General features: G+C 35.3%; 1 protein-coding gene and 1 pseudogene across 2 annotated transcripts; both read right to left on the bottom strand.

The window, feature by feature from the left end:
• Nucleotides 1–1,771: 1,771 nt before the first annotated feature.
• On the bottom strand, nucleotides 1,772–1,890 carry LOC118605080 (annotated as a pseudogene).
• A 21,061-nt stretch (nucleotides 1,891–22,951) lies between these two features.
• Nucleotides 22,952–57,272, bottom strand: SH3GLB1 (SH3 domain containing GRB2 like, endophilin B1). 2 transcript variants are annotated; one of them, XM_016148523.2, is made up of 11 exons: nucleotides 56,940–57,272; nucleotides 48,173–48,314; nucleotides 45,392–45,520; nucleotides 43,231–43,364; nucleotides 41,754–41,846; nucleotides 38,231–38,317; nucleotides 36,636–36,659; nucleotides 32,677–32,766; nucleotides 32,187–32,287; nucleotides 26,566–26,794; nucleotides 22,952–26,190 (listed from the first exon to the last, which is right to left on the bottom strand). In XM_016148523.2, exons 1-11 carry the CDS (start codon nucleotides 57,009–57,011, stop codon nucleotides 26,083–26,085), a joined length of 1,209 nt encoding a protein of 402 aa, XP_016004009.1. In that variant the 5' UTR covers nucleotides 57,012–57,272; the 3' UTR covers nucleotides 22,952–26,082. The 2 variants fall into 2 exon arrangements, with proteins under 2 accessions (XP_016004009.1, XP_016004006.1); XM_016148520.2 differs by lacking the exons at nucleotides 36,636–36,659; nucleotides 38,231–38,317 and having other exon boundaries at nucleotides 56,940–57,263.
• Nucleotides 57,273–72,089: the final 14,817 nt, after the last annotated feature.

Below are 72,089 nucleotides of genomic sequence, written 5' to 3'. Positions count from 1 at the left end.
GTAGGCTAAAACTATGGCCTTCGATAGATGCAACCAAAATATCGTGGGCAGTTCTCCTGAGGAGCCTATGCCACAGTCATAGAAGGAAAGAGTGAGAACTTCAGCCTGGGAAAGCCTTCAAAAGAATCATCATCATTATAACAGCTGTGCCTTACAGAGTTGTTGGCTGTCACTGCACTGTTATGTACATGCATCAACTCAGTCTCGAAATAAGAGAAATGAACAGTGAATCACCAATACTATTGCAAACTGGCATCATGTGCCTTCTGATCTGGCTCAAAGCGAAGAACACATCACCTATGTAACACAAAATTTACTGCCCCAACCACTCCCAAGTGAACAGCACAGTAGCGTTAACTATACATGCATTGTTGTGCAACAGAGCTCAAGGAACTTTTTCATGTTGCAAACCCCAAATCTATATCCAGCCAACAACAACTGCCTCCTACTTTGCCCCTCCAGTCCCTGGCAACCATCATTCTTCTTTCTGGTTTTAAGAGTCTGATTACACTAGATCCCATACATAAGTAGAACTACACAGCATCTATCCTTTTGCAACTGGCCTATTTTACTCAGCACAGTGTCCCCAAGATTTATTCATGCTGCAGCACATGACGGGATGTTTTTCCTTTTTAAGGCTGAATACTATCCCATCGTATGCACATACCACATCTTCTTTATCTATTCATTTGTGAATGGACATTTAGGTTGTTTATACCTCCTGGCTATTTTGAATAATACTGCAATGTAAATATCTCTTTGAGATCTCATTTTCAATTCTTTTGGATATGTACTTAGACATTGGTTTGCTGGATTATATGGTAATTCTATTTTTAGTTTTTTCGGGGAACCTCCACACTATGCCATTTTATATTCCTACCAGTGATGAACAAGGGTTCCAATCTCTCCACATCTTCATCAACACTTGTTATTTTTTCTTTTGTTCTAGTGGTCATCCTAACAGATACGAAGTGATAATCGAATTACAATTTTGATTTGTATTTCCCTAACAGTTAGTGATGTTGACTATTTTTTCATATGCTTGCTGGCTTTTTCTCTATCTTCTTTGGAGAAATGTCAATTCAAGTCCATTGTCCATCTTAAAATTGGATCTTTGTTGTTGTTGTCGTTGTTGTTTTTCTTGCTCAAGATTGTTACGGTAATTAGAGGTCCTTTGAGAATTTATATGAATTTTAGGATTCTGTTTCTATTTCTGCAAAAAGTGCAATTGGGATTTTGGCAAAGATTGTATTGAGTCTGTAACTTGCTCTGGGTAGTATGGACTTTTAAACAATATTGTTTTCTAGTCCATAAACATAGTATATCTTTCTATTTGTGTCTTCTTCATAATTTTTTTCAACAGTAATTTTTAGTGTATAAGTCTTTTGGTTAAGTGTATTCATGATTATTTTATTTTTCTCATGCTATTATAATTGGGATCGCTTCCTCAACTTTTTTTTTTGGATTGTTTATTATTCATATATAGAAATGCAACTCATTTTGTGTGTTGACTTTTTATCCTATAACTTAGCTGAATTTGTTGATTAGTTTGTAACAGTTTGTGTGTACATGCGCATGTGAATGTGTATGTAATCTTTAGGGTTTTTGATTACTGATTCAATCTCCTTACTAGTTATAGATAGGTCTGTTCGGGTTTTTGTTTTTTTTTAAAATTTAATTTTTTTTTTTAGGTGAAGCAACCCTTTGGTTGACCCCACAGATTTCAAAGAACTTGTCAGCTTACAATCCCTTATTTTTTATTTATTTTTCACACCTATAGCACCTGGTCTTCTTAGGCAGTCTCCCATCCAAGCACTAACCAGGCCCGACCCTGCTTAACTTCTGAGATCAGATGGAATTGGGCTTGCTCAGGGTGGCATGGCTGTAGACTGTTCAGATTTTTAATTTCTTCATGTTTCAGTCTTGGTAGGTTGTATATTTCTGGGAATTGAAAAGTGTTTTCCTAGATTATCCAATTTGTTGGTATATTATTGTTCATAGTAGCCTCTTATGATGCTTTTTATATCTGTGGCATCATTTGTAATGTTTCCTCTTTCATTTCTGATTTTTGTTATTTAAATCTTCTGTTTTTCTTAGTCTAGCTAAGGATTTGTCAATTTTGTTGATTTTTCCAAAAATCTGTCGATTTTTTTCTATTATTTTTTTTATTCTCTGTTTCATTTATTGTTCCTTTAATCTTTATTCCTTCCTTCCGCTAACTTTGGGTTTAGTTTGTTTATCTTTTTCTAGTTCACTGAGGTATAAAGTTAGATTATTGATTTAAATCTTCTCATTTAAGGTAGGCATTTACTAACTATAAACCTCTTAGTACTGCTTTTGTTGTATCCTATAGATTTTGGTATGTTGTGATTTTTTTTTTTTTTTAAATTTATTTGTCTCAAAATATTTTCTAGTTTTCCTTGTGATTTCTTCTTTGACCCACTGGTTGCTCAAGTGTGTATTGTTTAATTTCCCATATCTATGGATTTTTGAGTTTTCTTTTTGCTATTGATTTCTAGTTTCATTTCATTGTGGTCAGAAAAGATACTTGGTACGATTTCAATCTTCTTAACTTTGTTAAGACTTGTTTTGTGGCCTAACATGTGATCTATTCTGGAGAATGTTTCTTGTGCACTTGAGAAGAATGTACATTCTGCTGTTTTGGATGGAGCATTATGTCTGTTAAGTCCAATGGTATTTTGTGTTAGTCAAGTCAAATACATGACAAAATGTTAACTGTTGTTGAATTTATATGAAGATTATAAAGGTATTCTTTAAATGTTTTATAGATTTACTTTTCCAAATGAAAAGTTGGAAAGATCCTATGAGATCTTTCTTATCATCCCTAACTACTTTGCAGATAAGAAAGTAGATGTTTAGAGTGGTTAAGTAGCTTACTCTAGATAACTTAGTAGCAAAGATAGGAATTCAAACTTAGGAGTTTTACACAACTTTTATATTTTGTTAATGTGAATCCATAATGTTGGAGGTAGAAATTGTTCTTTTCTTTTTTCTTTTTTTCTTACAGAGAAGGAATGTCCAGGGTGATAGGGTGCAGAAAGTTCAATCAGAGAATTGGCCCAGTGTTTTCTTTGGAGTCAGTGCTCTTTCCTTTATGTCTTGCTAAAAGGGAGAGGGATAGAGAGAGAGAGAGAGAGAGAGAGAGAGAGAGAGAGAGAGAGAGAGAGAGAGACAGAGAGAGACAGAGAGAGAGAGACAGAGAGAGAGAGACAGAGAGAGAGAGAAGGAGGGATGGAGAAAGAGAAAGACAAAGAGACAGAGATGGAGAGAAATTAATTGATTGGACAGGGGCTTGAAAGCCTTACATTTTCTCTCTTTGATAAACTCCCTATCCTTTATCCTGACAAGTATTTTAGAAAGATCTTGGAATGAGGCCAGCCATGAGATGTGGCAACAGTCAGGTCATTTTATAGTCTGATGAATTTGAGGCATGTACTGTTCTCTTTAACTGATCCCTCCTCCTCCATACACCTGCCTCTACCCCACTCTTAACATTCTCCCTCTCTGTCTCTCTCATAATCTCAGCCCTATGGGCCCTACTTCGACCTATTTCGGGTCTCGAATTAAATTCCATTTACTTTACAAATGTTTTCTTAATCTTCACCAATCCATACCCTACACCCACCCCCATAGGTTAAGATCCCATTTTTTTCCAGAGCTTCCTATAACCACAGGTAATATTTATTGGGTACTAATTAAGAACACTAAATGTGTATGAACTCATTTAGTCCTCAACATCTATGAAATTGATAGTAATACTATCAACCTCATTTTATAATAAAGAAATCAAGACAAAGAAAAATAAATTAACTTCGCTAAGATCACATAGCTGGTATAAATTCAAACACAGCATGTGGCTAAGAGCCTAAATTTTTAACCACTATGTGGTAATTCTTAGCATATGTAATAATTGCCAAGTATTTTTACTCTGTCTTCCCTGTTTAACTAAAAGCCCACAGCTCATTCACTAGTATATCCTCATACTTAGCTTAGGGACCTGTATCATCAGGGCCCAATAAATATTAGTTGAATGAATAGTAATGTAGGTAATGTGATAGGAAGAGCAAGGCATTAGGAGTCAAACAGACCAGAGTTTGTCACTTGGCCACTTACTAATTAGGTGATTTTGGTTAGGTCAGTTGACTTTGCAGTGCAGCAGTTTTTGCATATGAAAGATGGGAATTAGACTTTAATGTGAGTTTATTGTGACTCTATAAAAAATTGCACTGTGAACTACATTCCTGAATAAATGGTTCATGGTATCTGTTGGGGACCAGGGGCATAGTTCTTTCCACTTCCCAAAGAGGAGCAAGGTAGAGTCTGTGACCCTCAAAACAGTCACTCCCTCTCTATGTCAACATAGACATAGCAGGCCAACAGAATTGGCCTGAAATTCCAAGTTAGGCCACGAGAAACTTTGGCTACCCAAAGAGTCCTGACAGGGGATGTGACTGAAGTGTCCACCGCTGCTCCTCTCTTTGTGAGGTCTGCTTGGGGTATAAGACAAGGGTGTTCATGTGCTGCTGAGAGCTGACCCAGGGATGACACAGTGCTCAGAGACAGTATCCGGACCAAATCTGAGAGTAGAGAGGAGGCACAATGGGACCACTGCCCTCACCCAATACTTCCATCCAACCCCAGGGGAGGACTAGAGGGACAGATGGAAGACTCTGCAGAAGAGGGCACTGTGGATGCTGGGAAATTTGTTCCTTCTGCGTGCCCTGTTCTAACTGCGCATGGGCCACCACCTTCAGTTTGGATGCATAGGTGAGATTGGCAAGGGCGGGTATCGTTAGGCCCATCCGGTGGTGTGGGGGGAAGTAAGTAAAGCACAGTAAAGAAATATCAGAAAACCTTGGCCTCAATTGTGTAAAACGCAGAAGTAAGGTTAGTTGTTTACAAATGTTTCTTAACTGTTGATGGAGATTAGGTTACTTATAAGTTTGGTAGGATTCTAGTATGATTATTAAACAGATGTTTTGTGAAAACTAAGAAAAGAAACTGGCACCTCTCTGAGCCTGAATGAACATAGCGGGAACAAATGATGCCTTTATTTAAAAAGGTGGGTTGCTTAATTAGAGACCATGGGAAATTATAGACCCAGTGGCCTGGATTTCAGAGAGTTGGACAAGATTTCCTGAAGGACGTGGAGAGAGGAAAAAAGTGGGTTGAATACAACCGTCTCCCAGACCGTGGGCTAGAGAAGAGGTATATAAAGATGAATAAGTACAGTTCTTGCCTCCAAGGAGTTTTTAATTTAGTGGATTTTAAAAAAACATCTTTCTTTAAAATTAGTGGATTTTTACTTCAATTAATTTTGCTAAATGAAAATATCACAAGGGCGGTGGATTAATGAAGAATTAACTGAATTTCTATTTTTAGTATAGTGCCGTTTGACTTAGAAAAATCAAAGATATGAAAACATGAAGGCATACCAATTGAATCTTTAGGTGACAAAAATCTGGGAGGGGTAACTAAAAGGTTGAATTTCTGAATGAATACTTTTGAAAAGTTTTAAGAGATCAGAATCATAAGGTCCAAACGGAACCTTAACTTAGTTTCAAAATAATTAGGTGAGTATACTGTTAAACAACTTCTGACTTAGTTTATGTTTTTTTAAAAAAGTAATGTCGTTTTAGTCAACCGCAGACTCAATAGGAGCCAGGAGCAAAATGAGGTTGCTACAAACGCAAATGCAATTGAAGGATGTAATAGAGGTCATCTATCTGGAACAACAGAACTTATACCACTACTGCTCACTGTTCTGGTCTAGTCTCGCTTGGTAAAAATAGTGCGTGATTTTGAGTATGACATTTTAAGAAGTATACATTCTTAAGTTTCCTATTAATCTACAAAGTGTATGTTTTATTGTTCATAGACTGTTGAAAATGCAACCAGAATTTCTATAATCACCTAAAAGAAGTTTTAAATAATGACACAAACTTAAGACCCAAAAGCCAGAATACTCATGAATATAATTAGTTTTCACTATGCTTTTCAGTCTTTAGCTCATGATTTCCCCACTGACGAACTCTCTCCTTGATGAAATGTTAGTAGACTTCTCTGAGCCCTCTTCTCAAATAGCTCTTGCCCTTGGGCCCTGTCTTTGACCTACCTAGTCCAGTTGTAGCAAGAAGCCTAGTAAGTCAGTTTAGTAAAAATCGCCCCCCTCTCCCACTCCACCTTGATTCTGATCATCCAGACTTGCCCTCAGGAAGAATTCTGTTAAGTCAGTTTAGCAAGAATCCCTCTTGACGTATGTCTCTTTTTAGTATGTTTCCAAGCACTGACCCCCACCTTTAGAGCTGTTACAATTTTTTACTTATTTAATAACCTAGAAATGTGTAGTTGCATCTTGGATTTCTCCTTTGAAGTTCAATGCTGTGTTCCAACTATTAAAGGGGTAAAGGGGCACAGGATAGGAGAATTAACATTTATGTGGCAGTGCTTTACCTATGCTAACTCATTTAATTCTCACAATAATCTTGTTCTGTTCAGGTATTAGCATACTTATTTTTCAGATGTGAATATTGAGGCTCAGAGAGCCCAAAGTCAGACTTCTATGGAATGATGGGCTGGCGATGTGCACCTAGGTCTTCTGGCTCCTATTGTAGGACTTTTCCTCCCATAGCACAACTGCCTCTCTATTTAGAACTTATGGTCTATATTAGGCATTTGTTTATTCATTCCATCCATTTACTTATGCACAAACATTGCATGCTTACCATATTTCAGGAGCTACACTAGGAACTGGGACTAAATAAGTGAATAGAACACAGACCTTTCTTTTTGAAGCTGTCTAGTAGACAAGACTGAAAAGGTAGATGACAAATAGTGCAAGATAACAAAGGATTTGATCTGCTTTTGAATGAACAGTTTACCTTGGATACCAAAGGAAGTAGTCAAGAAGGGACATTGGTGGGGTCTTAGCTGAAGAATAGAAATTTGACTTTCCATTCTCATACAACTATACCTTTTATTTCACTTTCATGTTTCTATATCTTATCTGCCTCCACACTGCATGTATAAGTGTAGTACACCTTCAAATTGTTGAATGAAAGCTTTGAATGAGAATGTGGCTATAATGCATTAAAGTAGCCACACTTAATTCTTACATAAAAATCTCAATACATTATACAGGTGGCTGTTCATTAACCATACCCGAATACTTATCAGTGTAACATGTTTTCTCCCTATTTTGTAAGGGAATAAATGATGTGGAACTGAATTTTTGTTACTCATGTAAGGTCACATGACATTCAGTGTCAAAAATTGAGCAGGGTCTGCTCTCTGGGTTCCCACCCCTGGGTGCCCACCTTTGTAGCTATCAACATCTGTATGTGCCTGTCTTTCCAAGGAACAGCTGGAGATAGAGCCTGGGCTGGAACAGATAGTGTTTCATCACTGTAGGTGAAAGAAAGGTCCACAAAGTGTATCCAGTATAGATAGAGATGCTAATGGCTTATTAGAATCTCACAATTTAGGCAATTTCTTACCACCTGGACATTAATGGCTGCAATTAGCTATCTACTTTGGTCTGACCCTGGAAAAACTTGCCAGGTGCTGCCCTGCCCTATAGAAACCACTTTGTTACCATGGAGAAAAAGCCCCTTTCCTCCTGCCCCCCCCTTTTTTTATTGCCACAGAACTCAGAGAGAGAGAAGCAGTTTTTCTAATAAGTCTAGAATCTGAAGTTTCATAAAAGGCACTTCATCTTTCTGACTTTCTCATATGTCTTCATCTGTTCCATTGACTCTCTTTGATGGAATATACCAGCAGGTGATGCAAAGTGCTTTTTAATACTTTAGTAAACAGTTGGGAGAGAAACCTCATTATAAGATAAAGTGAGAAGTGAAGTTGGGCAGCCCATTTGTCTTACTCAGGATGAAATAAGGGCTATTGTTCAATTAGGCTAAAATAAAATCTCTCATGTTTCCTTCCTAATGTCTTGTTTTGGGGGCAGAGGTATGGAGGTGGGGGAAGTGAGTGGCAGGATGAGTAAGCTTCTGAAATATTGCCCAAGAATGTGACAACAGAAAACTATTCTCTTTTGGTGGGAGGGGCCTTGGCAGCTGTTCCTACCGAAGTTGCTTTGCATTGATTTCTGCTGGCATATCCAATTAGGAAGAAGGGGATTGAGATACTTAAGGAACACATCAGAGAGAGCCAGCTCAAGTCCCTCAGTTCTGGCCATGAAATTTTAATTAGCATGCCTGGGAAAGGAAAAGGGAAGAGGCAAGTGGATGGCAAAGGATTATCATTGGGCTTTAGGAAAAGGAGTTGAGAAAGTCAATTGGATCCAAATCTAAAATGAATGAAGACTGTACACCTGCTCCAATCCTTTAGCCATTAATCATAGGATTTTTTGTGTGTGTATGCTGACTTTTAATGGGGATGGAGAGGGGAAAGTGTTGGGGTGGACGGTAGGATGCAGAAGTTGGGAAAAGATGGTGGTGAAAGAGGAAAGAAAGAAATAAAGCTTGTCTCGTCGGCCAGAACTTGCACCTGGCTCCTTCTCAACTGCTGTGCTGGTAGAGAATGATTTCTTTTTTTTTTTTTTCTCTCTTGGATACACATGTTTATTCTCAAAAAATGGGAGAAAATCCCATTTTTGCTCCCAAACTGTTAATCCGATGGCAGGCTAAGATCTTTCCTAGATGATACTTTCTCCCCTCGACTTTTTCCCCTTTGTTTGAATCAGATCAAATTTAGCCTACGATATTCGAAAAGGCAGCCAGAATAAGGCTGAAGTTCTGGCTCATTCATTTGATGTCTCAGACCTTTCAGGTACAAGTTCTCCTTCCTGCCTTCAGTATTAACCTGCTTTATATATGATATCCAGGGTCATAAGCACTTGTATTCTATTCTTTGCGCTAGGACTCCAGTATTTTTTTTTTTTTAACTAGATAGGAGATACAACCTATTCACCTATTTCTTCAAAACCTTTTTGTCACTAATTTTCTCTATGTTGTTAGGCATATGAAGTCTGATATGTATAACTTACATGTAGATGACATGCAGTAGTTAGAAAGTAACACTGCAAAGAAACGAGGTTTAAAACGTGTTTTTCCCTTTAACCATTGCGTCACTGCAGCTGGTCGAGAACATCCGAAAGTGCAATCCTAGAAAAATAATTTAAGTTTCTTTCTTTTGTTTAGCAATTAAATTATTCTCACCCTAATAGTCTGTCCTATCTATGAAATCCTTCATTATGGACACTACCGGTTGCACACCAGTACCTATTCCTTGCTAAGAGAAGCCTGATTTTCTTATCAAGTATCTACTCTTCCACCACTGGAAGATTTAGGGAACTGCCTTCTCCATTTCTAAGATAGATCCTATAGGTCTAATCACATTCTTTTTGCTAGTGATTGGTTTAGAAATGACCAGAGAACATTGCAATAGAAATATCCTTTTAAAATGACATTTACTGCAGAAAAAACTGAATCTCTTCAGCCTAAATACAATTTTAAGGGAAGGGAGAAGATTCTCTTTGGGACATTGACCAGACATAGATAAAAGCAGAGGCTTTTTTTTTTTTTTTTTTTTAAGCTCGTGAGGTCAGCAAAGATCTTAATTTATTTCTCATGCTTTGCTTAGACAGATAATGCACTTAGTACTGCTTGGTTGGTCTCAAATGCTTGGCCAGCTCTCAAAGAGTATTTGATTTGGGGAAAGGACAGAACAGGGCATTCCCAGCCAGCGTTATCAGGACCAGACAGTATTGAGAACTTCAGCCTCGATTGGGTATGTGTGTCCTTTTGTAAAAATCATTAAAAGGCTGGATCTGCTTACAGAGCCATTAACTATGAGGTCCCAAAAGTTACCTAACAGAGATAGCTGAGTAACCCTCTCTTAAGTGCACACCAATCATTAAGCAGGAGCCTTTTACTTTTAACCTTTTCCAACCCAAGACATAATTAATTGATGAAGGGAGAGTTACTAAATCTTTGTGGAAATAAAATGTTTTGTTAATTCTGTTAACATTTCATTAACTGACACTAAAATGGGATGGTCAGAGAAGGCAGCTTGAAAGAAGTGAGACTTTCATCCATTCATTCACTCATGAACTCAGCCTTTCTCAACCAGAGGTCCTGATCTGAACCAAAGCATATAGAAAGTGATTTGAGTGACCGTTTTATAAATATTTTCTCATTCTAAGAATGGTACCTAGTTAGTGCCATTCTTGATCCATGGGAAAGAAGTTAATTTATGTAGTAGATGACAGGGAATTAGGACCTAATTCTCTCATGGAACCGCAGTTCATTTATTCAGTATATTTATTTAGTGCCTGCTACATGCCAGGTACTCTTACAGGTTCCAGTTATACAGTAGTGAACAAAACAAATCCCTGTTTTTCATGGAGCTTTGGTGGAGAATTGAGATTCAGGGTGGATATATGTATGTATGTATGTGTCTACACACACACACATATAAACATATGTATATATATATGTGTGTGTATATACATACACACACATGTTTGTATATATATACATATACACACACACACACATATATAGCTGACCCTTGAAAAATGCAGAGGTTAGGGGTGCTGACCATTCTGCTGTTGAAAATCCATATATAACTTAATTCAGCCCTCCTAATACTTGGATTCCCAACTGCCCCATTGACCCTTGAACAACACAGATTTAAACTGTATATGTGGGTTTGAACTGTGCAAAATTGAAACAATTCACATGTACGTGAACCCGGGCATTTCAAATCTACCGTTGTTCAAGCGTCGCCTGTATAAACATTATGTATGTTATATACCTGGATCTTTTTTTCCGTTACAAAAAATTACAGTTGACATAAATATTTTATTAGTTTCAGGTGTGCTATACATGGATTTTGAAGAAAGAGGTGGTATCTGGATAGTAGAAGGGAAGAGAAGGCCATTTACCGTGGTCTGTGAAGGTCAAGTCATATGGAAATGGATCTAGGACCCAGCTGGATTTCTGATTTCTGCTCATTTCCCCCAACAGGAAGGGCTGAAAAGGCAGACTCTCATCTCTAACCACTGAATCTCATAATCTCTAAGCCCATGCCTCTTTGTCTACAGGACTATGGTCAGGCTGGACTTTTAGGGGGAAGATGGTTCTGGAGTCAGATGTCACTTAGGATGAAGCTGGGAATTTGTTGACAAAGCTGGATATCTTGAGCCACTGGAATAGTAGATACTCATTTCCATGGTGACTTGGGGCTCCTGAAGGGATTCTTTTCTCCACAAATACGTTTCCCCAGAACTTGCTAAGGATCTCCAAAGGTAGCTTATTTACTCTTTTGGCCTAAGGCAGAATTTTCCAAACTTTCTTTGTTCATGACGTATTAATTTTTTTCATAGCTCTTCTAGGGCAAAAGAAATATCTAACAGTTCTCTTTATTAAGTAGTCAAGTCCAAATAATTTAATTTGTAGTAGTTCATACAGAATCTGATGTATGTCTGTGTTTCTCTCTAAAATTTAAAATATCCCAGAGTATCCCTGTGAGTTCACTTCAGAAAGGTTGGCATGTGTTTGTCATTGTAGACTTAAGGCATAGACAGTCCCTGTTAAGATCCTTACTTTGCTGAAAGTAGATGTATTTATCTGGTTTGTTGGTGAATGGTCCAAGCCTAAAGAGATGGGACACAGGTGGTTAAGTTTGGGTGGAGGGGAAAAGGGATAAAGACCAGTTTATGAAGTGTTACGGGAGTTAGATAGACCTGTGAGAGGAAAAGGCTGCCTGACAGGAGGAAACAGAGAAGGCACTGAGGGCCTGCATGCAGAAACCCCAGAGACATAGGAAGTGAAGGCAAGGAGGTAGGTGATAAAGTACACAAATTATCTGTCCCACGAAGGGTCTGCATTCTGTTAAGACACTAAATTTTGACATAATTTGTTATATAGCAGTAGTTACTCAGACATCTTGCGTCAATCTCTCAGGTCAATTCTGACTGTAGGTAGAACGGGATTAAGTAGCTTTAGCCCATCACTGCACAATGGTTGATGGTCTTGCCCTATAGATTCAAAACTCCTTGAGAGAAGGGCTCTGTGTTCATCACTATAGTAGTTATAGCCCCAGCCTCCAGCAGAGTGCATGGTATGTTTTATTCTACAAATATTTACTAAGTACCTACTATATGCTAGGGACTGTGCTTGAACTAAATGATGTCAGAGGTATGCTCCTTGCTCTCAAGGAACGCGATCTAGTGAAAGAGGTAAACATTAAGCAAATAAATTGTAGTAAGGTCAATGAAGGAAAAGAACCAGCTTCATTTGGAAAGAATTAACATAGATATAATTTAGATTGGAGGAGAGTCAGAGAAGGGATCTCTGAGAAAGTGAGACTGGAAGGATGAGAAGGCATTAGCCTTCTGTTGGAAGAATACAGGGAAGAATAATGCAGGCATAAGAGAGAGCTCTTGTGAAGGCTTTGAAGCCCTAGAGAACTTGTTATGTATAATATATTCAATAACGTGTGTTTGCCTGGGCTTGCTCAGAGCTGTAGGTGTGGTCCAGGTCTGCTTCACCAGTTCCTGTCCTGTTTGAAGTAGTGTTTCCATAGCAGTCTTTCTTCATGGTGCTGGCAGAGGGCAAGCCCAACTGTGCAAGCCCAATCATGCAAGAAGGCAAGCCCAACTATGCAAACTAATTATAAACCTCTGCTTGTGTGCCTGCTAGCCTCCCATTGGACAAAACAGGTCACATGGTGAAGCTCAACATTAATGGAGCATCAACACAGTAGCCCATGGAGGTGCAGGAAAAGGGTATGCCCACTTTTGGGGACAATCCTCTACATCTGTCACATGCCCATATCCTCAACTGTTGTGACTATTATCTGAACTCCCTTTTTTGTTTGTGCTAATACTTTTGTAGATTGTACTGATGCCAGCTAAATTTTTCTTCCTGATACTTGTAGCTGGGTCACACCTCCTTTCCTGGCCCCTCCAACCACCCACTGTGGCCCGTGCCAGTGCCTTGTTTGAGTCACCATCCTCATCAGTCTGCCCCAGTCTGTAGCACTTAACTGCTTGTGCCAGCTATATTCCAGCTATGACCAAAATAATCTGATGAAAATGTAAGGTGCTGGTAAAAATCTTTTCACGTAGATAAATTTTAATAAAATTGCCTAGGCTGATTAAAATGCTGAAAAAGAATTGAGTTGGAACAGGATAATAAAACTCACTTATCTTATAGGGATGCCATGAAAATTAGCTAGTCAGTATTCACGGGTTGAACACAGAAGAAAAATTGTTATTGATTTACATATAATGTCTCTGTCATGTCTTCCAGAAGCCTTCTCAGCTAATATATAATGGGAAGGCAATACCAAATATTAAGTTTAGGACCCATCTATCATGGCTCTACTTTTTTTTTTTCCCCCCTATCAAAGAATAACATTAGTGGTGGCAAAGATAGCAATGCTTCTCTTGGCAGCTGGATGGAAACAAGCAGAAAGTGTTGGCTCTGGACCTACACATTTTGAAGAATTGCAGAGTAGATCATAAAACACCATTGCATTCATAAAGTATGGTTCATTAGATATTTGATGAAGAACTTCAAGGGGCATCTGCTTTCCCTTCTACGTTCTCTTTTCCCCACTCCCAGCCCTCATCACCATTAGAGATCATTTCAGAGTAAATTATGGCCTATTCTCCAGCCTGATTATTCTGGGCCTGCTTGGCTTGGCTGCCTTCTTCCTCCTGCCAACCTGCATTCTTCCATCTCAGATTCTTAAACCTAACCTCTGAGAGCACAGAAGCAGAAATGAAGAGGAGGGACTCAAGCCAATTCATTATGCCTCTTGTTGGTGGTGCTGGTAAAAGGTTTGCTGGGAAAGGAGACAGGAATTATAGCCCTCCTGGGCTGTGGCAAAGGAGGATGGGTCCTGGCGCTGCCGATCAGCACCATGTCATAGTTTAGAGGCAAAACCTTCTTCCCCTCAAACTTGCCTTAGCCATGTCTACTGAGAAAGCTTTTCCAGTGGGTTTTGGCTTTTTTGAGAGTCGAATGATAATGATAATGGTCGAATTATAAGAACACATGTTCGGTGAGTGAGTGCCAGGCACAGTGCAGTACTTCAGGTGAATTATCTCATTTAATCCCCACAAAGACTGTAGGGGTGAGTACAGTTATGGTGCTTATTTTACAGGGCAGTAATTAACTTGCCAAAAGTCATGGTTCAGAGGGCCAGTGGAAACTATAAAGAGAAGAGCAACTTGTTCTCTAGTACAAGCAGCTCTATCATCTCGTGGGACCTTGCAAATGCGCTTAACTTCCTTGTATCTCAGTTTCTTGAGGCTAATAATCATATCTACTGGCTAGAGCTGCTGTGAAGGTCAAATGCATGTAGAGCAGTATCAAGTACTTGGTAAAACCTCAACAAACACTAGCTGTTATTATTTCCTACTATGTACTTGTCACTGTTCTGGGACTAAAGGGGCATGAAAAGGCCTGGGCTCAGAGAAATTTAGGGGTCTCTGGCAACCCTACATTCTCCTAGGCTGCTCTAACTTAACATTATTTTAGGCACGTTGTAAGTTAAATGGATTTTGATGCACTGATTTGGGAATCTCGCCTCCATTTTTAAATGTGCTCTGGGGTTTAAGCAACTACCTTTCAAGAGACACTTTGGAAAGCTCATTTACTGAGAGGAGCTGAGTAGACTGGAGACAAAATAGCATTAATTTCCTACACTAAAAATAGCACTAATTTCCTACACTAATAGGGTCCCTGCTCACCCTGAGAGAGGGGTTTTCTCAGCCTGTGGAGGTTCCAATGTGGTGGGCAGCATATTGGCATAAGATATAAAAGGAAAGGAAAACCATTCCCTGTAATAGCACCCCCTGGGGAGGGACCATCAAACTGTGGTTGAGTAATTTGTCTGCATTTGAGAAACTGCACTTTATCTTGGTTATAGAAAGGGTAAATCTCTGTTCCCATTCATTTCAAATGTTGGTTAAGCTAAATGGTATAATAGTTCATTGGGGGAATCCTCAATCTGGAAATCAAGAGTAAGGCTTTTGGAATTAAGGGGCCCTTGGTTATAGCCCAGGCTCTGCCACACTATTAGCTGTGTGATTTAAGAGTCATCATTTCCCCTTTTGTGAAATGGAGAGAAGAGTGATACTACCTTCGGGTTGTTAGAATGAGGTAATGGGTGTAAATCACTTTTAGCATAGTGCTGGCATGCAGGCAGCACTTAAATCATTGTAGCTATTATTATTTCATTTTTTTCCAAAGTTGCAAGGTCTCTGTTGATAGGGCTTTTGAGAGAAAGTAAGCTGGGAAAGGATTGGGGAAGACCAACAAAGGAATCTATGCCCACCACCTGCCCATGACTGAGGTTCCTGGGATCAGTGATGTGAAGCTCCCACAAATGAAGCAGGTGACCACAAATGGAAGGGGCTCACTCTCTCATAGTCAAGCGGGTTTCTGAGGTCGACACGTGGCTGCTAACAGCTTAACAAGTTTCTGGGTCAGTATCAATATTCATGCATTACCAAACTAAGGGAAATTGTTTTTTGCATTTTTGCACTGGAATGTATACACCATTGGAGGGTACATGTCATCTAATTTAGGGAAATACTGATATGACCAGTGGCTCCTCTAACTTTGCGCTATCTGTTCAGCGATTTCTGAAGTGTAGCCTTGTCACAGTAGTAAAGAAGTCATTGTTCTAACGAAATACACCAAGTTATTCCAACCCATTTAATAATTTGCACCTTAGCTGTTTTGCTATATGGTAGTAAAGTAGATATGGTAAGCTGTTGATTTCTCTATTGACCAATCATATTTTTAGTTGTTATCGTTGCTAGTTGCTTAGTATTTGTTCAGTATCAGAGTTGACACATTTCCCCCACATTTTGTTGTCATGTCTCCTGCTCCTTATTAATACTATTCTTCTCTTTTTTTCTCCCAAAGAGCATTCCTCAAACCCCAGCAACCATGGATCCTTGAGTCTCAGCAGCTCTTCCAGGTCAGCTGCCTGGGAATTGGAAAGCAGGAGTTGGCAGAAATTGAATTTAAAATTAGCTATGATGGACATCACATTGGAAGTTAAAGGAAAAGTGGGAATGATCTGTGAAGGAAGGCCTAGAGTATTGGCTTCCTGTGCCTGACAGGAAGTAAAGGAATGGGAGGGGTTACCATTAGAGAACAGAGAGGAAAAGCAGGATACAGCTTAGAGAAGTTACTGTTTCTAGAGACTTTGGGACCTTGAAATGACCATAGCCGTTCATGACTTAATGTTTCTATCTAGGCGTCAGTTTTCTCATCTGCAGAGTGAAGACAATGATCTCTACCTGGTGGTGTTGTTGCAAGGGCGAAACTGGAGATACGTGTGTAAAGCATTTCTTACGGTGAGTGGCACATTGTAAATGCCAAGGAATGGCATCTATTTTTCATGGTGTGCTCTTGTCCTGCCAAACAGGGCATAGAAGCCCCTCAGTGGAAACTAAAAATCTGGCTAGAAAAACAGTAAAGATTAGATAAATTTGTTACCTTGATAAGAGACACATTTATAGAGCATATATTCCCTTATGGCTGAATTTGGAATAAACTCTTATAATCCATGGGCTCATTTCCCCGTTCCTGGAAAAATTATGTTCTAAGCATTTTCACTTGCTTGTGACTTATCTAATTGCAGTAATGTTTTGAGGACAGCTTTAAAGTGAAAGACAAAAAGGGAGTTTTAGTCTCTCTGCTTTTGAAAACAGGTGGTTCTCAAACATGTGCATCAGAACCAACTGTAGAGCTTGTTGAAACACAAGATGACTGGATCCCACCTGCACAGATTCTGGGGGCAGAGCTTGAGAACCCCTGATTTAAGCCACAGCTGTACTTTCAGGTGCATTGTTACTGGGGCTAGAAGATTCTACTTGGCAACGGACTCTTAGATTTCCTTTTAGTTGGTTAAGCTGTAGGCTATAGCTGCTTTATGTTAAGAACCTTTTTTCTGCCACCAAGAAAAGTCTATAGCCCAGAAGGAGTATAGGAAATAATGCGCCCTGATCATATTTTGAGGGCACACATTAAAAAAAAAAAAAAAGAAAAGAAAAAGGTGTCTGTGTTATGCCCTGATTAAGAGCTTGGACTTTGGAGTTGAGAAGAAAAAAATGAGACCTAGCTCTGCTACTTTTTGGCTCTCTGAGTTCCTCATCCATAAGTGGCGTCAAGGATACCTATTTTCTTGCCAGGTTTAAAGAAGGTAATGAATAAACATTGCTTAACAAGTGTTAGCAGTTTTTTTATCAAGGGGATGTAAAACTCAATAGGGTCTAAGACTGTGATTACTATTATTCATATTTGTTCATTAGAACCCACTACAAAGTCTGAGCATAAGGTAGGTCCTTTCCCTCTGAGGTCTAGGGCAGTTAGACTCCGTCAGTCCAAGTAGAAAGGGATTTCCAAAGGAATCCCTCACAGCTATCATTTGGTCTCTTCTAGATAATTTAGACTGAGAATTTTTGTTCTCTAAAATGAAATATATTTAAAAAAATTTTAAAAATTAAATATAAAGAAAATAACCCCAGTAACTACCTGCCAATAGTACATGCCATTGAAGTTAATTAATGATTTAGGGTTTAGCATTCATTACTGTTAAAATATGAACAACTTCGCCTTGTTTAGAGTACCTTAGCATGCAAGAAAGACCTTAGAGATCATCTGGTTTAATCCTTTCATTTTACAGATGAGAAATCTGTGAGCCTGTGAGGTTAAGTGCATAAGTTGCCTGAGGGTACATAACTACCTATTTAATTTCTACTGGACTTGATACCTAAATGCTCTCAGAAAGAATGGCTTATGATGAACTATTCTAAAACCACAATTACTTTAGTTTCCTGCAACATGTAATTGGTTTATATCCAAACACCATACATATAAGGTGAATTCATTTAGTTTCTTTGGGTAACATTATGAAACAAATTTATCTAGAGGCATTCATCAGGAAGTTACATAGAATAAAGTTAGCCATTTTATGAGTGCATGATTGAAATTGGTTCATAATCACAACATAAGATTGGTAATGTATACTTTAAAAAATTTCAGGTAACATGATCATGGACGTATTCTATGGTGCGGATATTGGAGCTGCAATGTGTCATTTTTCCATATGTATAAGCATACTTTGGACTGGTTTCTGAGAAAAATCTTGTCCCTTTACTAAGTGCTCCTTTTTGCAGAAACAGGTTCACTTTCTGTATAGATTTCAGTTGGTTAATTTTTGGTGAAAATAATTTCAATTCATTTTCTACATGATTGGTTAAAGTATAGGATTTATAGTCCATATTCTCATCAGAGAATTAGCTTCAAACATTCAGCTGCCAAACTTATGAAAAGATTAGTGATGAGAAGAAACATATATGAAACTTTGCCTGAAGGTTGTGTAGTTCATTCATTACTTTAGAAATTCTGATAGCAACAATAATAATAGAAATTAAACATTTACTATGTGCTGATTACTGAGTCAAACCCTTTCATGCATTATTTCATTTAATACTTACAACCAGTGTTTCTCCAACTTCAGCATGCATCAAATCACCTGAGAACTTGTTAAAACACAATTTTTTTCTGATTCAGTAGGGGTCAGAGAATTTGCATTTCTAAAAAACTCTCAGGTGGTTCTGGGACCATGTTTTGAAAATTAGTGCTTGCCACAAACCTAGGAAGTAGGTATTTCAGTCTGTATTTTAAGGGGAAGAAACACACACAGCTAATAATTGGCAGAGTTGGGATTGCTTCTTTGATTCCGAAGTCTGTTTCTGAGCTAGTCTATTTCTGGTTTTGCAATAAGACATTCCGTCTGGGCAGAATAGTATTGACATTTTGTAGCCTAGAAATAGGATAGGACTTTATCACTCCTAACATTGAGGTTCAAATATGATTTTAAAAATTTATATGTCGTGAGATGGTTTTAATTGAAGCCAAACTGTCGGATAGAATAATATGGCCCCAAAGACGGAACTTATCATGGAGGCAGAAATAGACTAGACTGGTGAGCAGCTCTCCAACACCGAAGAATATGGGATGAAGGGGAGTGTTGGTTCTAGGTCTGCGAAGTGTCCAATAGTGGAGTTTGTCTTCTCCAGCCATCCTTGTTCAGGCTTGTTTTTGAAAGAATTGGCTTTGTGTGTGTAAACTGGAAGAGCTCTTGTGCTTAGGGAGTTGTGTTTGAGAGGCCCTCAACTGGGCCTAATAGGGAAGGAAGAAATAACCTCTTGACATGCCATAGTGTTCTGACTTCCATCTTTATCTGAGGAAACAGCGCACCAGGCACTGGGGACTGCAGGTGGCACCGAAGAAGGGGGTGGGTTGGTGGTTATCAAGAGGCACAGGTGTCTGGGTAAGATCCCCATCACCATGAGATTGCTGAGACAGTGGCCCCCTTAAGTTGTATCAGAGAGGAAAAGACTCTATCCTGTAACTGCTGTAAGACTTTGAGTCCTAAAGAGCAACTTTATTGCCTGTAATTGAGCTGTATTTATTAAACTAGCATTTCATACCTACTTCTGTAGAATTCTGCATCAGAGGCCAGCAGTGACCTTTTGATTTAACCAACCTACGTCCTACTAAGTACCAGCTTCACTGGCAATGTCCACAGAAAGTTTGCAGGGCTACTGGGATAGGAGTGTGAGATGAAGTGGAGGCCAAAGCTCTTCAGGAATGAGGCTAGAAGGCGGCCCGAGTCCCATCTCCACTAGCATGTGGAAAGAAGAGGAATGGCTTGTGGACATAAGTAAGTGTCCCTGGAGATTATTTGAGATCTGTATGGAAGGGGAATCTTCCATTTCCTAATGATCTGACAGGTGAAGCCTCAGTCATTGTATTTCAGGGTGTTAAAGTGAATCATTTTGTGCTCATTTGTACTTCCAGGCTGATGATAACCGCCAACATAACAATGATGTTAACATTTAATTCTGAATCAGAGCAAGAGCTCTGGCCTCTAATTCTGCTTTGGTGCTCGATGTTTTCAGTGGCCTTCTGAGTTACCAGCATGATTCTCTCTAGGTGAACGGTCAATTTGAAGTTCGATCATGCTTTTTTCTTGGCTTTGGCTGCTAGAACCTGAGTCAGATTTGCTACTTATGCATAGCAATTGAGCGAGACCTATCATGCATTACCAGCACTCATCCAAATGTGAAAATGGGTTCCTATCTGGGACTTGGTTTGCTATGATTACTTAGTTGTTAACTGTGAATGCCTATCTTTTGGAAATATTGCTGAGCAAATTTTAGAATTCAGATACTTCTCTAAACTTCTTTCATTAAGAACCAAGCAATTCTGTTCTCTAGTTCTGGAGATGCTACTGAGACTTTGTTGATTACTATTACCTTTATTAAGATGAGCCCTCTGTTAGGTTCTCACAGGTGGAGGACAAGCCCTCCAAAGCACAAAGATCAGCTGTGGGCCAAGGTAGGGAAGTTTCAATTAGAAGGGGAAGTTTGGCATGGCTATGTCTAGCTCATCATTTTAGAATAATACGATTATCATTTTGATACACTGCCATACAAGCATAGTAATTGAAATCTTCCATTAGATACCTTGTTGGGGAGTTTTAGCTGAATACCCAAGTGTGGAAAAATGAGACAGATTCTTTAAGAACTGGATTTTGTAGGTACAGTAGGATATACAAGGTACTGTGACAGCTTTCAAAGATTTGGCAATGGCCAGCGATATTTACTCCACAGAGGCTGGTTAACAGCAACTGCTCTAACATATTCAGCTAGAAATCCTAATAAGTTATTTACGTACTAGGTGCCAGGCACTTTGTCCATAATACAGCTAATCATTTCAACCCTACAAGGTAGGCTTATATTATTCTCATTCTAGGGATAAACAAATAGGCTCAAAGAGGTTGGCTGACACAAACCAAGGCAACCAAGTGGGAGAGCCAGTGATCTGCCAACCTTCTAAAGTCTCTACTTTCCCTATTATGGCCACGCTCCCTAAAACTAGCAGTAAGCCAGCATTAAAATTACCACAAGATTCCAGTCTACTTAAGATTGTTCTACTGTTTCAGCAAAAATCAAAAAGGGGACAGTGCTTCCCTGAGACAGAATAAAAAGCAAGAGGCAAGCTAATACTACAAACATTCCCAAAGTATCACAAAATACATAATAAAGATAGAACAGTAAATAATGCCAGAGTCATTTAAGACTGAGCTTGGTTTTAATTTTGCAGGTTTTTTTTTTTTTTTATCTTCCTCTTACAGATTATTTTTGAACAGAAGGCTAAGAACATTCAGCTGGAAGCCCTCCAAAAAGAAATAATTTTTTTTATACATTGCTGATGAAAAAGTGTAAATTGATAAGTCTTCTAGAAGTCAAAGTGGCAGTAACAAAAGCTTTTAAGAACTGGCATACTCTCTCCGCTGCAATTCCATTTTTCAAGTATTCATCTTAAGGAAATATTAAGAACATATAAAAAAATTTAGTAACACAATGTTCTTTAAAGCAGTTTATTAGTGAAAAATTGGAAACAACCTAAAAATCAACAGTTTAATAAAATGTGGCACATACTGAATACCATGCAGCCATTAAAAAATATGTAATACATTTGACACGTCAGGATAGTTGTGGTACTTGTTAAGCGAAAAAAAGTTACAAAACAGTATGTACAAGTTGATCTCATTTAAAAAAAAACCTATAAATGTACAGCAGAGTGTGGAAGGTTTACACCTAACAGTTCTCCCTGGATAGTGGTATTATTGGTGATTTTAATCTTTTAAACTATATTTTAATTTTTTTCCTTTTTACCAACACATTTATGACTTATTATTAAGAAAGCATTAACAATTCTTAAAAAGTCTCCTTTGAACCAGGAATGAGAGAGGTGCTTAGTAACCTGAGAAACAGGGATGTGCATGTTGTTAGCCTGCTACCACTTTAATGGTTTGTCAAGAGTGCTTTGATATCCAATTGTCACTGTGCTGAATGGAAATGTGGGTGATAGGAGTGCTCACCCTTCTTCAGACTAAGGAATCCATTCCTAGAAACCTTCCACAGCAAGCAAGTACTGGCATTCCAAGCAATATTTCCCTTACGTAACTAAGCATATGCTGTACCTTCACATCCGCTTGTAATATAGCCCAGAAAAGTTCTTCTACACTTGAGAACACTGTTGTTGGTGATGGTATACAAGGCAGGAATTTCTCAAGTGATGATGTTAAGTGAAGGTAAGAGGCAAGTTTTCTTTGTTTTACTGAAGAGGTTCTCTACCTTTACAACCACTCAAATGGCTTGTAAAAACAGATTCTGGGCCCTATCCCCAGAGTTTGGTTCAGTAGATAATGGTAAGGCTTAGGAATTGCATTTTTTTTTTCATTTGACAAGTATTTATTGAGTACATACTATGTGCTAGGTCTTGTGCTAAGAGTTGGGAATTTAACTGGGATCAAAATTACAGTCTATCTCAGGGAGCCTACATTTTAGAGTGACAGATATATACTAAACAAATAAATTATAAAGTAACTACATATAATTTAGATTAGCACTAGAAACAGTAAAGATCAGGAGTTTTTATCTTAAAATATATTTTTTAAATGTTACATGGAAGAACTAAGACTAGTTAGTTCTATATCCCCTTGCAGACAAAAAAAAAAAAAATCAGTACAAATAAAGGTAGAAAGTACTTGGAAACTTACGTTAGTATTTTTAGCAAGGTCGTAGGTGATGCAGATATTGCTCCTCTTGGGGTCTCACACTGAGAACCACTGCCCTACTGAGTAGACTTTCTAATTAGGACAGAGTGGAAGAAAGGGCAGGTATGCTTTTAGAACTCCCTCCTCCCCTTTTGAGTCTCATGAGGTAAGAGTCACCCATTTGGAGGTGCGGAGGCAAAGCTGGCTCTAAGTCAAACTGCAAAGCCATCTATTATGGCTCCTCACTCAGGCTTGAAGTGCTATGTACTAGGGCAACGTATTTCAAAATTTCAGGCATTCGGGAGGTAGGGTAGAGATTTTTGAGGAATCCTGTCAATGAAGCATGGAGGTAAGCTGAACCTAAGTAAATGAAGCTGCTGCTTCTTGTCCTGTACTCCATCATCTTCCCCAGTTTATCTGAGAAATGTCCTCCCAACCTCAGCTCCGCCATTCACATTGTTTTTTGGTTCTGGTGGAGAATAACAACAGGCTATAAGGATGGACTCAACTCACAGGTGACCCTGGTCTCAGGTTTCTTATTTCTCCTGTTACTCGGAGTGAGGCACATTCCCATTTCTGGGGTCTAATTTCCTATTATATAAATTCTTCTGATTAGCACCATTAAAAATGATTTAATATCATGATTAGGTTAGATTACTTTGAGGACAAATGCAGAGAAAATCCAGTAACTTTTTTGTTTGTAAAAGAGCCTATAATTATTTCCAAGTTTATTATTCATTGTTATGTGTATCCTTCACATGTTACTCATACCTAAGCTTAAGAGCTTAAATAATTGTTAATTGCACCATGAATAGGCTTCCCAAACTTTTCTTCCATGCCTAAGAATCTTTATGGGCCCTTACCTGAGTAAAAATTAAACTTATGTTTTTATAAAATAAGCCAAAACCAAAGTAAATAACCCCTCCCCCCAACCAATCAAACAAAACCCCATTAAAATAAAAAGCAATAAACAGGAAAACCTACATATTGTAGTAAATTTGTGTTAAACAAAGGTGCAAGAAGCCTTTGAACCTTAACATTATTAAAGGCTACTGTACATTATTAGGTTACTATAATCAATATTCATTTAATGGAAAGCAGAAGTTTCTGATAAAAATTTATAGACTGTAGTGAGGTTAAATCTAGATCTGAGTCTCATTTAAAGAGGGTGTAGGATAAGATGGATCAGGAATAGAAGAGATTATATATATAAAAGAGGTATCTCTGGTATTATCATAATGAGCCTCGAATCCCGGTGGATCAGGAAGCTACAAGGGCTAACAATGGGAAACTGATATTTACAGAATGTTTCTACTATGTGTCAAGGCTTTCCCTAAAAATTACCTTACGAGCTAATATTTGCTATATAAACCTCACAATAATCTTAAGATAGTGTAATTATTATCCCCATTTTACTAATAAGGAGACAGCAGTCTATGTATCATCTGAGTCAAAGTTCAAAGAGCACAATATGTGAGGAAGACTGGATTTGAACCCAGGACCATTTCATTCCAGTATCCATACTCTTTTCCCTTTACTACTCTATTTCCCATAAACCTGATTTATAGCTGCTGTTTAAGTTGACCTAAATTTTTTGTATGATCTTTTAAAGCCTAAATCTGGACTTACAGAACATAATAGATGGTACTCTTGGCTGGTTGTAGAACTTCCTCTGGGGATACAAAAAGCTTTGCTCACTGGTTCTATAGCTAACTACAGAACGCAGCGTGAGAAGCTTTGGGGTTAAGAGTACGGCAATTCACAGTGTGACTAAAAGCACCTGGTACAACTATAAAATTGTAGAGGAATTTGTCTCACAGCACTAAAATAAAAGGATAATAATTACTGTTGAAGTCTGGACTGAGAACTAAATTATCAACATGTTTACCATCTTATTAGGAAGGCTTAAAATACTATTTTAAAACATTATTTTGTGTTATTCATTTTTTAAAGTACCAAAAAATATAATTTTGATACGTTAACATTCCCTGAAGAAATGAGCTATACTTTTGCACTTCTGAACCTTTACACCAGACTGAACTACTTTTAGCTGTCATGATGTGCTACTCTTTTGGCTTCAGGCTTGGCACATCTTTTTCCCTGTGTCTGAAATACTTACTTTCCAAACCATCTCCCATTCCCCAAATCCCAGAGCTTTCAAACACAGTACCCTATGTTTCTTCTGTCACAACACTAATTGTTATACAACTGCTTATTTTTCTGTATCCTCCACTGGTCTTTAAGGTCTGCAGGGGGAAAAACTGTGTGCATCTTGTTCAAATTAGTATCCCCAGTTGATTAACATAGTGTCTGGCCCGCAACAAATGTTTGATGAATGAATGAATGAATGAGAATGACAGCAGAAGTCCTAACATGGAAACTGTGCTGATTCGTAGCAATGGTCCAAATAGCAACTTTCTGACTCCAAGTGTTTCACTAATTATTTATGTGTGTGTTTCATAACTAGAGATCTTGGTCAAGATAACTTAAGTTTATTAATAAATTTTCACAATTTTATTAGTAGGCTCAGAGTAACCAAGTGCATTCTGTTTGTATACAATTTGTTATGAGTGTAGATGCACTAATCCGTATTTTAAAAAATATTTGTTGTTCAATAAGAACAAATCCTCTTTACTATACTGTAGTATGTTCTTAATGTAGCCAATTCTGATTATGCATTAAATCGAACCAATCTACAATCTTAAAAACATTGTTGAGTGAACTGAGCTTGTCCCAGATGTCTTAGAATCTTAACTGCATATATACCAGGGAAAGATGGTAATGCTTTTTAAGGACTAGTTCTTAAATTTAAAAGAAACCATTCAGCAGTGTTTAATAAAACAACCCCTCACACCCCCAAAAAATAACCCATCAAAATACAGTATTGAAATCATTCAATTTGTTAGAAAACTAAGTAAACATGTTATAACTACATTTTTGTTTATGGAAACATCCAGAAACATTATATTAATCATGAAAGAGGTTTATATCATAGAGTTCTTTTTAAATTAACAGGTAAAAACAAATTTTAATTTTATTCTTTGGCTATTAATTATACCTAATAAATGAGTCACTGATATCAATTCACAATAAATTTATTTTACATAAAAGAAAATGTTTGCCATTAATGAAAAATTCAGTAGAAAACAGTTCTGCTTTAAGTTGGGGCTCAAAAGTAGAAGCTGCTTATTAGTGAAACCTCAGTAGAAAGAGAATTTTGTGAGAAAACATTCTTGGCATAAAAGCTCTAACATAAATTCAGTAATGAAATATTTACCAAAAATTTTATTGGCAGAAAGGCCGGTTTCTGATGGCAGCTATTTTCTCTTCTGTCTCTTAAGACACTGACATAGAAGATACTAAATCTGCTTTATTTAGAGTTAATTGTATATAAATACGGTGTAATGATGGATAATATTTCCACAGTCCACCTATTTAATTGAGCAGTTCTAAGTAGGTAATTGGCACCCTGCCCTTCTGATTTCCCCTTTCCCCCATTAGCCAGTCTGAATCCATTCCAACGACACTGAACACAGTGATCACCTATAAAATAAAATATTTTCAGTTACTATGTAAAAAAAAAACACACAGAGAAACTAATCAGATTTCTATTTGTTTAAACTATTCACTATCAAAGGACTCTAAATGTCATCAATTTTGCTGAAAGTTAAAAGATGTTTTTAGAGGCATTTTTAGAAATCTCCCAGTTACTTAATAGTTAAAAAATTTAAATAGTTCTATGATGTTCTATTTTTTGGAGTAGTTAAAAGTCTATAAAACATTAATATAACCATCTGAAATCTAAGAAAGCATTCATATAAATTATTTCCAAATAAATAATGAATTTTCATTTTGTTATACTATTAGAAGGTATGTCGATCTACGATATAATTTTCTTCCTATACTCATATTACTCACCTCATCTGCCAGAAGTGATAATTCACTACTGTTTGCAGCATCATAATCATACAAAACCCTGGCCTTCCTGCTGCCACTGCACTCCTTAAGGTCAATAAGGTTGGAAGGAGAGGTCATTACTAGGCCACTTGTTGAAGTCAAGGCAGAAGAACCAATCACATTTGATGAAGCAGATGGTACAGGTGCCACAGAAGTCTGATTGTTGTTACAATGATAATTGGATGGAAAACTGTTGAAAAGAAATAGGCTATTTATTTCCAAGTGACCAAAGTTCCTAACTATCACCACCTGGTGGCAGTGTTTACTTTCTACCAATTGCCACTTTGGCTAAAAATTTAGAGATGTTAGTATTTTAATGACAAAGTACACTGTTTAGTTTATTTTGACTGGGCCAAATATACTAGAAAAAATTTAGGTGGTTTTCAAATATAAATCTTTGAAAGTTTGTTTCAAAACTGTCTTTACAATTATAAACTTAAAAGTTTTAAAAAAACAATTATTTTTTTTCCAGAAAAATTGAGTTCATCCTTAAAATACTTTCAAAAAGCTTCTACTTAAGTTTTAATAATATTTTTCTTTTTATGAATCATTAAATAAAAACATCAATGAAAATTACTTATGAATCATTAAATAAAAACGTCAATGAAAATTACTTAAATAGTGGATACTACCACAAGAGTAAAGTTTTCTCAATTTAATTCTTTTGAGAAATATTTGAATAACTGAATTATCCTTTTTATAAAACCAATCCAATCACATTTTCTTATTTGTTAAAATGAAAAATATTTACTGAGTATCTACATGTCTGGCATCACCACCACAAGCTGAAGAGACAAAAATAAAAAGATACCTTCCTTTATGGACAAATAGACAAATAAGGAGATGGATATTCAAATAATATGATAATTATAATGAAGATTCACTAAATAGGAGAAAAGAGTAAGTTAAGTTCATTTTGTCTTCTATTTTTTAGGAAAAAAGACAATAGTTTTATTAGAAATTAGTGAAATCCCTGTGATTAATGTGGTTATAAATATTTTAAGAACAATCACAATTTTCAATTTATTGTAAGGTTACTGTTTCTCCAAGAACACTAAATGAAAAACAGCATAAAACAGATGGTCTATAATCAATTCTAATCCAACCATTTCTAATGAAAATTCGTATTTAAATCTTAACAAATCCAAGAAGTTAATATACAACAGGCCTCATCTGGTAGGGTGGGTGAAATTCATGCCTCCATAGAACATAATTTCCTTCTTCCCTTTATGACCATGTGACATCTGGAAATCACAGTTGGCCAGCAGCAAATCCCCTTCACCCCTAACTTTTCTAAACATTCCTTATAGCCCCTTATAGCTTGTTTTTATCTCCTGTACTCCTTTAAACCACTGAACCTAGAGATGGGCAGAATAGGAGTTGTATGTTCCTTGTTACCATTTCTACGCTTTTCTCCCTAACCAATCCTCCCCACTCTTTGAATTTCATGTTATTCAACTATATGCTACCCACTATTTCCTAATGCAGTTATCTACAGAGGCCTTATTCCCTTCCCTTTGTTTACAGAAGATTTTAGCTCCTGGCTCACTGACACTATATCTTAATTCTTAAAGTTTTAATATCCATATAGATAAAATTCTTCTAATACTTTGGCCTCTCAGATCAATGAACTCTTCTCTTTCAGTGATCCTGTGCCTGACGCTAGTTCAGCTACCCATTCTCACTGCCTTATGTAGACTTTATCAATTCTAACTATAACCCTTTCAATAATCGTAACTTCTAATATCTCATTCTCCAACCACCATCTTTTTTTTATATATATATTTATACAGTACTCTTACTTCAATGAGCCTATCTTGGATCTATGGTCCTACCACAGACTATCACCAATGATCCTACCAACACACCCATCACGTCTATGGTTAATTATAATCACCCCTCCCCCCGCACATGGCATCAGCACCTATGCCCCTTACTTCATTGTACTCGTTTGGTAAAAATCTCCCTATTTACCTACTCAGTATCCACGTATCAACTGTGAAAGAGAAAAATACAAAACCATGTTGTCTGGTCTAACATTCAATTTATGGGTAGGAACCTCAAGTGGGTCTGGAATGCTGCCTGGAAATAACACCACATTTCTCCAGTCCATTCACTTTCCATTCTCCTAATTACAATTTACCCTTTCATCTAATCTCAAAATTCCAACACTTGTCCCCTACCTTTACACTCAGCTGATAAACTGCTTCCCTTTTAACTGAGGAAAAAAAAGACAATTAGGAAACTTCCATACTTTTGATCATTTCTCCTCTTACTACAGATGAGCTGTCTATATTCCTAAGGCTAGTTTCTTCACCTGTACACAAAATCCCATCGTCTTTCTCCTTTTAAGGACATCAACATTAGCAAGTCTTCCCTTTCCCACATTTTCTTCATTTACTCTATCATTCTCATCTGCTTACAAAATGCTCTTAGTTTCTTATCTTAAAAAACAAACAAAATTCTGCTAGACCTCACTTTCTCCTCTGGCCACTGCTCTACCTTTCTGTTCCTCTTTATACTGGAACTCTTTGAAAGGCTTATCTAAACTTACCTTCACAGCTTCTCTTCTTGCATTCTCTTATAATACAAACAACTTTTGCCCTTACTGTTCTACCAAAACTACTCTTGTTAAGGTCATCGATGACTTCACTGTTCTAAATCCAATGGTTCATTAACAGTCTATATTTCACTGGACCCATCTAGTGATTACAGTGGGTCACTCCCCTCCACTTTCCTATATTTTCTTGGACTTTCAGGCCACACATAGTTTATATCTTACTTCACTGCTCCTTACTTAGCATCCTCCTTAGCTGATTCCTCAGCTCTCTGTGTTGGAGTACTTTAGGGCTCAGCCCTTAGTCCTCTTTTCTCTACCTGTACTTACTCCCTTGGTGATTTGAACTAGTCTTACAGATTTAAATATCCTTGATATGTTGATGACTCTAACTTACATCTTTAACTTACCCTCCAAATTCCAGACCTGCATATCACAAAATTGAATAGCTCCAGTTAGATGTTTATATTTAATAGACATTTCAAACTTAATATATCTACAGCTGGGCTTCTGATATATCTGACGTGCCCTCCCCAACCTACTCCTCCATGGCATTCTCTATTTTAATAAACCATAAGTCCATTGTTTTAGTTGTTCAAACCAAACACTTGTAGTAATTCTTGACTCCTCCAAGCCTCATATGAAGTTCATATAAAGGTTCCAATAAAAAGAATGAATTTCTAATTCAGGTTTCACTCTAAAGTTAAGAACACATTTCCTAGCATCCCTTTCTCAATGAACTCAGTCCCCAGCAGTAATTAAATAAATATTTCTAAAGATAAAAAAAGGCCCTCTCTCCCCACATATTTAGTTTTTAAAGCTTCTAACCACATAATTTCACTTTCAGATTTACTAGTATATTTAGCCTTTGTTTTGCCACTAAGATATACTTTTGTAAATTGGGGGAATTACTGGTACAAAGAAAAGCAAAACAACAACAAAAAAAACACTAACAAACCAAAAACCTGAAAGGCCATTTTCTCCTTCTAAAATCTTTCACAGACACATTTAAAAACCTGTAGATTTTCTATCACTGTAACTTGATATGTTAAAACCTCCCAATTACTTAAAAATAAAATACATTTACTAATCTTGTGACTAGTGCTTCTGTTTTCTAATCTGTAAAATGTGGATAATAATAGTACCTACCTCACTGGTGTGAGGATTTTAACATTATTACATATGAGATGTGAGAACAGTGCCTGGGGACCCTGAAGTCCTTCCTCAGTGACCGCTATTGTTCAGTTACTACTGCTACCAAAACCACTCTTACAACCATTCACATTACAAGCTGGTTCTACTCCTGGGAAATAGCTCTTGAATTTGTTAGTGTGGATCTGGATAATTTTCAAGTTCTGCATTTGAATATTTTTATACTGTTTAAAAAGCATAACCTGAAATAAATAAAAGTCCTAAAATTTCCCCTACTTTCTCTATCACAGGTTGTCACAGTGATATAATTTTTTGAGGGCAGAGAGACAAGCTAGACTTTCTTCCCTAGAATAATAGCACTGGTTTCATTTTGTAATATTTGAGCTTATCTTAAAGTGTAGCAATAACTAGTTTTTATTGAATGGCTGAGTTTCAAGCATTTATGCAGCTGTAAGCAGAATGCAAGTAGGAACAGTAGTAATAGCAACTCCTCTGCTACATTCCCAGAGTATTAGGACAAAGTGAAAAGGAAGTACTAAGGCTTCTTGGGCTTAAAAGAGTTGTCATGACGTGATGATTAAGCGATGTTCTGCTTTCAGATATTATCACCACTAATAAAACTTCAAAAATACAGTGGTATAAGTCTTACTAGAATAATGGCATTAGGATAGAACTCATTTTTAAGATCTAAAACTGGTTTTGTGAATGTGTCTAATTTTGTTCTAGGTCTACTTCTGAAAGAGTAATATATAGAAAGGAACACCAAAGTGGTGAGGTATTTTTTTTTTTTTTTTGCCTTATTCTTTAAAATAACTTCTCTTGATATCCCTCCTTCAAATTTTACATACACATCATTTTCCTGCTTTAATAGTGCCTCACTATATAAACTGCGAACTCTTTACCATTACTTACTTTAAAGGGCACCCATGACATCACCCTGCTTCACTCTTCTAGCCTCATCTACCATCCCATTCTTCACTTGAACATCAATGCTCCAACCAGAGTGAACTACTGTCAGTTCCCTAAACTTGCCACACTCTTGCTTTCCTCTGGCCCTTTTACATACATGTTCTTCCTTTGCCTGAATATTCACCCCTGCCCCCTTTCTTCATCTAGATTATTCCTAATATAATAATTTCATCTGTGAAACTTTGCTAGACCCACCTGATTTTTAAGTGTCGTGAGAGCAGAGACCATGTTTGTCCTGTACATCATTTTATTTCCAGTTCACCTGACAATATAAGGAGCTCATAAGAAATTTTACCTGTTTTATTTGCTGATATAATCTGAGAGTATAGAACAGTTCAATAATATGTGAGTCTTAAATACTGAATGATTATTATATAAGTGTTCAATAAATACCTGAATGAATGATTGAGTTACATGCTTTACATTCTATCATTTTGTGTTTAAGTATATTACCACGCTCAACATCAATGGGCTTGAAGACTTAAAGAATATTTTAAAACCTTCTTAAAAACAGTGAACAAGTAATGAATAAGAACAAATTAGTTGATCTCTAAGGCCAACTAAGTGTCAATGTAACTACCTTCTTCAACCAACTGCAAAACTATTCAAGAGAAAAGTGAATTTTAAACACTTTAAAAGCTTTCTTTATATAGCACTAAAGAGGTATTCACTTAAATTATCTTTTCATCCTTGTTAACATTCTTCTGTGCCAGAAGAGCTCAAAATGTTTTTGTAACCTCAAGAGTCTGATAATTACTCTCCTTAAAAAAAAATCTGATTTTAAGCAAGCTAATAAAAGCCTTTAATTCTTCTAATCTTCACCTCTATTATTATTAGTTCATATGCAAAAAACCTGAATTTCTTTTCTTATCAGGAATTTCATGTGTAAAAAGGAAATTACCACCTTCCCAGTTGTTTCTGGAGGTCTAACATGTACTGGTAACACTGTGCATAGTAAGTCATCTGGGCTTCTACAAAGTCATTCAGACATCGGAGGTGATGGGCCTGTAAAGGAAAAGTTTCAGTCACTTCTTAGTTCTGTAATTTATTTAAAATGGCAAACACTAAGGAAATACAGAATACAACACTGTACTCAGGGAGAATCACTAGTATCTAGCATTTTACTATAAGGCTTATTAAGATCGACCTCAGTCAATAGTGTAATAACAAACTGTTTAGTCAACAAAAACCAACAACTGTTTGATGACAGTGGGAGAACTAGGTGATAAGTTATAAAAAAATTTAAAATATTTCTTCATTTATCTTGGAAAGCATCACAATTTAAATTTCCCCGATAAATGACTAAAAAGGAAGTTAAGTTTTTCCTCCCCAAATTGCCTTAAGACTATAGAAGTCTTTTGTTCCAGATGAATTTCCAAAGAATGAACACTCACATGTGTACTGCTGATTCCCTCTAGCAGAAGTCTGGTAATCTCTGCCTGACGATCAAATTCACTTTGAGTTATTCTTAATTCCTGTTCAGACTTAATTAGAACACAATTTTAGAATCTCATTAAGGGACTTAAGTTCATTTTATGTACATTCGTTTAGAGTACTCTACTGAAAAATTCCCCTAACCCCACATGATAATCTGGCAATTCCCTGATTCTGCTTTATATCTAAACTGGTCCCTGGTTTCTAGACCTTAGTTTTTCTATATTACTCAATCTGGAAAGAATTGATTACTTACCTGTACTTGACTCAAAAAAATCTATTAATGCCAGAGCTTAATGACATACGAATAAAAACCGAGGAAAAACTATGGGATAGTCAATGTTTCCAAGTATAGGTTTTGCTATATGTTATCATTTTATAAAACTTTAAAATTACCATTTACATGTATAAAATATTTCAAAAAATTCTCAGTTATTACCATAGTCGCTTTACTTTGAAGTTAAAGATAGTCTTTAATCACAAATGAAACATTTCAGAATTGAAACCACAAGATTTTGACCTCTTGTGTTTAGTAACCAAACATATACTTGTTTCTAGGCACACTGGTCATAAGTTCCTTCGAAGGATTCTTTGTCCTATATAAATGTTTTTCTTTTTAGTTTTCTTTCTGAACTTTACATAAAATATCCTTTAAGCAGAAATATTACCTATAAAATATGCTCGGATTTTTCTGAAAGTTATGGGTGACCTTTAATCAGTGTTGTGCTGGTAAACCAGCTCTTCAGGAAAAAAAAAAAAAAGCAAGAATGTGTTGCTTTTCATGGTGTAAGTACTGCTACCACCGTTGATTTCAAGCTACCATGGTAAAGACCTTGGAGCTGGAAAGAGGTGTGTATAATAGCACACCACTACTAGCTTCAAGCATCTGATCACACATTTTAGTGCTGGGACAAAACAGTTCATTTATAAAATCAACATGATCTAAAAATAGTAAATACTGGCAAAAACCATCTTCTCAAACTCTGGCAAGAGTTGGTTGGTAGTAAGTGAGAATGAAAAAATAAATTCTGACAGCTCACTCAAAATAATCAGCTTTCTCTTTCATCGGGAATCTTCATTGGTAATGTCGTTATAACGATATTTTTTACCACCTCTCCAGAATAAATAGCTTCCCCCCTCGCAGTCAAATAATTATAATATTTTCAAGCCTTTAGTAAGTATAAAAATAAGGTCTGAACTTTTCCCTTCACACCCCATTTCTGTCTCCCTCAACCCTGATGGCACTAGGTAACATGGTGAACCAGTCAACAAGGATATAATAGCAAAGTAATCAGTTGCTATATTCTCATCTCACTGGCGAAAGACTTGGCAGAGGAGACTAAGAATTGCCTACTAGGTTGGATTTATAGAACTAAGCTTGAATTACTCATTAAGTCAAGAATTAACATTAAATTTACTTGACTGAAATCAGAATATATGGTGCTTTAATAGGGCTGAAGTAAGCATCATCTGGAAGTTAGCATGGCATGGAAAAAAGTCATAAGAGAAGAAAAGAATCGATGTTTTTCCTAAGGAAAATGTTAAGGACAACCAATCATTTCAGTGTTACATCTGCAGTATTTACTGTTCTACTTGGTTGAATACAAAAAAGTTTTAATAGAAGTAACCATAGCAAATCAAAAATGAACTTTGGAAGTAAAGGAGGCTAGTTACATGTAGATCTTTGATTGTACAACTTGATTTAATAGCTGTTAGTAGAAATGGCAAAAGTCTACTAAATGGCAATATTTCTGTATAAGGTGTAAGCAAGTAAGCTAAGTAAAAGATCAAAAGTGATTCGGAAGCTTGAATCTGAAGTGGGAATAATGTTTTAAAGCTAAAATACTGAATAAAAAAAAAATAAAATGATCTTATTAAGGATAAGTCTTCTCTGTTTGAGCAAAAGTAATTATTTGTGAAGAAGGGTATCACATTACAAATCCTAGGAAGTCATTCTTCTGTAAAATCTAGACTTTATATTTAGAAAAGAAAAATGACAGGAAGGAAACAAATCTCATTTTTGAATAAGTTTCAGTGTATGTCTTCGGTGGTTGCAAACAGTTAAAAGTCCCAAACCATTTCTACTTCTGACACATATAATTAATTAATCATAATAATTAATTTGAGAGGCTGAGGCTAACTGAAATTAGGTTTAGTGTGATCAATTTACTTAGGAAGATAATGATCCATATTAGATAGGTAAAAAAGGTTTAAAGAAAGATAATAAATTTAAAGAGTTTTTATTCTGTCCTCTAGAAGATCTCGTTCCTGGACTTAATTTTACAATTAAGAGGTAGAATTCTAAGGTAAAGACCTACTCCTTAGAATTACTGTTCCTGGGCTAACAGATCTAGAGTATATATGACAGTATAACTTGGATTAGGAAAGCAAGAAGAATTCTTTTAGGATATAACTTGGAAAAAGGGCAAGAATTTGTTGGTCGCCATATCAGTAGTGGGTAACTATGTTAGAAATTTAGTTCATGCATTTGCTGTGACAAACTTGGTCAGTGTTACTTTTTCTACAGGCAAAAATCTTAAAATAATCCAGGAATATAAAGCTTTTAAATTAAACATTTTTAAATTACAAAAACATTTTTAAATTACAAGCAGTGAGGATTATAGACAACTGCCCAAATTTATTTTGGTATATTTTCTTAAGTTTTTGTCATACATACATAAATAAATATTTGTTTCATGAGTTTCTTCCCATTATATCAAATATTTCCCAAATCTGTTGAAACTGCAGAATCAAATCAGAGGTTTTTTGGTGTACTTGCATGCTAACCAAAGTGGAAGAGAACTGTTTTTCTTCTTTAACCTATATTCTCTTCTATATTGCTCTGCTACTTTTTTGTGTTAGAGGTTTAGGAGAAATCAGAGGCTAGAGCAGAACTGTAACTAAGTTGATGAAGGGATTCCACAAAGGGGCATGAGAGCATAAGCCAAGAATTTCACACTGGATTTCCAAGTCATAGAATCAATAACTCCATAACCTATGCATGAAACAGACTATATAGCCACCAATCCTACAAAGTTAGAAAATAAAAAGTTAAAGTTTGTAAAACTATTACAGGGGCCACAATTACCATCTGCCCTCACTGTCCTCATCTGAAGGTTAGATTTTGGTAGGCCTGAACATAAAAAGGAAATGAAAAATGCTTCTGAAGACCTCAAATAGCATTTGAAACAAATCTACACTGAAGTCATAATGTTATTTATTAAATTACTGCTTAGTTACTTGATTTCCTATGCTAGAAAGATTAGAACTGGTAACACAGGTAGAGGAACATCTAATAGCACAGTCATAAGGACAGCTTCTAAAAGTGACAGTCTGACACTGAGAAGACAACATACTTCAAAAACAAACAACAGATCCAACTGATATATGGTATAGTAATGAATATTCATAAAAAAGACATTAACTATAAGTAAAATTAAATATATGCTATCCTGTATTTAATGCGGTAGCAAAATACTTGTAAATAAGTTATTTTCAACTAGAGTGACAGAAAAATTTGGTTGGGTGCTGAAAAGAACAAGCTTCAGTTACCTAGAAAATTCATTGTGTGATATATGATATATTCAGTTCTCTGAAGATAGAGAACATGATTTTATTCATATGTTTGACTGTCACATAAATAAATCAAATATTTAAATTGTCCTCTGGCAAGGCATTGTAGAGATTACCACTTAATATAAAAGGTATTGAGAGTGTGTCCAAACCACATCTCTGCAGCATTGTTCTACTGCTCTGTGGAGCTACTACTAACCAAATGAACAAAGCGTTCCATAACCATTTTCAGATTTTATAAGATTTAGTAACAAAGACTGACTAGCACCATGGTTGTTGCCCAATATTTACCGAATCAATAATTAAATTTTTGTTTCATAATTCTGTAGTTTAATAATTTACTTACTTTTGTCACTTCCACTGCCCATATCTAGCCAGCATTAAAAATTAGAGAAAAATATAGAGGATGAAAGAAAGTTGGAATTTAACATTTTCTACAACTTAGTACAGAAAAAATGTAAATATTTTAATTCAAATGGCATACTCCTTTTCCAGAATCATATTAACAGATTAAATATAGCAAATAAATTAGTATAGCTTAATATACTGTTAAGGTATGCCTTCATATGTATCATTATCAATTTTTGAATCTTTTATTAATTCCATAAATTAATAAGAACAGATTTCTGAAAATGGGAATATTTAACCCCTCTTAATTCTAGTTTTCTCATTTTTAAAATCATAGGTTTAGACTAAATGATTTCTACTTTCTCATTTAGGTCTAAAATTCTAAAATTTTAGAAAACTAAAATAAAGGAAGGATAAATGAACACTGAACATTGATATAGCCATTGGGGGATGGGCACAATACACTAGAAATATAATGAATTTAAAATTATCAGACTTAAATGCATCTTACTATAAGTAGATGACATCGTAGTAAAACAAATGCCTAATAAATGAAACACTCTTGCTAACTGTTTAGAATATTTTTACTTAAGATAAAAAGAAAAAACAAACTATAATTTATACACTAAATTACTAAGACTAAAATAGTCTCACACTTTTCATTTACCTAAAGATAGGACAATGGAAATAAATGAATGCATTCTCTTGCTATCTAAGAAAAGCCCTAATTTAGCCAGGGGCTCACAGATTCTCTCCCTGCCCCTCTGCTTCTAGTTCAATGATAATGGAATAAAAGCAATTAACTGCCAATTTTTGTTATTAACTGTACTGCTGGTGCCATGCACTTTTATGGATATAATATATCTAGGAGTATAATATTAAACACTCTATAAATCTTTATTGGCTAACATTTATATAAGTTTTTGGGCTATGTTCAGATTTTAACAAATTTCTATTTATTTTGTTAAAAAATTAAAATTTTTAACATTTCAGAAATTTCTCAAATTAAGCTCAATATATATATTGGATGCTATACAATTCTCACTCCCAATTCTTGCCCAAGGCTATCACTATTTTGCAATTTTCTTAAGTGAATTAGCATTGTACGGGGAATGGGACTTGCCATTACAGAAATACTTAAACTACTGCAGTTTGCCTTGGTCTGAAATTGCAGAAAAAATGAACTCCATGCTGAGTTTGGGTGAAAATTAAGGAAACATTGAAGGTACTGAGAAGCAAAATAAACCTGTATACCATATAGCTTTCTCTAAGTTAAGTAAATTTTGTTCATTTTCTTTGCCAACAGTGAAAATATAAAGTGCCAACTAAATTAATATTTTTTATTGAGTATAAAAGGCACAATATATTTATGTATAAATTCACATTCTAAAATCTGAATTTGGCATAGCTAATATATTTGGCAATTAGAACATACAATTTCTGTTCAAGTTCCAATACTGCTTCTGCTAGTATTCCTTACATTTTTGTTAGATTAATGAATGCATGGCTTCAAATATTTTAGACCTTTAATGCAGATAATAGCAAGAGAAGGCACTTTATTCAAGATGTAGAAAACACAGTAGGCCAACAAACCTTCAGCCATTTTACATGCAGGAAGTTGAGCATGTAAGAGAAATTTACCATATTGTTATCTCCTTCAAGGCGAGCTGAATTTAGTTGCTTAAGTACATAGGTAAGAGACAAAGAACACATTATACCAGTGAACAGTGAAACAAGTTACTTCCTCACAATAAAGAACATATGAACAGGTATAAAACAGTGATAAAATGATTTTCTATTTTAAAAAACCAACTATATTGTTCTATGAAATTTCATATAGTGTCTATTTAATTTTTCCAAAAGACTCAAATTTTCAAAGAAAAAAACATGGCTGATGTTTGATTTTAAATTAGAATAATTTAGGGATAATGTATCACTTTAAAAACTTGCCACCATTACTTACAACTTTTATTAAATTTTCACCTATGAAAGCCCTTGCCTACCCACAGCTTTCTTATTCAAAGATCTTTTCTGTTTTATGAATGTATAATGACTTCAACCATGTTCTCTTTCAATCAGCCTAGCTAGGGCTTGGCATAGCCTAAAGAAATATAAAAGGCATGTCAATCCTCATATTTTTAATAAACTTTGAATTCTAATATGTGTACCTTTATGGTGCTATACATTCAGGGGTTTTACAAATTAAAGATTTAGAGTACTATGGAAACGTGTAAGGGGACAGAGGGACCTATTAGCTATGTAAAGTTATTTGAACGTGTATTTTCCATTATATATAGATACCCAAAAGTAACGGAGGTCTAAACTTCTAAATATTGGAGAGTTTTGAAACTAGATGATTTTTTTTTCTTCCCATTAACAAAACTCTAAAATAATTTTAAGTTTATATAAGACTAAGATTAGGTTAATAAATGTCAGTGCCTTAAAATTTAAATGTAGAAGTTATATTTGTCTTTGCTTTTCTGATATGTTTTATTCTATTTTCAAAACTATTTTTGTTCACTTGTGAAACATTCAGGTAGGCTTCTCTTTTCTGTTCAATTAGTATACTTGAGAAATGCCTTTGATATTGCTTTACCATTCTTCATTAGTAGTTAGTAACTAATAAAATATGATAGTAAAGTAGCACTATTGGATACAGGCAGAAATATTTTACTGAGAGGGCTAAATCATCAAAACATTCAATCCACTATACAAGATTGTAATCACAGGCAGCAGAGATTTTGCATTATTTATCTATGATCTTCTCCTCAGCGAAGCATCTTGTACAAAATCAACACTCAATAAATACAGAATTTAAAAAGAGATCACAAAAAATTAGTAAATAAATTTTTTTAAAAAGTGATGACATGCATAGGTCCCAAACTACTTGCAAAGGAATGACTAGTCACAAAATGATTCATGGAAATGTATAAATAAGTGAAATCAAAGAAAGTCTGAGGTTAAAGTAACCTCTTCAGTTGCCAACTAGGAACCAGGAAATGTGTCAAAGGAGGAAAAAAAAAGGCAAATCAAAATTCCCAGTGTTTTCTATTTTTTGATTTTAAGTAAATGGAGGAGAAATACAAGGAAAAAAATCACAAAATATAGGCATGGCTCAAGGCTTTGTAATAACAAACTGAAAGGACTTTTCCTTTCCAAAGCATTTCAGACTTACTAGCATAAAGTCTGAAGAAAAACGAGTTGGTTATCTAGGGAGAAAGAACACAACTAAAAACAGGAAATATAAATTTTGTCTAGACTAACATATTTAGTATCTGGCTCATTTGTTTTATGTAATACATAAGTCCTAGAAAAGATGTATATAAATGAGGTTGTTGAATAAAGTCATTTGTATAATCTTTCATTTTTATTTTAAATGTAACTTCTCATGGAAAAAGTTTTTTGTCCACCACAATATACAGAACAGAAAAACTGTCAAGATCTTCTATGGATGTATCAAAAGACAACATCTCTCAAAATCTAGCTATTATATTTAGTTTCTTATATACTTTAATAGCAGTGGTAAAACAATTTAGAATAATCAATGATCTTGTATACTGTTAAATCTATGAATTTTCTGGGACTCTTCCAGGTAAAGTAGACTATCATTATCCTATAATAAAGTGCTTGTTAAAGGAAGCTTTGCAGTGACAGTTGATAACAGTATTCTTATTCCACGATCACCACTGGGCACATACAGACATTTTGAATAAGGAGATTCTGTTCTAGTTCAACATTTCTCTCCAAATAATCCATATTTATCAACACTTTTTCCTAATTATGAAATTAGTGTTTTAAAAACCAGTTTATATTTTATTATATAAATTTATTATTAACAACTAGAAACGAATATCCTGAGTCTCTTGCCATCTCCAGTATTCATTCTTAAAGTTCTGATTCTGCAAAGAGCCTTTGTAAGGAAGTTAGGCTGTTCTTGATGATGTCATGATAAATTCTGAGGTGAAACAGATAGTGAAGTTGAAATTAATGCCTTGTCAAAGGTAGTTCTTTTCCTGCAGGAGCTAATACAGAATCTCCAAAAGAGGAACCATCTAGAAGAAAATAATTTATTTTGCTCATATAAACTATTGGGGTAATCTCATAAAACATCACTGGTCAACACCAAGTTACTAGTTTTGAATTTTATTCAAAACCAAGTCTCAACCTTTTTTTTCCCGAAACAAGAGAACAACAGATTTCTGCCAGCAATGTGGGAATACATTCCTTTAAGGAATGATTCTTGATGGTAGTAGTGGCAGTGAATTGGGAAATGAATGCAGTGGGAACGTCATGCCTTTTAATAAAACATATCTCTTAGCTCAAATTAAGAATTAGCTTATTAGCTTTCTCTAATAAATTCAGGCTTGTTTATATTGTAGTCTTAAAGGTATTCCAATTCAAATCTGATTAATCTCTTGAAGTTTTGTAGTAAATGTATAAATTGTGAAAGTATTAAACAAGCTTATAAATAAAATTTTTAACAAAGTTATACATATATGTGTGTATATAGATACATGTAAAAAATCACTGAATTAGTATTTTTAATATATATCCACTCAGTTTTAAAGACTATTTTGAGGTTGATTTTATGAAAAATACACTACTTATTTATCCAAAAGGGTTTCCTCCCCTTCAGTCCATGCTGCCACTGTTTTATTCTAAGTGACAACTCTTTTAGTCAGTTTGAGTCACATATGGAAAGAAAGCCACACCTAATTTTTAAGTCACACACAAGCATTCTCAAACTTAGTTCATTCTCACCTTAATTACTATTTGTTTTTCTATTTTGAATATAATCAGTCTATCTTCAGAAGACATATTTGCCAACACCACTGAGGATATTTAAAGATGACAGAGCTTAAGGAGCTCTTGTAATTTTTCTTTAGCAACAGGTATGTCACTGAAATAAGAATACTGCCTCTAGATATGACTACTTTGCACTGAATTTGGTCGTATTAAGTTCTGATAAGTTTGTTTAAAAACACAAAAACAATACCCTAAAGTCATATTCTAGTCTTAATGACACACTGTAGCTTGCATGGTATATGAGTAAAACATTTAACAAATCTAGAAGGTATTAACCTAAAATGTTTTTCTATTAAAAAACACTACTTACTGAAGCTCTAGTTTCTGCAGCTTTTGCCTTTTTTAGTCTGGTTTTTGCAGCATCCAAATCCAGTCTCTTATTTTGTAATAGTTTCCTTTCTTTCTGTAAGTTTAGGAAATAAAAATATAAAAGTTAATGATATTAAAATCCAGTAAGGGCATCACATTAAAAGTATTATCTTCCAGTAAATATATAAATCATCTAATAAAACAAATATCTATAATTACAAAATTTGGCTTTAGAGTGACTATTCAGGCATTTGGCTCCCTTTTCTGTTTTCAATTTTAAAATGAAAGAGAGATCTGGATATCTGGGAAAGATAAAGGTGACGGAAGAAACAAAGGAATATTAGTTTTAACATTTTGTGATTTTTGCCCCACAGGGAACATTTGGCAGTATTTTCTTAGGTGTCATAATTGGGGAAGGGATGATACTAGCATCCACTGGGTAGAAGCCAAAGATGCTGCTAAACAGCCACAGTGCAGTACAACTCCCACAATAAAAAATTACTCAGCCCAAAATGACAGTGGCGCCCAGGTTGAGAAACTTTTTAAAACTGATAGTTTATCCAGAAGTGCCTATGATGAAGGAGGTATGCGTGTAGGGTAAATAAAGCACCTTGATACCCTATGTGATCATATGTGCTATAGCACTTAAAATAACTGTACTATTCCAAAATAGAATTTCAAATTTATAGAATAATGAATAAACATTAGTATGGTATCTTAGAATTCCTCAGGAGAACCTCAAGCTTGCATATAATAGGTAAGATCATAAGAATTCAGTTTGCTTTATTCATTCTTGGACAGATTTCACATATCGAATTTCATCCTATTGACAATCTAGTATCATATTTCAACTTGGTGGTTTTTCCTCTGTCTCAGTCCAAATATTTTTACACAGAGACAAATTCATTGTAAAATATTTTCTTTAAAATTTTGTAATAAGAAACCTGCAAATTAAAGTTTGAAGTAGTATTGAAGAAACAAAGTAAACTAAAAAATAATTAATAAATTAGGTTTGGGAAAGTGATAATATTTCTTATACTTCAACAATAAAACATAGTGTGTGAAAAGAAGATAATAGATTTCTGGGGATGCAAAAGACGGAAGTCTAATAGCCAGAAATACAGCTTCTAATAATCAGGTTTCTGGTTCGCAGTTTAAATGTAGTTACATGGCTATACTATGGTGGTATTTTGTAACATGTTTTTATAATCATTCCAGGAAACTCTTGATAGATTGTAGTGCTGGTAATGAACAATAACACTACAGGGATGCAACAATGGAGTCCATATCGTCAATAGTCCTTTATTTTGGTTAGCTTTGTGTTCTGCTTTGTGTTCCAGACTGATTTTTAAACTTTTCTCATCTGCTACATCTACATGGTCTTGAAGAGGGAAAATTATTCACTAAAAACTGTAAGTATGTATCTAAATATTTTACTAAAAAAAAAAAAAAAAAAGAGGAAACACTTTCCAACTCACAGCAATTGTTTTGTAATCTCCTTCTATAAAGTTTCTTAAAGGAGTGAGAAAATTTAAGGCTGATGTTTGAATCAGCTCTCTGTCTGCGGTTCCAATTCGTTTTTGTGTTTCTCCACATTTAATGAGAGCATTGCCTGAAAAGGAAAAAAAGTTTTATCATTGTCTGGTAATTTCAGAAAATAGAATCATGTTAAAGATAAATCAGCAACTTGATCTGCTTTAAAGTTAGTTGTCACTTGTTTAAGTAAAAATCAAACAGAATTAACTGTAGTTAAGGTAGTTTTATTCTAAAAATAAATTTAAGATTATAAATATCTAAATTAAAATGACAAAGATGAATTCCTTAACCATATTCTACCCGTGGGACAAAAGAGGATAGATACTCTAAAAATTATTTGTGGTTACAGCTCAAATAGTTTGTTTATAAAATTATAATGCTTAAAATATTTTAATATATAGGTCAAGTCAAAATTAATCTTGTTTCTATATTTATGCACTTAGCTCAAATATCTATAAATAACAGTATATGTCCATATTTTAGGTTAAAGAAAAATTCAGGACAAGTACTGTGGGAAAGAGTGAAAGATAAGCGAACCACAACACCAAGGTTCTACTCCCAGTTCTATCTCTACCTGGCTTTAGTTCTCTGGATTTTAAGTCCTTCATGTTAGGATGAGATTAGATGTGATTGGTAAAGAAGGTAATAATATAACATAATAGTGAATAGCTCAATTTTTGGGTACAGATCTAATTTGAATAAATAGCTATATGATCATGGATGAATTATGTAAGACTCAGTTTCCTTATCTTTAAAATGGAGATAACAGAATTTACATCATAAGTAAGATATAAATGAGGATTTACTGAAATAATACTTAAATTGTAAAGTGGTTAGCCTAAATGCCCGGAACACTCAATTGTTAGGTATTATAGATTATTAATAAACAGATTCACAAAGCTCAATTCTAGTAATCAGGGTATATTCAATGGAAATATTAGTGATACGAACAGATTAAGTGAATTAAAAAAAAAGTTCAAAAGTCTTTTAAATGTTCATGATTCACTAGGACTTCAGTTTGGTGAAGGAAAAGGATGGGTCTTCTTCATATACCTTTATGACTCAAGCATCTAAATTGTGTCTGTCACAAGCAGGTAAAAAAAATCTGTTTAATGTATCAGGTTTTTCTAAAATTAATAGCTATAATTTAGAAATAAAACTATAGAAATTTTAAGCATTTTCCAACTAATAAAAAAAATTATATTTTGAAGAACACAATGTAAAAGTTTCAAAATTGTATATCTAAAAGCCAGTCAACAGAGTAATGGCATTCATTACATAGTACTTTAGTTATTTTCTTTTGACATAAGAGAACTACTAAAGTTTAAGTTCATTTAGTCCCAGAATTTATGAGGTATTTCATAAATCAGAAGTGTATGTAGAAAATCATTTAATTTCATATCCAAATAAGGACCAATTTCTTGAAGAATCTTAATAAAGAAAATTATTAGATATAAATAATAGAAAAAAAGCTATAGAAATATGACAGTCTTTATGGTTTGAGAAAATTAGATTTGAAGGACAATGACATAAAATGTTGACCTTCAGTTACACATTAAAAAATTCAATACAGCGATAAAAAGCTGACAAAACTGTAAAACATGATTATAAAAAATTAAACTACGTAAAGGAAACAAATATAATCTAAACATCCAAAGATAACCATTGTTAACATTTTTGTGGTACTGATATTATTGTATAATGACAGCACTAGTAGTTTGTTCAAACACTTACTATGTGCCAGATGCTTTCCTATAGAAATACATTAAATAACCCTCAAGAAAGCTTATTATCAACTAGAGGAGACATATGCAAAAAAACAAAAACAAAAAACAAAAACAAAAAACTGCCCTATATCATTAACAAGTACTACAACAGAGGTGTTGCAAGATTCACTGGAAGTATAAGTGAAGAATGCATTTAACTTTTACACCTAAAAAGATCATGTGAATTCTCCGAACATAGATTAAATTGAATATATTTACTCACCCAAAATTTTAACATAAAAATTTAAAGTTAAAATTGATTCTACTCAATGATAATGATGTCTCTAAGCAGTAAAAGTCTAAAAATAAAGATATTTCTTAACAGACTTTCACTTACCATAAGCTGTTCCTGGGCCAAATTCAGTCCCTGCATCAATCATATACTGTCCCAAAAGTTCTGGGTTATTTATACGACTTGGAGCTTTTCTATCCAGTTTCTCATAAACAAATTCTTCTATCCTGGCATCTAGAAGAAAAGTTTAAAATTACCAATGATTTCAAAAAAGCAAAACTATTTAAAAGACTGTTTTGTTCTACTACTGGCCATTTATCACCCTGTAAAATAAACATGAAACATGAAATTAGCATGCTTTCAATATATTAAGTATAACTCTTAATATGTAATTTTTAATTTATATGTTAGAGTATTATATAGCTCTAAGAAACTTATATTGTAGAAATACAATAAAATGTTTTTTTAGAAGAAAAATATTTTAAAATAAAGTAAAACTATTATATGAGTATTTTATAGGATTTTATATACCAAACAAGGTTTGGTATTTACTTATTATTTAATGAAATTATTTTTTGCCCTATTTACCTGCTAACTTTTAACTTTGAATATCTGTTCATAATTTAAAAATCAGGAATTCACAGCTATAAAAATATGGATATAAGGTACTCAGAAGAAACAAAGAGTGACATACTCTGACACCTCTTCCCCACTTTTGCTTGCTTGCAAGCTCTTTCCTCCTAGAGTTTAAATATAGGCACAGGAGTTTATAAAGAATAAGGCAATCCAGGCTGGGAATAGACTATAGACAGAGATCGAAAATATGATGTCTTGGCTTAATTTTATTTATGTCTAAATATCTCTGAGCATGTATTTACTCAAAAGAGTTTATTGTTAAAAATAGCATTTAAATACAAGATAAAAGGTTAAAAGCAATGAAGGAAATCAGTATAAATGAGGAAAAAAGGGGGAAAAATGAGTAAAATATGAATAAACACTTCTTAGCATAATATTTAAGAAATTCACATTTACACTGCTGCCTAATAGTGAGATATTTCAGGGACAAATGAGAAAAAGTCTGTTTCCAGAAACAAAGATCAAATATATATTAAAATTAAAATCCCAAAAGAAGCAAAGTTAAATAGGTTCCTTCTAAGCACTTAATTCTTAGCACATAATTCCTCCACAAGTAGAAGTTTCACATGGTGCACTGAAAATTTCAAAAATGAGTGAACTAGTAACAAAAATACCTCAAGAGTTGTCAAGTGTTTATTATAATACGTAAACTAGGCAGTTGGACTATCCGCTTTTGTAGTAGTCTCTGGTGCAGTATCAGAAGAGTTTTGAAGCATGCATTTAACAACTATTAAATAAGCTGAAACCAAAATGAGCTAGGTCAAAACATAATCATTTAGAAGATGTTACATAAATTTCAGAATTTCATTTACTGACTATGGGAGTGATTCTAGAAAGCTTTGCTGCTTTCTACCTATTTAGTTAAAAGTTTAGAGTTGAATGCCATGTTGATTTTATTCAGTTAACAAAACATTTGGTATATTTTAAATGTTTCATTTCTATAAGTCATAATAAAACCTTAATATGTAGGCAAGTCTGCTATGATTCAATATATATTACTGCACAAACTTAGGTTCTGAAAAATCATACACTAAAAATAACAGAGCTTACAAGAAGAGTTGGGTTTGATCACTCAAAATCTATGTAACTTTATAACCAGAGCACAAACAAAACCCAAAAATAATTCTGTTACTACTTCAGACTTAAAACTAATGTAAAATTGTATTATATGAGCCATTGTAATTCTTTATAGTGACACCATTTCTGTTCACCAGTTGTGTAAGAGTTTATTTGCTATTCAGAAGAACATGTTGTAGAACAGACTATAAGTGCGGGGAACTCTGGATAGAGCAAGGAACAAGAGTAAAATGTCTACTACTTTTTCTTTAAGGTGCCACAGTATATAATGGAAGGAGCCTTAAATAAATAAGAGGTACCACATGGTTTCCAAAGATAATAAGCCTCAAAGCGTAAAAGATCTATTTTAAAAGGTCACCAGTTTAACTAAAATGGCACAGAATTACTAATCTTTTAAATAGTGCTTAAGGTTTATATACTAGCAGCAAAGTTTAAAGTTTGGAGTTTTAAGTTAGTAACTAAAAGTAAGTTTATGGCTTCACAACATGATCACAACACCACTGGGGAAAAGGGGAAAGAAGGCATGCATTATTGCCTTTGTCCTTCAGTTCTGATATGTAAAGCTCATAGCAGTTAAAAGACTGGGTGTTGATACACCTGGTTCTATAGTTCAAGTTTCACTTCTAATTAGTTATGCTACGCTGGATGAAATGCTTAACTTGTGTTTCACTTAAAAACAATTATTGTGCACCTTATTTGCAAGATTGAGTTGAGTGATCTGAAAACCTTAAGAGTTGTGTAAAATCAAATGAAAATGATTTATGTAAAAATGTAAAGCTTAACATAAATAATCGGTAACTAATTAACTTTCTATATAATTTTCCCTTAATTATTTAGGGATAATTCTCCCTGTATGAAAAAGGAAGATTAACTTATTTTCACATCCCTTTTAAAATTCAAAGACACTGAATTTGAGTGCCTGAAATAGTTTTGAAGAGGATTCTACAAAGGCCTGAAAAACATTATTTGTCAATTTATTAGAGGGTACACAAAGAAGTGTTCATTACTCACTTCTTCACCAAAAGCACACCAAAATAACCATAAACTTCAAAGCCACAAACCAAAAAATTTCCAAAAGCCATTAAAACTTTGTTTCTCATATTAAAAAACTCACTAACAGTACATTTTAATAAGAATAGTCATTAAGATAGACAAAAGTAAAAAGTTTCTTACTTGGGTTTGGCTGCAATAATACTTCAGTTTGTTTCATTATTTTTTCTGTCCATATTTTGGTACATTCAGCTTTACTAAGGAGGTTCTCTAAATGAGCATCCAATTCTGTCTTCTCTGCCTGGCCAAGCTTTTCTTCTGTGAACTGTTATTGATTATAAAAAAAAAAAAAAAATTAAATATACCTCAAATACATTTTAGGAACTTATATCAAAATTAAAAAGAAAACTCAAATCCAAATAATCCCAAACATACAAAAAATTATTTATAAACCACTGCATATGAATGTTACTTTATTTTTTCTTCTATGGTAATTTATCTATACCCCTGTGGCACTTATTATGACCCTTATAGTTAACACGTATCTTAGTTCTGCTAAAATGTATGGTGTGAACTTTATAGAAAATCTAGCATATAGCCTGGTATATAAAGTACATAAATATTTCTTACTTATAAGGGTAGTTTAGTATAGTGGTAAGGAGTAAGAGCTTTGAGTCAGTTGAATCTGAATTCATATCCTGGCTGCAATGCTGTGTGACTTGAGCAAACTTTTATATATTTCTTAGGCATCCTCTATCATAAAAGAGAGACAATACATATCTTGTAGTGCTTTGGGAATTAAGTAAGAGTATGTATATAAATCACTTTGTTCAGTGCCTGGTAACTATTATTTTGAATTTAAAAAGGGCTGTTTATGTTTAATGTGGCTTTGTGGCATTTTAATCACAACTAGTTAGATAGGCTTTTATGGGATGTTCATGGAAACTGCCGTTTAAGTTGTTTCTTCAGGATATATATGTTTCGGCAACTGATTTACAGACTAACTTTTGGAATATATCCTATTCATACTACGAAGGCATCTTTTAAAGATCATAAAATGAAGTTAAATACTCAATGTATTCATTTTATTACCCTGAGTGTGTTGGCTTTTGAGAAAAGGCAGCATTGTTCATACAATAACAAAGAAGTAAAAAGATTTCCATGTAGATTTTGTGGATATTTCTGGATACTTTTAATTAAAAGTGATGATGACACAGGCTGCTTTATCGTGCATAATTATTTTCTAGCTTTTGTGGCTTTCCCCCATCACAAAAGGTATATCACTGGCACTAATTCTATGCTCATTAGTCATGACTTATTTCTGGCTAATAAAATATTCATCTTGCTTTTTTCCCTTCTTTCTCTCAGTTCTTAAAATAGTTTTTTTGCTCCATTTTTCTGAGTTTTATTATCTGTTTCTTCCAGCATCCTTCTTCTTGGTCTAATACTTTCAATTGAGTGTTAGCACTTTTAGCTAAAAGGTCCTCTAGAATGTTATACTTAGACATCTGGTTACAACCTGCCTCCAAAGGTCTTGTTCAGGGGCTAGAAATAACAGCTTCGATAGCTTTTATAAAGTCTTAGGTCTTTTTGAGACTATCCTGTAGCCAGGACCAGACCCAATGGGTGGGCCTGACAAAAGCAGTTCCAAAACTATTGTCTAAGCCTGTACACTTCCACTGTACTGCAACTGAGGATAGGTGAGGTGCTGGGCAAAAGCTCAAAAACCCTGATCTCAAGGTCAGCTGGATAACTCTGCAATCTCATTCTTAAGAGAGAACTCTGGTCTCCTCTACAGGTCCCTGAGATTCTCAACAATAGACCTCCTTTAGAGGTATAGAAGTTTCCATGTTTGAAGTCTACTACTTCCAATGGTTAAACAGATTATCTCTCGGTTAAAGCAACCAATTGGGAGGAAAAAAAAAAAAAGAAAAAAAAGGAAAACATACACCCAGGTGAACATCACCTATAAAGGATGACCTACCAATAGAGCAAAATTCTTCACTTAGCACCTTAATAAGTATATGTTTGTTCATTCCATTCATCCTTCACAAATATTAAATACCCATAATGTGCTAGGCACTATTCGAAACACATGGGTTTTAGCAACGAAAAAGCAGACAAAGTTTCTGTTCTTAGGAAGCTTACATTTTAATGGGGCTGATGGTAAACAAGTAGATAATTTAATAAGGATACAAAGATAAAAAAAATGGTGGAGAGAGGACCAACACAGAAGGTCCTATTGAGTGAGTTATTTAATGATTAACCTAATGATTAATGAATTCAACTATAGAGGAAGGAAGAATTCATTCTATAGAGGGAGAGGGGAGCAGGAGAATCTGGGAAAGCTTCAAAGTGAGAGGATATGCAACCTGGGCCTGAAAGAGGGAGCAGGAGTTTGATGATTGAGAGACCTGAGTGGTTAGAAAATAGCACCTCTGTCTGAGCAGGTAACAACTAACCTGAGACCAAATGATAAGAAATGAGTTATGTAAAGAATCAAGGGAAAAGTATAGAGTCCTCTGATGACTTATCTTCTGGTTATATTTCTAGAGGCTCGTTAGTATCACCTTTTCACATATTAAATATTTTTTGGTAGAAATCCTTAATTTTATTTAATAACCAAGAACAGATAATTCAACAATCAACAGATCTACAATTTAAAAATAATTATTCATTAGGTCAGTCTTTGTTAAGGCACTCTGCTAAGACCCAAAAGACATGGTTTCTGTTATAGGAAAGCTAAATGAAAAAGCTAAATGAAACAATATAAACTTGCAGGCTTATTTTTTTTTTAGTACATAAAATTATGTTTTGGAAACACACTGGAATTAAATGTATGGGCTAGAAATTACTAAACAATAGTTATAAATAGTGATTAAAGAAATAATCACTTAGTTTATCTGACACAAATTAGGTTTCAGGGTAAGTTTTCTCTTAATAGTATTTCAAAGAACCAACAATTAGAAAGTTCATTATTTGGAAAATAAAACATTTTAATCTTCAGGTCAAAAGGCCCGTTTGCGTGATTATTTAATGATATTTTCTTTGTGATTCTCATGACACTACCTTACACGTATCACTCATTAAACACCTAATTTAAATTTTTTAGTGAAAAAAGACAAAGCAAGTGTAAAAGTATAATAGAGGAAACACGCGTATTTGCAACAAGTCATTTATGTGTATGAGTCTAAGCAAGAAACAAAATATGAATACTGACTTACAAAGTAAAATTCTATAAACATAATAGATTTTTTTTTTTTACTGTAGTAGTTTAGAAGGCTAAAAGGCAAAACACAATGTAAGGAATGCTTAAGTATGAGTAAGATAAAGAGTCTGATTAATTTAGAAAACCTGTTTTTAAAAAAGTAGTTCTGTAGAAAGGCCCACATAAGCAATGTATTTAAGTATCAGTAATAAATTCTATCCGATGTTTCTTTGCATTTTCTGAGAGCAAAAAAAATTTTTTTTCTTTTCTTTTTTTACTCTATCTACATCTGTGCTTCACATTTCAGTACATTATATATGGTCATTTTATCCTCTAATATGTTTTTTTTAATGTTTTCTTTTCTCAGTAAGATCTTTTACAATATATTTTTGTATTTTTAACATCAGTGCTTAGCATATATTAGAAAATGCCATATATTAAGCTGTATATTTTATATCGAACACTAAAAAAATTGTTATAGGTAAGAATAATTTTAGTGATGAAGAAGTTGAAGCTCAGAATGGTTAAACATTTTCAAAGTGTTAGTATTGAGATTCAATCTATTTGAATCATAGTCTTATTACACTACACTACCCTTCCAGTAAATACTTGATGTTAAACAAATATTTTCTATCGCCATTATCCAAACATATTCTATGCTTCCTTGCTCCCGTCTTTGTTCACAGCACTCTGATCAGTTGTAGCCTATAGTCCACCTCTGCTTCCTACATGATTGTCAGTAATCATCAAGTTAAGGGTAAATTTAATCCTGTAGGATGAACAACAAAATAAAAGTGTGGGGGAAGACATAAGAATATGGCTAATGTTATACATTTAAGTTGAAACTTAAAATTTAAATTTTATTACTTAAATGTATAATTGTAAAAGGCATAATATTTCCCATGATTTTATCATTGTGGGCTTTCTTAAAGATTTTTTTCCATTGTTAATCAGAAGGTAAGACATATAAACAAAATAGTACAGTATTTAATACACACATTTTTCTTTAAAACATTTTTAAGAATGCAGAATTTGAGTTATATCAAGTCAATTAAGGAAGTTTAAATCATTAATAAAAATATTTGTGGAGAATACTGTATGTATTTTCTTCTACTGTGATATGTATGATCAGCATATGACTTGCCTTCAAGGTTTTTATGATCTTAATGCCTACACACAAACGTAAAATTATAGTAGCAGTACTCTTTTCAGAAGGACAAAAGACTTATTCTTCTTTAAAAAAGATCTCATTCCTAATTACCCAAAATTTTGAATTTTACCCTTAAGAATTTTAGTTTTCAACATTTTTAAGTCCAAAATCATTATTTTGTAGTCTCTTGATGATAACAGTTGTTAAATAGAAACTACAGTTAATTTTAAGCATGTATTCTAATGAATGTATAGCAGTATCATTTAATAATTAAAAATATTTGTGAAAACCCATATTGAAAGTCAGCATGCAAATAAGTCATTAAAACCCAGTGTTCTTTAAAATTTGATGTACAAATTCTCTCATAATATTTCATCAGTAATCCAGTAAAATCACATGAGAACAGAAAGTTTAATCCCCTTCATAAATTTCCTCTAAGGAAATTTTCTCTTAAGGAAAAAATTGTCTTTGAGTCAGCCATATTATGCCAGGCACTGTAATCCTTCTTTTACTAGAGGACAGGAATGTAGCTTACAGTATGAGATAAGGAGCCTAGATTCTATATCCTGCTTTACTAGAAAGAAAAAAAGGACTACAAGTAAAAAGGCTGTGTTATTAAAGACATTTATTTAATATAAACTCTAACCATCAATTCTTTGACTGGGTTAAAGTAATATTTTAAAAGCAACATAAACTTTTGGGAGAAAATGCATAACAAATTCTGTATGTAATGCACTAATAAACTGTAAAGTAGATCCTTCTCAATTGCTTCTCAATTAGTTGGGGAGCTTTCAAAAACAAGGATACCAAATCCAACCCCAAGGATTCTAATTTAACTGGACTGGGCTGTAGCCTACAAAGAGTCTTCAGATAATTTTAAATACAGCTAATATCAAGAACCACTGTCCTAATATGAGGTTAACAAATGTCTTCTATCTAGTCATTTACTAAATTAACACCAGTAGCACCAAAGGATGAGAACAGTTTTGGATAACACTAAATACAGTTTTTGCACAATGATAAAATGTATGGACTTTGAATGTGACATGTTTTATTTGTTAGAATTTGACAGACATAGTGAAGTGATTTGCAGTTCAAACTCTATCAAGGAAATGGGATTTCGAAAGGGCTTGAGAGAGACTATTGGGCCAAGTTGGAATTCCATTCAGGTAGCACCTGACAAGAGCTTGTTGAGGGTATCATCATAGTCATCTTTACATCTCCAGTTTAGATACACCATGAATGAATGCTTGCTAAATTAAACGGGAGATCAAGGTCAACCTTGCAACTCAATTTTAAAAGACTTTTTCTTTCTCAGAGAATGGCTAGCTGTCATGAAGATCATAGCACCACGGCACACAAATTTTAGAAGGGTAAGAGTAATGAGACACATTTATATGCTTTAATAGTTTGATTTTACTTTTTTAAAGCAGGGAATATGTTTAATTTTTAACTTAAAAATGTTTAAATGAAATGAAAAAAATGTATGACCGTTGGTCAACCAGAGAACGGGCTATCCCTTAAGGTATAATTTGAATTTGAATAGAAATTATTATTTAGAAATGTGAATACTGAATTCCATTCTCACTGTTCTTATTATAATGAGTAACTGGCATAGCTCTTAATGCTATTCTTAGCATGAAACTTGGCACTTTGGCAATATACCGATGTCAACTCAATTTAGAGTGAGAACTCAGTTGTTGACTAAACACTGAAAAGAAAAAGCAGTGTTTTGTTTAAAATTACTACTGAGCATTCCAAATTTCAAGTTACATTTGGAACTACCTTTTTTTCTAATATAGTTTATTTAAAAAAATGTATTGTGAAAATGTCAAAAACATACAAAAGTAAAATAGTATAATAAAGCCTCATGAACATACAACCAAGCTTCAACTAGCAACACTCTGTGCCAATATTGTTTCAAATATTCCTTTTTTCTTCTGAAATATATTAAAGCACTTCTCAGATATGAATATAGTTTATGCATCAATATTTCAGAACATAACTCTAATATATACAGACTTAATATAAAAAGATATAATAAAGCCTATTCCTCCTGAATTTTTCACCTTCTTAGTAAATGGCTCAAGTAAACATCTCGGAGTCATCCTTGACTCATCTTTCTTATACCCGAGAGCCAATCTAACAAGCAGTACAGGACAGATTCTGAACTTCTCCTATCACCCTTATTAAGTCATACTTTGCCTGTTCTATGGCCACAGCTCTCTAACTGGTCTTCCTAGTACTCCTGCAACCTCAGAGTCTTTGCACTTGTTCCCTCTGCCTAAAATCCTTTTTCTCTAAAAAACTGGCAACTGTGACTTCCTTGAGGTCTCTTCGAACATGATCCCACTAGAAAGGCTTGCCTTGACCAACAACAGGGCAACGACTGCCACCTCTGCCATTAACCTGTCCTCTCTGGCCTTTTTCTTTACCCTCACCTCAAGTATTTATAGTCTGTCCTTTCCTGATAGACTGTAAGCTCTGGGAGGGCAGATGTTTGTATTCACTACTGTATCACCAGTGTACAAAATAGTAGTGACAGGTACACATGGAGTAGGTACTTAAGTTTTTAAGACTGAAAATTATTTGTTAGCTAACAGATTAGGTTAGAATTTAAAACTTTTACCTAAAGAATGTGAAACAATGAGTAATTATAAATTATTTGTGAAGCAGCATGTTTTGAGAGCTTTGCCAGATTTTTAAAATTGTATCTATTGACAACTTAAATAAAAATCTTATATATGTCCTATTTAAACAGTTGGATTATATACTTCAAAACTTACCTAACTGTATTTAAAGGAGTGGCATTATACAGTGTCAAATTGGCATCAGCATCTAGAATCTTAGGGAATCAGCATTAAAACAATACCAAAGGCTCTCTCTTATATAGTCAACACTGAGTCTCACAAATCAAAATTTATTTCAGACTCTCACTCATTCTTGCACCTAGTCTTTAAATTAGCAGAAGGAGACTAATTTAAATCAAGAAATTATTTTAACGATAAGGTTCAATGTTTTTACAATATACCCTATAGTGGAGGAATAAAAATATTTTAGTGGAGGGGAAGGAGAACTCACTATGCATATTTTGGAACTTGGAAATCAATACCTAGAAGGAATTTCCCATCGCATAATTGTTACTTGCTTAAGTATTAATGAAATGCTTAGATTGTACTAGATGATCTTTAAGTTCTCTTAAACGGAAATATTCCATTATACTATATATCCTAAACCTGCAATTTTTATCCAGGAAGAGAGAAAGAGCTTACAATAAGTAGTAGATCAGACAATACCTGGCTATTTACTAGCCATGTGAGCTAAGCAAGTTACCTATCTCTCTGAGGCTGCTTCCTCACATATAAAAGCTAATAGTATCTACCTGGCAAAGTTACAGAAAGGACTGGAGATAATTCGACAAATAGCTAGCAAAATGTTTGACATAGTTTTTTCACAATTAAGGCAGCTGTAACCTTGTTCTAGTTCTACCATGCTTTTGCCAAGAATAGTGCAACGTTAAGATCAACTATGCCAATAAAACTGGGGTAAAGGAGACAAGGAGAGTAGTAAAGCAATACAACTGTTTTACATTTCAGTATCGGTTTGTTATGCATATTAGAAATCTTTGTTTTCTCCTTACAAAAGAGATTGTTGTTGCTACTGTGACTATGTCATTAACTTAAACACCAGATTGCTTACAACTCATATTGTAAAATTTACATCTGTTCATAGATTTAACTGAACTGGCATAACGTGGGTGATAACTGTAGAAAACTGCCCAAGTTCCGCAGTACTGATACTTCCTTGATAGGGGAATACCGCGAGATGGTTAACTTTTCCCCCTTAAAGTGTATTTTGAAGCCTTCCGCTGCGACTATAGGCACATGAATCTCTCTCCTCTCCCCTTGCCCTACCGCCGGTGCTTATCATTTTGAGAATGAGTGGGAACCCCCAAACTCCATGTTTCCGGTGGCTTTGGCAAAGTCTGGACGCCAAGTGGCGATCTCCATTTCTCCCGCGGACGGCCAAGGCCAGGGACTGTCCTTTCATGGAGAGAGAGGGCTGGAGGGAACTGTGTTGGCAGCTCTTTGGGCTGAGGGGCAGGAAAAGGAAACTTCCTTCTTAGAATCAATGGGGAGGGCGAGAGAGAGGAAAGGAAGGGGTGGGGGTGGTGCAAGAATAAACAGACTGTGTTTCTGCTACCGCGCCGGGACGCGCAAGGCCTCCTCCCGCCCCGGGAGGTCACACCAGCACCCGCGTCGTGGGGTCAGAAAGGCAGGAGGTGCTGTGCGTCGGCTCAAGGCCGAACTCAAGGTGTCCTCCAGGGGCGGGAGGAAACTCCCGGTCGCGTCCCCACCGCGCCTCACTTCCCGGGGAGCGGCGGTTGGGCTGGAGGGGTACAGAAAACGACAGCCAGGCCCGGAGGGGCACCAGGCCGCGCCCATCACCCGGGCCTCCGGCCGCGGCAGGCCTGCCGTGCGGTCGGCGAGACTGGGTGCGGAGGGCGCTGCCTCGGGCTGGGCGCTGCTGCGTCCCCTCCTTGGCCCCCCGGGCACCGCCAACCCTCCCCCCCCGAACCCCCAACGTGGTACCTGCACAGCGCGACTCAGGAAGGTGCCCGCGTCCGCCGCCAACTTCTTCACGTTGAAGTCCATGATGTTCATCCTGGGCGGCAGCCGGGCGGAGCTGCCCGCTGACCTAGCTGGGAGGCGGAGGCGCCGCGGCCGGGCTGGGGCGCCGGGCGGGAGTGGCGGGGACAGACGTGGTAGGTGGAGGGAGGCGGCGCCAGCCCTGCTGCCGCAGCTGTCGTTTCCGTCAAGGCGGAGAGAGAGAGGGTGGGGCGAAGGGAGAGAACGAGCGCCTCCGAGCGGCAGCAGTTGAGAAGCAGGACCTATCCCGTCCGGGGTGCGGCCGCTAACGTCGGCGCCGGCCGCAGTGGCCGAGCTGGAGACGAACGCACCAGCGTTCCGGCCGTGCGGGGCAGGGCCCCCAACGGAGGAAGCGAGCGCCGGCCGCGGGGCGGAGCCTTTACAAGGTTATCGCGGGAACAGCGACCCCTTCAGGATCTTCGCGGCGCAGCCGCGGGACGCGCTGGGAGCTTGACCCGCTCCGCCCAAGGGTGCGTGGCGTTCTCTCTGAGGGGCGCGCCGCGCGGCCGCAAAGGTGCCGCACGTCTGTAGTTAAGTCCCCGAGGAGAGACAACATAAATATTTGAGCAGATAACATAAATATTTGTGTTTTTTTAATCCTTCCTGGTGGTGACAGAAAAAAAAATCCTCTTTTTGTCGTAAGAGAAAATACGAAAATTGTAGCATACAATCACAATGTCTGTGAAGGTGGAAACAACAGCTCCCAGTCATCTTGTAGCACTCGCACCCCGCAGGTCTCAGACGCCTGGATGGAACTTGGCGGCGAACGTTTTCAGAATAGGGTTGAATTTTTTGAGTCCACCGATCCTGTTCATTCTTTCAGCGTTATTGAGTATTTACTGTGTACCAGAACAGAATCAGATGTTGGAGATACCATGCTGAAAGACTCTGTCCTGCCCTCAAAAGCTCTCTGTTCCTTTACTCAACATCCTTCAGGAACTTCTCCACCCGCAGTAGAAGTTCCGTGACTGTTTGCTGCCGCAGGACTTCGCCAGTGCATTTAGGCAGCATGCTCATGCTGGATCACGACATCAACCCCAGGTATCTACTGTATGCAAAGTGTGGTGCCTGGGACACAAAGGGCCAAGTGGAGGACACAAAGAAGTATAAAATGGTGAGTGAGAATAACACTTAAAGATTACGAGAGGAGAATTTTAATAATAAATGAGAATATACTGTGAAATCTGTTCAAAAACCTATAATTACAAATATCTTCTTAAGCAGTCTTCATGATACAGCCCATACTTGGACTAAATTAAAGCAGGTACAAGCATGGAGAGAGACATTAGTATTTCAAGTATAAGAAAACACAATTTTGTGTGTGTGTCGCTGTGCCCTTTTGTTATATTAGGGCTGGGAAAATGCAGGCCCAGCAGGCAACGAAATGAGTTCACATTCAGGCTTCATTGTTTTACTAAAACAGTGATCACAAAAGCAATGTCTTTGTTAAAGGCTGAAAGACTAGTTCTTAAGGGTGTTACAAGAAACAAGCAGGTAGCATAAATATTTGTGTTTTTTTTAAATCCTTCGTGGTGGTGACAGAAACAACCACTTCTTCTAAGATAAGTCCAATAGAATGAATCTCCCAGACCAAAAATACTCCATGTATCTAGTTCATCTAAACCCATTTTTTCCAGAAATAAGAATGAGAAAGGAGATATATAATTAGGAATCTTGTTTTTCATTTGTCCGTTTTAGATTTTTATGTGGAAAAGCACTTTTTCTTTGCAGACATCTATTTTCACAGTAAGTGTATTTGCCATAATCTATGTCCATTTCTACAAAAGGATCACAATATCATATCTATCATTAGAGGAAAAAACTCTGGATCCTCTTCCTCAAAGGTATAGATCTTCCTGATTTGAAAAAAATCACATTTTGTTGAGCCCTCTATAACTATAATAGTGCTTCTTGTGATTCACTAACAAATTCATAGGACTCGTGTATTGCCTGTGTTTCCTAACCATCCATTTTCTGCATAATTCCATGTGGTAGACTTCCACTTCTATAACTGTACCTAAACAGCATTTTTGAGGTTGCCAGTTAGAGTCTTGATAAATTAAATGGCCTTTTCTCAGACTTCCATAGTGATTCTATTCACCTTCTTCCAAACAACACACCCCTTCCAAGACCTTACTGTATCCTAGTTTTCCTGCTACTGTCTGGACTTTCTCAATGTACACTGCTGGCACTTCTGATGGCTTTACAGTAGATATTCCTCAAAGTTCAATTTTTAGCACTCGTCTTTGGTTCTATTCTCTTTGATTAGTTAATCATGACTTCAGTTATACCACTTCATTCTTTTATTCATTCATTTTATTCATTCATTCATTCATTTTGAACATCTGCTGTGTGCTACATGGCATTGTGCTTGTAGCTAGGAATATAGCAGGCAACAAAACGGCTCTTGCTGTCGTGGGAAATTATAACTAATCTGGAATGACGGAAATTCAATAAGTAGTTAGTTATAAGTATGATGAAATGCCAAGGTAAGAATCCAGGCTACTCTTAAATGTTCACCTCCAGCCTATAACTGGTAACCTGGATTCTAATTTGGAGGCTTATTCTTTTTCTATAGGCGTTCCAAACAACCTTTTAATGTTTTCTTTTTTTTCTGTCCCCTATACTAACTTCTTATTCCAATAGTACAGGGTATCAGGAAAGCAGTCTTTTTGAGATATACAAAGTGCTTATTATCTGAAATCCTCCCCAGAGTTTTTAGCTTAAAATAAATAAATAAATAAATAAAACCTTTATTAAAATGGCATTTTAGGTAGTATGATATGTTTTTTAATTTTGTTTTTGGTAGTGGCAGATAAGGAGTTTATTACCTCATGTCTAGACGAATGACATCTAAAGTGAAGGTATATATATACTTCATGTGATATGCAAGATGATCCACTGGGGTATAAAAAGAAATATTAGAATTTTATATGTATTTTTATCTAATATAAAAATTTTTTATTTTATTAATTAAAAAAATGTGGAATGACACTGATATCTTCACCTTGCATTTATTAGATAGACACATGTCTCAGACAGTAGATGAGGTATCCTCAGGGAAGAGTGAGAATTCCACAACTCCTCCCCAATCTAAATTTCCAATTACAGATTCAGTATTTCTAATGCTGAGCCTGTTTGTTTTCCTGAAAGTTGCTTTTCTTCCGTTTCCTATAATGGTAAATTGAATTATATGCACCATGTTACCTAAGCTAGAAATCTGAGTCCCCTTTAATGATTTCATCATATTCCCCAGGTCTGATTGATTAAGTCTTGGGATTTTTTTTTTCAGAACTCTTTTCATCTTCTCTTTTCTTCTTTTAAATTGAGGTGTAATTGACATGTGACTTTATATTAGATTCACGTGTACAACATAACAAATTACTATTTGTATACATTGTGAAATGAGCACCATAATAAGTCTAGTTAACATCTGTCACCTTAACTTGGTTACAAAAAAAAATTTTTTTTCTTGTGATGAGAACTTTTAAGATCTGCCCTCTTAGCAACTTTCAAACATGCAGTACAGTATTATTAACTAGAGTTGCAATGCTGTACACTACATTCCCATGGCTTTTTATAAATGGAAGTTTATACTTTTTGACTCCTTTCACCCATTTCTCCTAACCTACCCCCCACACCAACTGTGGCAACCACCAATAAGTTCTCTGTATCTATGAATTTAGCTTTTTTATTTTTTGTTTTGTTTTTAGATATCATGCAGTATCATAGTATTTGTCTTTCTTTGCTGACTTATTTCACTTAGGATAATGAATAAAGGTCCACGAGTGTTGCAGATGACAAGATTTCATTCTTTTTATGATTGAATAATATTCCCTTGTGTGTATATATTCATGTGTGTGTGTGTGTGTGTGTGTGTGTGTGTGTATTTTATCCGTTCATCCATTAATGGACTCTTAGGTTGTTTCCATATCTTGGTTGTTGTAAATAATGCTGCAATAAACATGGGGGTGTGTATATCTTTTCGAATTAGTGTTTTGTTTTTTTTTCTTCAGAGGTGGAATTACTGGATCATATGGTAGTTCCATTTTGAATTTTTTGAGGGACTTCCATTCTGTTTTCCATAGTAGCTGTACCAATTTATAGTCCTACCAACAGCGTACAAAGGTTCCCTTTTTTCCATATTCTAACACTTGTTAATTCTTGTCTTTTTGATAATAGCTATTCTAATAAGTGTGAAGGATAGCTCACTGTGGTTTTGATTTTCATTTCCCTGATGACTAGTGATTTTGGACACCTTTTGATGTACATTTGGCTATCTGTATGTCTTCTCTGAACAAAATGTCTATTCAGATTTCTGCCCGTTTTTAAAAATTGGATTGTTTGTTACTTTTTGCCGTTGAATTGTATGAGTTCTTTATATATTTTGGATATTAACCCCTTATTAGATATATGGTTTGTAAATATTTTTTTTCATTTACTAGGTTAACTTTTCATTTTGTGATGATTTCTTTTGTAATGCAGGAGTGTTTCAGTTTGATGTAGTATTACTTTTTATTTTTGCCTTTATTGCTTTTACTTGTGGTGTCAGATTCAAAAAAGAATCACCAAGGTCTATGTCAGAGACTTTACTACCTATGTTTCCTTGTGGGAGTGTTATGGTTTGAGGTTTAATATATATATTTAATATATATATTTATATATTTAATATATATTTATACATATATAAAATGTCATCTGCAAATCATGACAGTTTTATTTCTTCCTTTTCAATGAGAATGTCTTATTTTTTTCTTGCTTGATTGCTGTGGCTAGGACTTTCAATGTTATATCAAATAAAAAACTTTTAATATTATGTAGCAAGAGTGGACATCCTTGTCTTGTTCGTGGTCTCAGAGGAAAATCTTTCAGGTTTTAACTATTGAGTATGATGTAAGTTCTGGGCTTGTCGTACATGGCCTTTATTATATTGAGGTACATTCCTTCTATACTCACTTTGTTGGTAGTTTTATCATAAATGGGTGTTGCTTTTGTCAAATGCCTTTTCTGCATCTTTTGAGATGATCATATGATTTTTATCTTTCATTTTATTGTTATGGTATATTCTGTTATTGATTTGTGGATGTTAAACCATTCTTCCATCTCTGTAACAAATCTCACTTGATTATTGTGTTTTATCCTTTTAGTGTGTTGTCAAATTGGGTTTGCTAATATTTAGTTGTGGATTTTTGCATCTATATTCATTAGGGATATAGGCCTGTGATTTTCTTTTCTAATGGTGTCCTTGCCTGGTTTTGGTATCAGGGTAATGCTGACCATGTAAAATGAGTTAAAAAGCATTCTCTCTTTTACTTTTTGGAAGAGTTTGAGAAAGATTGGTATTAATTCTTCTTTAAATGTTTGGTAGAATTCACCAAAAGTTATCTCGACTTGGACTTTTGTTTGTTGGGAGGTTTTTGATTACTGATCTCCTTGCCAGTAATCCTTGTGTTCAGATTTTCTATTTCTACATGATTCAGACTTGGTAGCTTGTATATTTCTAGGAATTTGTCCATTTCTTTTAGGTTGTCCAATTTGTTGGTGTATAATTGTTCATAGTAGTCTCTTATGATCTTTTGTTTTTCTGTGGTATCAGTGTTAACATTTTTTTATTTCTGATTTTTTTGTGTGTGTGTTTTTTTTGAGTCCTCTCTTTTTTCTTGGTAAGTCTAACTACAGATTTGTCACTTCTGTTTATCTTTTCAGAGAACCAATTGTTACTAATTAGCACCTTTTCTTTTCAGTTTAAAGAAATCCCTTTAACATTTCATGTAAGGCTAGTTTAGTGATGATGAACTTCTTTAACTTTTGCTTGCCTGGAAAACTATCTCTCCAATTCTGAATGTCAATTTTGCCAGATAGAGTATTCTTAGTTTGGAATTTTTTTTCTTCTGGCACTTTGAATATATCATGCCACTCCCTCTGGCCTGCAAGGTTTCTGCTGAAAAATTTGTTGATAAGCTTATTGGGGTTCCCTTGTATGTGATGAGTTCTTTTTATCTTGCTGTTCTTAAGATTCTGTCCACTTTAACTTTTGATATTTTAATTGTAATGTACTTTGGTGTGGATATCTTTGGGTTCTTTATTTTGGAACTCTCTGGGCTTTCTGGATCTGGATGCCTTTTTTCTTCTCCAGGTTAGGGAAGTTTTCAGATATTAAATAATTTTTCTGCCTCTTTTGCTCTTCTCTTTTTGGGACCCCTATAGTGTGACTGTTATTCTGCTTAATGTTTTCCCATAAGTTCCTTAAGCTATCTTTTTTTTTTTTTCATTTTTTTCTTTTTGTTGCTCTGAGTGGGTGAATGCCATTGCCTTGTCTTCAAGTTGCTGATCCTTTCTTCTACTTTATCTCTTCTGATGTTAAACCTCTCTGGTGTATTTTCAGTTTACTTATTATTTTCTGCATCTCTCTGACTTCTGTTTTGTACTTTTTTATATTTTCTGTCTATTTGTTGAAGTTCTCACTGTGTTCATTCTTCTCTTGAGTTTGGTGAGCACTTTTATGATGATTTTTTGAAATCTTTATCAGGTAAATTACTAATCTTTGTTTCATTAAAGTCCCTCTCCCTGCCCGCCCCCCCCACCACGCTCCCCTTAGGCTTTATCTTATTCTTTCATTTGGAACATATTTCTTTGTTTCTTCATTTCATTTGACTCTCTGTATTGGTTTGTATTCTTTAGATGAAACGAACACCTCTCTCACTCTTGAAGGGTTGTCCTTGTGTAGGAGATGAATTTTGTTGTTCAGCCCTGCCCTGGTTTTTTGTTGTTTCTCAAAACTTTGATATTGTAAAAGCAACCTATTTTATTTTTAATAGCTCCTAGTAGTTGAGGGTGTGCCAAGACCTGTTAGTGTCTCAAAGGAGAGGATCTTACTCAACACCTAAAATGAAGCTGATTGGAAGCCAGACCCTCAGACAGCACCTTTTAAAGTATGCAAATATATAAAGTCCTATGGGACTGCAAGCATAAGTCCTGCTGGCCACCAGAGCCAGAAGATCTGGATGTGTCTCCTAGGGGTCAGTCACAGAAATAGAGGTGCCAGACAAGTGTAAAAGCTCTTTTCTGGGAGATTTTGGTGAGCCGTAGTGAGGCAGAGGGAAAGTGTGAATATGGTATCCATTGGATCTGTTACCTGAGAGTAACTCCTAAGGCCCCAATGTGTGCCAATTCTGGTTTTCCCTGTAGACTGAAACTCCAGGACAGACAAATAAGGCCTATCTCATAGAAAGGTTGGGGATGCATTTCAGTCTGTTGTCTTGCAGTGCCCTAGGTGGAAACCAGACAAGAACTTTCTCTCCAGTTGTTACGGTCCTGTGAGACTCAGGCATACAAGCCCCGCCTGGCCACCAGAACCAGGTGGCTAATGGGTGTCCCCTGAGTGGCAATGCAAAAACTAGGGTACCAGACATAAAAAACAGAGCACCAAGCACATGTAAGTGTCCCCCTTCAGGAGATACTGGTGCTTTGGAAGATAGCAGACAGAGAGCATGAGGATAGTTCCTACCCTCTGAGGTTTCTGGAAAGGATTACAGTCAGTCCTCAGATTTGTGTTTAATTAAAATCCTGCCTCTCAGGCTGCATCTATGATGATTAGCTAATAGGCCTCTTTCATGAAGAGACTGAACTCCTGGATCTATTGTTTCTTGCTGTATCTTGGGAGTGGTAGCTATTTAAGGACTCTTTTTCTATAGGTTACAACCCTGTGGGACCCATGAGTGTAAGTTCCACTGGCCGTGAGAGCCAGGCCACGTAGAGATCTCCCCTGCAATCAGCAAAAATAAGGGCACCAGACAAAGGTATAATCTCCTTTCTTGAAGACACTGGTGAGCTGGAATGAGGCAGAGGGAGAGCACAAAGATGGTGTCCACTGGCCTTTGTTCCCTGAGAGTGCTTTCTTAGGCCTCTACATATGTGTCACACCAGAAGTTTGCCCCTCAAGTCAAACCCTGGGCCAGCAAATAATCCTCTTTCACAGAAAGCCCATAGATATTTCTCAGTCTGTTTGTGCAATGCCCAGAGGTGGTAGCCTACAAAAGACTGTTTCCATAGGACCCAGGAATGCAAACCCCCCTGGCCTTCAGAGCTAGGCAATCAAGGGACATTCCCTGGGTGATAGGTACACAAATCAGTGTACAGAGATGTGTAAAAACTCCTGGGAGATTCTGTGCTCTGGAGTACAGCAGAGAGACAGCACAAAGATGATGCCTGCTGGCAGAGGAGGAGTGTAGAGATGGCACTGTCTGGAAGAAGAAAAGAAAGATTGTGCATGATAGCTAGAGCAAGGCAGAGGGAAAGCATAAGGTGGCATTCAGAGGAAAAAAAGAAAGATAGTGCCTTAGGCTAGAGCAAGGCTGAAGGAGAACATGAAAGTGGTGTCCACTAGTTTCTGTCCCTGGAGAATGTTTCAAAAGTCTCTTACATGTGTGTGTTAAATTAGATGCCTGCCCCTTAGGTCAACGCATTAATATAAGCAGATGATCCTCTCTCATGTAAACTAAGTCAGAGAACTGTTGGCTGCCTCTGAGTCAGGTCCTGGTTTGAGTGAGTCCAAGCAAGTGAGCCCTTCAAGAGCTGTTTCTCAGATCACTACAGTCTCGTGGGTCTCATGGACATGAACCCTGTCAGTTTTCAAAGCCAGATGTTTTGATCAGTTATAGATTTTAAAAGATGAGGTGCCTGATGTGGAGTTCAAACTCTTTGCTACTCAGGGTTTGAGTTCCCTCTAGATTTCAGGTCACTGCACTGGAGATGGAGTACATGGTGAGATTTTGTCCCAGTTACTCCTACCCACTTCGATACAGTTTTCTTCTCATTTTCCTGATGTGTAGTTGTTTCTCAACCAGCAGCTTTTTTCAAGAGGAAATTGTTCCATGTGTATTTATAGATTCAGTGTGTCTATGGGAGGAGTTGAGTTCAAGAACTTCCTAGGTCACCATCTTGAACTGGAACCCATTCTCTTCCTTTTAAAAACATTATTTTTTATATTAAAACCATTTCAAACTAATAAAAATATTGCAAGAATAATACCACCCTATATAAACATTTTTTTTTTTTTGCCCAGAAACCTCATTCAAGCTTTGTCGATTATTCTATAGTCTTAAAAGCAAAAGCATCCAAGCTAAGATCAAGTATTGCACCTAGTTGTTATATTGTTCAATTTTCCTTGAATCTGAATCAGTTTTTCAGTCTTTTTAAAAAATATTATGTCTCTCTCTCTCTCTCTCATTCTCTCTCTCTCTCTTTCTCTCTATCTCTTTTCCCTGAGATCCTTAAGGTTATCATTGACCAGTGACCAATTTTTATATGAATTTCTTTCCGGGCTTGGAAGTTCCAAGATCATTCAGATGTTGTAAATTTGAAACCCTAATCAGTAAGAGCACAAACCTTGATTGCAAATCCTCTTGGAGACTATTTTTTTGGAGGCATCTAATTTAACACATACATCTAAGAGACTTCTGAAACATTCTCCAGGGACAGAAACTGGTGGGTACCGTCTTCATGTTTGCAGAACTTTGCAGAATTTTATGTCAGGGGAGGGCCTGAGGAGAGGTGCATAGTTTTAATTTCTGCTTGCAATGAGGGACCAAAGTTAATCTCTGTTTACTACATGATTTAAACATTCAGATACCTTCTTCATCCAACACCCTCCCCTCTGAAAACAAGGTCATATTGTGTGCTTATGGCTCTGGTGTTCGGATCCTTCTATGTTTCTGCTACCTAAGTATTTTTGTATTTTTTTTTTTGTGAGGTCAAGTATATACTAAAATATTTTTTTAGCACCTTAGGTATTTGTAGTGGATGAGTTTTCATGTTATTCAGTCAGCCTTTATTAGTTAGGAATTGATAGTGTTGAAGATAAGTAACAGAAACCTAAGTATAGTGACTTACCAAATAGGGATTTATTTTCTCACCTACTAAGGAGTTCAGAGGTAAGTAGTTTTCTATGTTTCTATTTTCCTATTCTTAGCATGTAACTTTCATCCCTGTATCTCAAAGTGGCTCTCATACTTCTAGGCAACACATATGTCTTCAAGGCAGAAATAGGATGAAAGGTAAAAGCAAAAGATGTTTGCCAACTGAGTCTGCTTTCTTTCTTTTTTAAATCAAGAAAACAGCTTTTTTATAAGCCTCACTAATTAAATTTTTATTTATATATCATTGGCCAGACCTGGGTCATTTGATTCCTTATAAATGTGATAGAGTTTGGTAAATGCAATGTGCTCTATTAGAAAATACTCATATTTTTCAATAAGCCATGGTGTTATTCTGAACAAAATGGGAGTACTATTAGCAAGGAAGAAGCAGAGAATAGTTACAGAATAAGTAATTACAATATCTACCATGCCTACTGAATGGCAGGAACTGAAAGTCTCCTATGCTCTTTCTACTATCCTGTAACTTCCTTTTAGTTTTTAGATAGATAAACAGGGGTGACAACGTAACTTGCAGAGCTCAGTGCAGAATGAAAGTATTGAGCCCCATGTTGAAGAAGCAGGAGAAAAGTGCCATTAAAAGGTACTAAAATAAAAAAAATTTTTTCCCTTTTTTTATGTTCTCTCAACTTTTATAGTATTTAAAAATTTGCTACTTAGTGTCATTTTAAGCAAAGAAAAATTAAAAGTTATTAGCATGAATTTACTATACATCTTTATATTTTACAATGCAAATTTTAAAATGCAAATATAATAGCTTTTAACATGCATAATCATTGAAATTACACATTTTGTATTTCATATGTGTACATGCATCTGTATTTTGTTCTTATCAAAATACTGAAAATGCTGCTCAAGTCTAACACCATTTTTAAAATTTTGTTTTACTTACTGCCATTGCAACAACATGGATGGACCTCGAGATAATCATGCTAAGCGAAATAAGCCAGACTGAAAAAGTTGGAAATCACATAATATCACTTATATGTGGGCTATAAACCTAAAAGCAGCAAATAAACAGGACAAAAAGAGACTTAGGGACATGGACAATGGACTAGTGGTTACCAGAGGGTAGGGGGTAGGAGAGGAAGGAAGAGGTGGACAGGGTAAAGGAGATCAAATATATGGTAGCTGAAGGAAACTGGACTTTGGGGTGTAATCACACAAGGATATATAGATGTCAAACTATAATGTACACCTGAAAATTGTATAACTATATTAACCAATGTTACCCCAATAAACTTAACAAAAAATAAAATTTTATTTCCCTTTTTTCACATTTAAAAATTATTTTATTTTTTATTTGTAATTACAGTTGTCAATGTTGTTATATTAGTTTCAGGTATTCAGCATAGTGGTTAGACATTTATATAATTTATGAAGTGATTCTCTTTAGTCTAATACCCAGCTGGTACTATACAGTTATTACAATATTATTGACTGTGTTCTTTATGCTGTACCTTACATACCCTTGACTTTTGTAACTACCAATTTCTATTTCTTAACTCCTTCACTTTTTCAACCAGCCCCTAAAGGCTCCTCCTATCTGGCAACCATCAGTTTGTTCTTTGTATTTGAGTCTATTTCTGGTTTGTTTGTTTGTTTGTTTTGTACTTTAGATTCCACTTATAAGTGAGATCATATGGTATTTGTCTCTCTCTGTCCGACTTATTTCACTTAGCATAATACCCGCTAGGACCACCCATGTTGTGGTAAGATTTAATTTTTTTAATGGCCGAGTTATATTCCATTGTATGTATCTACCACCTCTTTATAAAATCATCTCTTGATAGGCACGTAGGTTGCTTCCATATCTTGGCTATTGTAAATATACCTGCAGTGAACATAGGGGTTCATATATCTTTTTGAATTAGTGTTTTGAGTTTCTTCGGATAAATACCCTGAAGTGGAATCACTGGGTCATAAGGTAGTTCTACTTTTAATTTTTTGAGGAAACTCCAAACTGTTTTCCATCGTAGCTGCACTAGTCTTCAGTCCCACCACCAGGGCACAAGGGTTCCCTTTCCTCCACATCCTTGCCAACACTTGTTGTTTTTTGATTTATCAACAATAGTCATTTCGACAGGTGTGAAGTTGTATCTTGTCATGATTTTAATTTGCATTTCTCTGATGACTAGTGATGTTGAGCATCTTTCCATATATCTATTGGCCATCTGTATGTGCTTTTTGGAGAAATGTCTATTCAGATCCTTTGCCTATTTTTTAATTGGACTGGCCTTTTTTTTTTTTTTTTTTTTTTTGGTGCTGAGGTGTATGAGTTCTTTATTTATTTAAAATATTAACACCTTATCAGGTGTATCATTGGTGAATATCTTCTCCCATTCAGTAGGTTACCTTTTCGTTTTGTTCCTGGTTTCCTTTATGGTGTAAAAAATTTTTAGTTTGATATAGTCCTATTTGTTTATTTTTTCTTTTATTTCCCTTGTCCAAAGAGATATATCAGGAAAAAATATTACTAAGAGCAATGTTAGAAAGTTTACTTCCTATATTTTCTTCTAGAAGTTTTATGGTTTTGAGTCTTACATGTGAGTCTTTAATCCATTTTGAATTTATTTGTGTGTAGAGAGTAATAAGATGGTCTAGTTTCATTTTTTTTGCCTTTATCTGTCCAGTTCTTCCAACACTATTTATTGAGTCGACTGTCTATACCTCATTGTATATTCTTGCCTCCTTTGTCAGAGATTAAATGAGCATATAAGTGTGGGTTTATTTATGGCCTGTCTATTCTGTTCCATTGATCTATGTGTCTGTTTTATACCAGTATCATGCTGTTTTCAGTACTAAAGCCTTGTAGTATAGTTTGATATCAGTAGTGTGATACCTCCAACTTTTTCTTCTTTCTCAAAATTGCAATGGCTCTTCAGAGTCTTTTATGGTTCCATGTAAATTTTAGGATTATTTGTTCTAGTTCTATGAAAATGCTGTTGGTATTTTGGTAGAGATTGAACTGAATCTATTGGTTGCTTTGGGTAGTATGGACATTTTAACAACATTAATTCTTCCTATCCATGAGCGCAGTATAGTATATGCTCCCATTTGTTTGTACCTTTTTTTCTTTCTTTCTTCAGTGTCTTATAATTTTCCAAGTACAGGTCTTTAACCTCCTTGGTTAAATTCATTCCTAGGTATTTTATTGATTGATTGATTGATTGATTGATTGATGTAATTGAAATAGGATTGTGTTCTTAATTTCTCTTTCTGGTAATTCATTATTAGTGTCTAAAAGTGCAACCAATTTCTGAATATTAATTATATATCCTGCTACTTTACTTAATTCATTTAACAGTTCTAATAATTTTTTGTGTGTGGAAAGTATGGGGTTCTTTATAGTATACCATCTGTTATCATCTGTAAATTATGACAGTTTTACTACTTTCTTTCCAATTTAGATCCCTTTTCTTTCTAATTTCTGTGGCCAGGATTTCCAATACTATGCTGAATAAAAGTGGTGAAAGTGGACATTCTTGTCTTATTCTTGATCTTAAGGAAAATGCTTTTAGCTTTTCCCTATTGAGTGTGATTTTAGCTGTGGGTTTGTCATATCTGGTCTTTTTTATAATGAAGATATGTTCCCTTTATTCCCACTTTGCTGAGAGTTTTTATCATAAATGATGTTGGATTTTGTCAAATGCTTTTTCTGAATCTTTTGATATGATCATATGATTTTTATCTTTCGTTTTGTTCATGTGGTATATCACATCAATTGATTTGTGAGTATTTAAGCAACCTTTGAATCTCAGGAATAAATCCCACTTGATCACGGTGTATGATATTTTTAAATGTATTGCTGAATTCAGTTTGTTACAATTTTGTCGAGGATTTTTGCATCTATATTCATAAGGGATATTAGCCTATAATTTTTTTTCTTGTAATGTCTTTGGTTTTTGGAATCAGGTTAATGTTGGCCTCATCCTCTTAAGTTTTTTGGAATAGTTGGAAAAAAAAACAGGGGTTAATTCTTGAAATGTTTTGTAAAATTTACCTGTGAAGCTTTGTAGTCCAGAACTTTTGTTCATTGGGAGTTTTTTGATTACTGCTTCAATTGTGTTAGCAGTAAAAGGTTGGTTCAGATTTTCTTGTTGATTTGTCTTGGAAGATTGTGTGTTTCTAGGAATTCATCCATTTCTTCCAGATTGTCCAACTTGATGGCATATAATTGTTCACAGTATTTTCTTATAATCCTTTGTATTTCTTGTGTCAATTGTCACTTTTCCTCATTTCTTTCTGATTTTATTAACTTGAGCCTTCCCTCTTTTTCTCTTGATGAGTTTGTTAAAGGTCTATCAATTTTGTTTATCTCTTAGAGAACCAGATTTTGGTTTCACTGGTTTTTTGTATTATTTTATAAGACTCTATTTTGTTTATTTCCACTCTGATCTTTATTATTTCCTTGCTTCTACCCACTTTGGGCTTTGTTTGCTGTTTTTTTTCTAGTTCTTTTAAGTGTAAATTTAGATTGTTTATTTGAGATTTTTCTTGTTTCTCGAGGTAGGCCTCTATTGCTATGAATTTCCCTTTTAGGACTTTCCCACTGTGTCCCATAGATTTTGAGTCATTGTGTTTTCATTTTCATTTGTCTCGAAGTACTTTTGATTTCTTCTGTGACCTCATTGTTAACCCATTCATTGTTTAGTAGCCTCCGTGTGTTTGTGTATTTTTCAGTTTTTTCCTTGTAATTGATTTCTAATTTTATATCATTGTGGTCAGAGAAGACGCTTGATATAATTTCAGCCTTACATTTATTGAGATTTGTTGTGTGACTTAACATGTGGTCTATCTTGGAAAATGTTGCACGTGCATTTGAAAAGAATACATATTCTGCTGCTTTGAGGTGAAATGCTCTAAAAATATCAATTAAACCCATCTGGTCTCGTGTGTCATTAAAGACAGGTACCTCCTTGTTTTTTTTTTTTTTTTTTCTTTTTTGGCCAGGAAGATCTGCCCATTGGTGTCATGAGTTGTTAAAGTCCTCTACTATGATTGTATTATTGTCGATCTCTTTATGTTGGTCAATAAATGCTTTATACATTTAGGTGCTCCTATGTTTGGTGCATAAATGTTTACTTGGGATATATCCTTTTGATGAATTGATCACTTTATCATCATGTAATGTCTTTCTTTGTCTCAAATTATAGCA

Source organism: Rousettus aegyptiacus, unplaced genomic scaffold (assembly GCF_014176215.1).
Source record: "Rousettus aegyptiacus isolate mRouAeg1 unplaced genomic scaffold, mRouAeg1.p scaffold_m13_p_1, whole genome shotgun sequence".
NCBI lineage: Eukaryota > Metazoa > Chordata > Mammalia > Chiroptera > Pteropodidae > Rousettus > Rousettus aegyptiacus.
Note: the sequence above shows the minus strand (reverse complement) of the source record. Positions and strands in the feature narration are given on the sequence as shown.

What these genes read in the sequence shown, in the direction of transcription:
- SH3GLB1 (XM_016148523.2), bottom strand. Translation starts at nt 57,011, where the DNA reads ATGAACATCATGGACTTCAACGTGAAGAAGTTGGCGGCGGACGCGGGC. An exon ending in TGCATGTAAAATGGCTGAAG is followed by an intron (nt 36,660 to 38,230) that starts GTTTGTTGGCCT and finishes AATGCTGGCTAG; the next exon opens with ATATGGGCAGTGGAAGTGAC. An exon ending in TATCACTTCTGGCAGATGAG is followed by an intron (nt 26,191 to 26,565) that starts GTGAGTAATATG and finishes TTTATTTTATAG; the next exon opens with GTGATCACTGTGTTCAGTGT.